We start from the raw sequence: 72089 nt of genomic DNA on the forward strand, positions 1-72089 counted from the left end.
GAATCTCTAGCACACTTGCTTCCAACTCCAATGCCACTACCCCTTTGTTTATAAAAGGTTTATTTTATAAAATTTAGATTTTATAAAATTTATTTTTATAAAACTTCCATATTTATTTATGTACATTTTATTATATAAAACCCATTTATATAAAATGTAACATAAATTTATTAATTATTTAACCTATAAATAATTAAATCCATATTATATAAATTATTCCATAATTTATATATATATACATGTACACATCAAGTAGATTTCAGAAAACCGTTTTTCTTAAAGTTCAAGTGCCGCGTATCTAATCAATGATCCAATCGCTAAGATTAAATACGAATAAGGTTTCGGTAAGCTTGTTATTGGGTATGACCCGACTTGGATCAAAACATATTAGCCACATTAATTTAATATGTCTCTCGGGCATACGAAATACCTTCACATACGCCTATCGCACATACACAATACACCTATAAATCATATACGGGGAAAACGGGGTGTTACATATAATAACTATATTTTAACTTGTAATTACTTTTAATGTAGTAATATTACAATTTATTAATTATGTAATACTTATCTTATATAATCACATATTTGAATATATATATATATATATATCATTTATATATTTTATCAATATACATATAGTAATAATTATGTTTATATATAATATGTATATTCAAATTACTATAATTATGTTTTACATATCCAGATTCATTACTTAGATAGATGTATCAATTATATATATCAAAACAATTTAAATTCAAAGTATGACTTTATACAATTTATACTTTGTTAATCGTTTGACAAATTATGTTCGAAATCAATTAATAACAAGCTTTAGTTATTTAGCCTTCTTAATAACTAAATCACATATTAGTTCTCTATTATATTAATTTTACAATATCTAATTATGTATATGTGTAGTTACTTACATGTATATTTCTATTTGCGTTTATAGGTTCGTGAATCGTCGGAAACAGTTAAAGGTCAGTGAATTCATGTAAACAAATTCAAAAGTTTTTAAGACTCAATATTACAGACTTTGCTTATCGTGTCAGAACCATATAAAGATTAAGTTTAAATTTGTTCAGAAATTTCCGGGTCGTCACATGCGCCATGCGCATAGCTTTCGGGACATTTACTGGCTTCGAAGAGGTGACATTTCCCTGAATTGTCTTGGGAAGTCCCCATAAATACCGTTCCATTCGCTTAAATTCAGGAGTAACCATTGTGGGGCACATCAAAGCCAACTCCAAGTACCTTCGGTTATAGCCATCAAGGTCAGTTCCTACAACTTTCAGTTCCAAAAACTCCGCTTCCATTTTCTGAATTTCGGTTCTGGGGCAATACTCCTCGATCATAGCACTCTTAAACTCCTCCCATAGTGTAGCATAAGCCTCATCAATTCCTTGAGCCTGGGTAAGTATGTTCCACCAGGTTAAAGCGCCATCCGACAGCGTGCAGGAGGCGTACTTAGTTTTGTTCACTTCAGAGCAGTTACTCACACGGAACACAGCTTCCAATTTCTCAAACCATCTTGTCAGCCCAACTGGCCCTTCAGTACTGCTGAAATTGTGGGGCTTGCAGCTCTGGAATTCCTTATAAGTACACCCGTTCTGAATGTTCTGGTTAGCCGGTGGAGCTTGGGGGTTGGCATCTGCCATAGCCGCGGCTACTTGAGCAGCTATCATCTCCTCAATCTGAGCTGATGTGGGCAAGTCCCTTGGAACTCTTCCGTTTGCCATTGATCTTCTAAACAAAAATTTCGACTTAAGTCAAAATCCAGCATTCAGTAAATCATAATGCTATGGTATAAGGTAATCAATTTGGAAACATCACATTATTCGTCATCTAAGCATAGTAAGCTAGTTGTAGATAGCACGAAAATCATCATGTTATAATTTAAGTAAAAATGCCGTACAGTAATTCAAACAACAGTAATTTCATTCATTAATAAGAAGTTGCATACATCTTCATAAGTTTCGTACAATATTTGAATAAAACATTAAACTACTAATGGAATTACATAATGAAATCTAATACAATAGCCCTATGGTGATGGTGGGTAAACGATGTCCATTATGTGGGACATCTGGTCCTCGAGCTCAGTCACCCGAGCACGGAGGGTATGCACTTCCCTCGTCAGTTCCTCGACGGTGGGAGATGCTGGTGGGGCAGGTGGGGCAGATGGAGCGGATGGTGTAGTACCAGAAGTAGATGGCACAAAACGGCCGACCTTACGCACGAATGGATCAGCGGGATACGGCACAACCCGCTTGCGGGCGGTGACCCTAACCCTCAGTCCATGTGCATTAACAAACGGCTTACCTCCATTAACGCCTGGAATAACAGTGCCATCGAAGCGGTACTGCTTCTTCGGCGGGGTAGAGGGTGGCTGCACAGGCTCCTCCTCGGAGTCCTCCTCGGAATCCTCCTCGGAACTCTCCTCGCTGGAGTCGTCGGATGATGAATCGCTCGAATCATCTGAGGGTGGATGTGCCTGGCCAGTGGTCATAAGTTAGTATCTACCAGGTAGGATCGGCACGACATGTCCATCAGCAAGGCGTCTAGCCCAATGTCCATGCTCATTACAGAAAGGACCGTCCCCACTTCCCCCAGGAATCACAGCATCACCAGAATGGTGTTGTGGCTCCGGGGGTCCTGGGCTGGGTGGAGCTAGAATCTCCTCTGGATCCTCGTCTCCGTCTGAGATGATCATCAAGTCAGGTGCGTGGCTACTGTTCCCAGAAGACGAATCGCTGGAGTCATCGGATGGTAGCGACGACGGGATCTGTGAGTTAGCAGCAATAGCAGGCGAGGTAGCAGATGTATCTGAGTCTCTCTCCAAATCGATGATAATGGGCAGTATATCCGTCATCTGAACAAGGAAAAATAAATTTTTTCATGTCAGTAAGACATATAGCAAGCACGTATTAGGCACTACATCAACCTAGATTGTCTATAGCAGTACATAGCATGGCAGAATTACAAAATCCTACAGAAGTTTCATGCAATCGAAAGCAGATAGTAGCATGCAGTAGCGAGAATAAACGGTAGCATACAGCGAGTTCATATAACAGTAAAAGTAAGCAGTAGCATGCAGCAAGTTCCGCAAAACAAGTGATGTTATGCGAGGTGTATACGAAATAGTTATATTTTTACTACGGACTACTATTAAATACGATACAATTTTACACAAGTTATTTATTTATTTATAGAGTGGATATACCTAAACCTTGCTACAACACTATAGGCAGTGTACCTAATCGTAAAGTAGTGTAGTTTTTAGTAAGTCCGGTTCATTCCGCAGGGAGCTAGCTAAGTCTAATGCTATATATATTTTAAACTATATTTGTATATATATATATATATATATATATATATATATATATATATATATATATATATATATATATATATATATATATATATATTATTATTATTATTATTATTATTATTATAAAAGGGAGGTTTTACTGTTTAATGACCGGTTTGTCGATTTTATGTCTTAAGTCGCAATTAAAACCTAATGTAAAATATTAAATATACAAATGACTTAATTTAAAGCATAAATTAAATAACGATAATAAAAGTGCGATAATTTAAAGTGCGATAAATAAAATGACGATAAATAAAATTGCGATAATTAAAAAGTACGGTAATTAAAAGTGCGATGAGATATAAATTAAAGCAATTATGCTTATTTAAACTTTCGTAATCATGATGTTCGACGTGTTGATTTTAGTTTATTGCCATGGGTTTATTGTCCTTTGTCCTGGATTATTCGATATGTCCATACGGTTTTGTCCATAATAGTTCATCAGTCATAATTATAAAGTGCGAGAGTCTTTATCAAATTATCCTTATACCCGAAGTCAAATATTCCAACTAATTGGGGATTCGAACTGTAACAAGGTCTTAATACTTTGTTTAATGAATACACCAGGTTATCGACTGCGTGTAGTCCAAGGTTTTAATACTTTGTTAACAATTACACCAATTACCCTTGAATGTAATCCACCCCTGTTTTAACGAGTCCATTGACTATTAATCCATCCCCGTGTTCGGTAGAATGAACAATTATTGGTATTTATAGATATTCCGCCCACCGTACCCGATTAACCGTATGTGGTTATATATAGATACGTCGAATTGTAACCTTTAATACTAAATTAACGAGGTATCGTTTAGTTAATATAAAACCCATTAATAGCCCATAATCTAATTTCCACAAGTGTCGTTCTTTTGTCCAAACTCCAATTATGATACAAAGCCCAATTACCCAATCTTTAATATTTAGCCCAACATTACGATTACTTCGGATTAAATAAGCATAATAATAACTTAGCTACGAGACATTAATTTAAAAAGGTTGAACATAACTTACAATGAGTATTAATAGCGTAGCGTTACACGGACAGAGTTTCGACTTACAAACTTAAAACATTCGCCACTATAACCTTATTATTATTAAACTTAAATTAAAATTAAAATTATAAAATATAAATATAAATATATCGTAGATAGATAGATAGAAAAAGGTGTGTTTTCATCTAGCAGAATGCACGGCCTTTTATAGGCCCACGTTTAACTGTTGTACTCCGCGAGTGCGGAGGTTTTATTCATCACAGCTCCGCGAGTACGGAGCTCTAGATTCCAGCTCATAGATCAAATCCAAAACGTGGGCTACGTATAATTATAATATATAATAATATATATAATTAATTATATATTATATTATATTCTTGTGCATAGTTGACTTGTAATTTTTGGTCCGTTGCGTCGCGCGCTGAAAGTTGGTTCATGTCTCGGTTCCGGATTTTCGAACGCCTTTTCGTATAAATTAATATCTTGTACTTTGCTTTTTGCGGCTTGTACTCTTTCCATTTTTAGACGTTTCTCATCAATAATTTGAACCACTTGGATTGTACTTTGTACTTTTTAGTTTTTTGGTCGTTTGCGTCTTCAAATCGTCAAATCTGTCTTTTGTCTTCACCTTTTATTATTTAAACAAATATCACTTGTCAATAGAACAATTGTAACTAAAAGCTTGTCTTTCTTGAAGGATAATGCTATGAAATATATGTTTGTTTTTAGCATTATCAAATATTCCCACACTTGAGCGTTGCTTGTCCTCAAGCAATATAGATTTTGAATAAAACTTTACTAGAATCACTTCTTTATTCTTCACACTTTGTACATCAGTGATTTCAATACGGCGGTTATGAACAATGATGGTAACTGTCATAACCCGTCCTTAACCATAAGAACGTGTTAGATAACGTATGATTTCATTGCGAGGTATTGACCTCTATATGCGACATTTTTTTTAAAGAAAAACTGCATATATTATACATTACAAACCATGATCCTTATTTTTGATACAAGCTTTGGACAAAATAAAGATGATTATCGTTTAGCGATAATCTTCGACTTACAAACTTTACAAATGATAATAACAACCCGATTTCTAGCATATTTTGCAACACAAGTTCTTGGATATGCAGTCTTATTTTTGACACAAATATGCGTACGCAAGATCCTGCTTAGATTCAACATGATACAGCGGAAGCTTCTAATTATCACCTGAGAATAGACATGTTTAAAACGTCAACATAAAGTTGGTGAGATATAGGTTTAATGCCGGCAGCGATATAAATATAGACCACAAGATTTCATATATAAACATTTTAATAAAAATATTCTAAGTGGTTGAGCACTTGGTAACCATACTTAACATTTAATCACGTCGCATATTCCCTTTATTATGAAATCTTACTACACCGTACCAAGTGTAGTCACGAAACGAAGTACTGTGCAACCGTTGAATACTGGTCGTCCAGTCCGATTGGGGTTGTCAGGCCCGATAGATCTATCAACAGGATTCGCGTTTACAATACCGCTGTAAATAACAGTTACCAAGCTACAGGGAAGTATGCCAGTGGTACAACTCAACGTAGAATATATTTTTCAGTTACTTGTGTCCATAATGTAAAACATAAAATACATGTATTCTCATCCCGAAATACTTAGAGTTTTAAAAGTGGGACTATATACTCACTTTTGTCTTGAAGATATGTAATTTCGACTTGGTCTCCGATTGATATCACGAACCTATCCATATATAGTTTATCAATATATTTCCATTTTAAACAATCGTCACATATATATACTTATTATACTTTTAATAGTTTTAATAATTTCTTAGTCCGTAGTTAACAGTCCGATGTTAGTAATTCAATTTTAATGGTTCATATTTAGGTGTTTAATAAACCCCCAATGAAATAAATAAAAACCCCCATCGTATATGTATTGGTCGAGATTAATCTTGACCCATGGTACCGGTGTTGTCAAATGACGTGTTGCGTACATAAAGTACCGGTGTTGTCAAATGACGTGTTGCGTACAATCATGGGATCTTATGATTAATCTTCTCTTATTGTTTACGGGTGATCCTGAACCATATAAAATTAAATTATGAGTACATATATATAAAATATCATGTTATTTTAGAAAGATGTGATTTTTTTAATTTTCTCCAATTATTTTTGTGGCTAAACTAGTCTTAGATATCCGATCTCGTTTTGGTCATAGTTTCTTCGTTACAACTCCGTTTTCGTTGGTTCAACTTGCCACTTCCTTGGATCGAGTCCCTCTTTAAGATTATGAACTGTAAATACCTTAGTTTGTATTCGAAATCACAGGTCATAGGTCAAACTTTGGTGAAACTTATGAAGTTAATCATTTTCCATCATGTAAACAACCTTAAATGATTATTTTTCTAAAAATACTTATACTTTGAGTTAAATCATGAAATTTTTATGTGTTATCATATTCATAGCAAATATCATTTTTCCAGAAAATAAACCTCCAATTCAAGGTTCAAGATAGTTTTTAATTATCCAACCCAAAACAGCCCCCGGTTGCACTCCGACGTCGTAAAAACAGTTTTTAAGGTGTTCTTTGAAAAATCAAGTTATACCTTGTTAAATTAGAATATATTTATGATATATTACAGGTCTTGAAGTATTTTAAAAGTTAAGTTAGAAGGATCTATTTAGTTTGCAAACAAGTTTGAAAATATTCAAACTATGTTCTTGTTGTTAAAATTTTATACCACAAAATAAGATAGCTATATATATATGAATCGAATAAGGTTATGAACAAAGTTACTACCTCAAGTTACTTGGACAAGATTGCTGTAAAAGAGGAGTAAGAACCTAGAACCAAAAGAGTGATGGAATTGGATGAAAGATTGGAAGTAAACTTGTGTTCTTGAAAGGATTCTTGAAGTGTTTTTGTAAGGTTTTTCTTATGGTGTTTAAGTGATGTTTTTATGGCTAGATCTTCATGGATACTAGCTGAATGGTTATGGAGTTTCTTAAGAGTGTGTTTTTGTTAAAGGAAATGTGTAGTAAAATGAAAATGGAATGGAGTATAAATGGTGGTGTAAAAGGTGTATAAGTTTGTAATTTTGTGAAAAAATCTTTTAATCATGTGAAATTGTCATACTAGATAACAAAAGTAGTTACCTTATACATAAGGCATTGAACAAGGGCTGGTTGGTGGTGATTTGATGTGTATATACCAATAGTAAATACGTATAGAGGTTAGGTATGATACGAGTACATGTACTCTAGATATACGTATAGAAATTTTGTGAAAAATGGAATGAGAATTCAAATATAGCTATCTTTTGTGAATACACTTATATTGTTTTATGTATTTAAGTCCTTAAAAAGTGATTAAATACATTACTTATACGATATATGTATAAACATTATAGGTCATAAGTATTCATGTCAAATAACGTTACGTATGGTTATCGTTTTAAAAACTTAAGTTAGTAGTTTCAAAATATACTTGTAACTTATTGTTATTAATACAAAATGAGGTATTAAAACATTCTTAGATCATGTTAAATATGTATATATACATATATATACACAAACGTATAATTATCATATATTGTATAGTTCGTGATATCATCGGTCAAACTAGACGGTCAAACGTTGTGTAAAACTCTTTTCGAAAACATAAGTCTCAACAATTTGGATTGCTTGTCATGTTGGTAAGGTTTAATTTATGTAAATATTAATCTTATAAGTATAGAATGATCGAAAAGTGCGGGTCATTACAGTACCTACCCGTTAAATAAATTTTGTCCCGAAATTTTAAAATTGTACCTATTTTGCGTCATCGGAAAACAAGTGTGGATATTTTTGTTTCATTTGATCCTCTCGTTCCCAAGTAAACTCGGGACCCCTTCGAGCATTCCAACGAACCTTAACGATCGGTATGTTGCTCTGCTTGAGCCGTTTAACTTCACGATCCATGATTTCGATTGGTTCTTCGATAAATTGTAGTTTCTCGTCGACATGGATTTCTTCAAGAGGAATGGTGAGATCTTCCTTTGCAAGACACTTCTTAAGGTTCGAGACGTGAAATGTATTATGTACTCCGGCGAGTTGTTGTGGTAACTCGAGTCGATAAGCTACCGGTCTAATGCGTTCGATAATCTTGAACGGGCCTACATACCTTGGGTTTAGTTTACCCCTTTTTCCAAAACGTATTACACCTTTCCAAGGTGACACCTTTAACATAACCATGTCACCGATCTGAAACTCTAATGGTTTCCTTCGAACATCGGCGTAGCTCTTTTGGCGACTACGGGCTGTTTTCAATCTCTCCTTGATTTGTACTATCTTCTCAGTCGTTTCGTGTATGATCTCGGGACCAGTTAATTGTCGATCTCCTACTTCATTCCAACAAATAGGAGATCTACACTTCCTTCCGTACAATGCTTCGAATGGCGCAGCTTTAATGCTCGCATGATAACTATTATTATACGAGAATTCTGCTAATGGTAGATATTTATCCCATCCGTTTCCAAAATCGATCACACATGCCCTGAGCATGTCTTCAAGAGTCTGAATTGTTCTTTCACTCTGCCCGTCAGTTTGCGGATGATATGCGGTACTCATATCCAAACGAGTTCCTAGTGCCTCCTGTAGTGATTGCCAGAACTTTGAGGTAAATCTACTATCACGATCAGATATAATGGAAATAGGTATTCCATGCCTTGAAACTATTTCCTTTATATATAATCGTAATAATTTCTCCATTCTATCTGTTTCCTTTATAGGCAAGAAATGTGCAGATTTGGTAAGACGATCAACAATTACCCAAATGGTGTCGTATCCCCAGGCAGTCTTTGGTAACTTCGTGATGAAATCCATGGTAATACCGTCCCATTTCCATTCTGGAATTTCTGGTTGTTGAAGTAACCCTGACGGCTTCTGGTGTTCTGCTTTGACTTTGGAACAAGTTAAACATTCCCCAACATATGTTGCAACGTCTGTCTTTAAATTAGGCCACCAATAATGTGTCTTAAGATCTTGATACATCTTTCCAACTCCAGGATGTATCGAGTATCTTGTCTTATGTGCCTCGTTCAATATCAACTTCCTTAATCCACCCAACTTCGGTACCCAAATACGATTTGCAAAATATCGAGTTTCATCTTCCCGCATAACGAGTTGCTTTCATACTTCTTCATTATTTCATTTCCTATATTTTCTTTAGTAAGTGCTTCTCGTTGAGCCTCTTTGATTTGTGAGTTGAGATTCATGCGAATTTTTATGTTCATCGCTCGAACTCGAATTGGTTCTCGTTCCTTTCTGCTTAAAGCATCGGCCACCACGTTCGCCTTCCCGGGATGATAACGAATTTCACAATCATAGTCGTTTATCAGCTCGACCCACCTACGTTGCCTCATGTTCAACTGTTTCTGATCAAAAATATGTTGAAGACTTTTATGATCAGTAAACACAGTGCATCTAACCCCATATAAGTAGTGTCTCCATATCTTCAACGCAAACACGACTGCTCCCAGTTCTAGATCATGCGTCGTATAATTCCGCTCGTGAATCTTTAATTGTCGGGATGCGTATGCAATAACTTTCTTCCGTTGCATAAGAACGCAACCAAAACCTTGTCGCGAAGCGTCACAATATATTTCAAAATCATCGTTCCCTTCTGGTAACGATAAAATAGGCGCCGTAGTCAACTTCTTTTTCAGTAATTGAAATGCGTTCTCCTGCTCCGAGGTCCATTCGTATTTCTTCCCTTTTTGCGTTAATGCTGTCAACGGCTTAGCTATTCGGGAAAAATCTTGAATAAACCTTCTATAATAACCGGCTAAACCCAAAAATTGGCGTATCTGCATTGGTGTTTTAGGAGTCTCCCATTTTTCAATGGCTTCAATTTTTGCTGGATCAACCTGAATTCCTTTGCTACTAACAACGTGGCCAAGAAATTGCACTTCTTTCAACCAGAAAGCACACTTAGAAAATTTAGCGTATAGCTGTTCTTTTCTCAACAACTCTAATATCAACCTTAAATGCTGCTCATGCTCTTGCTCACTCTTGGAATAGATAAGAATGTCATCAATGAAAACGATAACAAACTTATCTAAATACGGACTACAAACTCGATTCATGAGGTCCATGAATACAGCTGGCGCATTCGTCAATCCAAACGGCATGACCAAAAATTCGTAATGACCATAACGTGTCCGAAAAGCAGTTTTCGGAATGTCCTCTTCTTTGACACGTAGTTGATGATAGCCCGATCTTAGGTCGATTTTCGAATAAACACATGATCCCTGGAGTTGATCAAATAAGTCGTCAATTCTCGGTAGTGGATACCGATTTTTGATAGTTAACTTATTTAATTCACGATAATCTATACACATCCTAAAAGATCCATCTTTCTTTTTAACAAATAGAATCGGAGCTCCCCACGGTGAAGTACTTGGTCGTATGAATCCATGATCCAGTAATTCTTTTAACTGACTCTGAAGTTCTTTTAACTCGGACGGTGCAAGTCTATATGGAGCACGAGCCACTGGTGCGGCTCCTGGTACTAAATCTATTTGAAATTCTACAGATCTAAATGGAGGTAATCCCGGCAACTCTTCCGGAAAAACTTCAGGAAAATCTCTTGCCACAGGCACGTCGTTGATGCACTTCTCTTTTTCTTTCTTTTCGACTTTATTAACATGTGCTAAGATAGCATAGCACCCTTTCTTCAAGCACTTTTGAGCTTTCAAATAACTAATGAGTTTTAGCTTTGAGTTACCCTTCTCTCCATAAATCATCACCGGCATTCTATCCTTACAAGGAATGCGAATTGCCTTCTTGGCACACACAACTTCAGCTCCTACTTTGGACATCCAGTCCATGCCGACTATTACATCAAAACTTCCTAATTCTACGGGTATTAAGTCAATTTTAAATGTTTCTCCGGCTAAATTTATTTTACAATCACGTCAAATTTTATCGGCTTTAATTAGTTTACCATTAGCTAACTCAATCATGTACTTAGCATCTAGAGGTAATGATGAACAATTCAATTTAGCGTAAAAGCCTCTACTCACGTAACTTCTATCGGCACCAGTATCAAATATAATAGATGCGGATAAGTTATTAATGGTAAACGTACCCGTAACAAGCTCCGGGTCTTCACACGCCTCTCTAGCATTAATAACAAATGCTCTTCCACGTGCAGATCCATTATTCTTCTCTGGATTCGGACACTGGCTCTTATAGTGACCTTGTTTTCCACACCCATAACAAGTAATGGTAGCCAAAGCAGTTCTATTTGCATTGGTGGCAGGAGTCTTGGTACCATTTGTATTTGTAACGAGAGCCCTACAATCTTCAGCAAGATGACCCTTTCGATTACATTTGTTGCATACCACATTACAGTAGCCAGAGTGATGTTTGTGGCATCGGTTGCATAAAGGATTTTGTCCTTTGTAACCAAAGCTTGAACCACCACCTGCACCTTGTACGGTTTCTTGTTTCTTAAAAGATTGTTGTTGGTTACCTCGATCATAATTTCCATTCCACTTTCTTTTGTTACCTGATACCTTCACATCAGTATTGGATGCTTTCTTATCCATGATGACCTGATCCATTAGCTCATTTGCCATGGTTATAGCTTCATGAATTGTCTTAGGTTTCGATGCTGTAACGTTTGCCTTGACCTTTTTGGGCAAACCATCTTTGTACATTTCAATCTTCCGTTCTTCGGTTGGAACCAATTCAGGACATAGCAAAACTAATTCCATGAATCGCTGATTGTAGTTGGTGATTTCAGTACCAATAACCTCCAGACTTCGTAACTCATCTTCCAACTTCCTAACCTCGTTCCTTGGACAATATTCGTTGATTAACATTGTTTTGAATTCTTCCCACGGAGTATCATAAGCTACATCTCCTCCTACAGCCTTCACATAATTTTTCCACCACGTGAGTGCACTATCTTGTAAAGTGCACGATGCATACTTGGTCATGTCCTTTTCAACACAACCACTGATTTTAAACACAGTCTCCATCTTTTCTATCCACCGGGTTAAACCGATTGGTCCTTCTGTTCCACTGAATGATGAGGGCTTGCAAGCTTGAAAAGTTTTGTAAGTGCACCCCACACGAGGATTTGGATTAACTGCAGCACCTCTTGCAGCCTCGACCCATAACATTCTGTCGTTCACTCGTTGATTGATGAGTTCCTGGATTTCTTGTTCCGTCATTCGGTTCAATCGCGCCATATTCTTCTATAAGAATGAAAAGAAAATAATTATTCACATGGAATATTATAGATGTAGTGTATATTTACAGTACATTATAGCTTATTAATAATATGAACCAGGTATTATTATAAAAGCCTTTTCTTCTTATTAGCGTTTTATAATTATATCTAGGGTAGCACCTACCCGTTAATGTCCATACTTAATAGCTTAGTACAGAATCAATTACTACCATCTAAATAATACTTAACCATGGAAAATTATTGCATTTCACACTTCACTATTTTACATATGCTTATCTTATATCGAACATTAAGCAAACCACACTAATAATATTATACAAAACATTATATGATCCCATGGTTTAATACGGCAGCGCATCGTTTGGTCTATTTTCTAGGACGTTTAGGTTCAAGGAATGGCCTAACGCTTATCCTAGCTGTCTGCCTATATTTTGGCTGTGGGGCTGAAGAACTGGATGCCGGGACAGCACGAATAGGAATAGCGGGAATAGGGGTGGTAGTGTCTAGTGGAGTTGGTGCCACATCATCCTTACTAAACTCGGGATTTGAATTTTCTAATTCATTAGCCTTTCGTTTCTTTTCTAGTTCGAACTCATCTTTTGTAATTTCCTGTATTTCTTCCTCGGGTTCACTTTCCTCCTCGGGTTCACTTTCCTCCTCGGGTTCACTTTCCTCCTCGGGTTCACTTTCCTCCTCGGGTTCACTTTCCGGGTTCTCTATAGTCGGTTCATCCGGAATTTGTGAGTCTTCCCCAAAGATATTATTTTCGTCATCGGATAGGTTAATGACTGAAACACCATCTGAAGATTCTGATTCGGAGTCGCTGAATGTGATAACAAGTTTTGAGCCCGACATCTATCACACAACAACTAACCCATTAGTACTACATAATATTTACATATAAATTTTAACCAACAATGATAAGCAATGGTTTTTAAATCAAACCCGGTCAAAGTCCAGACTTACTAATGTATCCTAACGACTTATCAGTTAGACACACTAATGCAAACCTGGTTCGCTAAGACCACCGCTCTGATACCACATGTCATAACCCGTCCTTAACCATAAGAACGTGTTAGATAACGTATGATTTCATTGCGAGGTATTGACCTCTATATGCGACATTTTTTTTAAAGAAAAACTGCATATATTATACATTACAAACCATGATCCTTATTTTTGATACAAGCTTTGGACAAAATAAAGATGATTATCGTTTAGCGATAATCTTCGACTTACAAACTTTACAAATGATAATAACAACCCGATTTCTAGCATATTTTGCAACACAAGTTCTTGGATATGCAGTCTTATTTTTGACACAAATATGCGTACGCAAGATCCTGCTTAGATTCAACATGATACAGCGGAAGCTTCTAATTATCACCTGAGAATAGACATGTTTAAAACGTCAACATAAAGTTGGTGAGATATAGGTTTAATGCCGGCAGCGATATAAATATAGACCACAAGATTTCATATATAAACATTTTAATAAAAATATTCTAAGTGGTTGAGCACTTGGTAACCATACTTAACATTTAATCACGTCGCATATTCCCTTTATTATGAAATCTTACTACACCGTACCAAGTGTAGTCACGAAACGAAGTACTGTGCAACCGTTGAATACTGGTCGTCCAGTCCGATTGGGGTTGTCAGGCCCGATAGATCTATCAACAGGATTCGCGTTTACAATACCGCTGTAAATAACAGTTACCAAGCTACAGGGAAGTATGCCAGTGGTACAACTCAACGTAGAATATATTTTTCAGTTACTTGTGTCCATAATGTAAAACATAAAATACATGTATTCTCATCCCGAAATACTTAGAGTTTTAAAAGTGGGACTATATACTCACTTTTGTCTTGAAGATATGTAATTTCGACTTGGTCTCCGATTGATATCACGAACCTATCCATATATAGTTTATCAATATATTTCCATTTTAAACAATCGTCACATATATATACTTATTATACTTTTAATAGTTTTAATAATTTCTTAGTCCGTAGTTAACAGTCCGATGTTAGTAATTCAATTTTAATGGTTCATATTTAGGTGTTTAATAAACCCCCAATGAAATAAATAAAAACCCCCATCGTATATGTATTGGTCGAGATTAATCTTGACCCATGGTACCGGTGTTGTCAAATGACGTGTTGCGTACATAAAGTACCGGTGTTGTCAAATGACGTGTTGCGTACAATCATGGGATCTTATGATTAATCTTCTCTTATTGTTTACGGGTGATCCTGAACCATATAAAATTAAATTATGAGTACATATATATAAAATATCATGTTATTTTAGAAAGATGTGATTTTTTTAATTTTCTCCAATTATTTTTGTGGCTAAACTAGTCTTAGATATCCGATCTCGTTTTGGTCATAGTTTCTTCGTTACAACTCCGTTTTCGTTGGTTCAACTTGCCACTTCCTTGGATCGAGTCCCTCTTTAAGATTATGAACTGTAAATACCTTAGTTTGTATTCGAAATCACAGGTCATAGGTCAAACTTTGGTGAAACTTATGAAGTTAATCATTTTCCATCATGTAAACAACCTTAAATGATTATTTTTCTAAAAATACTTATACTTTGAGTTAAATCATGAAATTTTTATGTGTTATCATATTCATAGCAAATATCATTTTTTCCAGAAAATAAACCTCCAATTCAAGGTTCAAGATAGTTTTTAATTATCCAACCCAAAACAGCCCCCGGTTGCACTCCGACGTCGTAAAAACAGTTTTTAAGGTGTTCTTTGAAAAATCAAGTTATACCTTGTTAAATTAGAATATATTTATGATATATTACAGGTCTTGAAGTATTTTAAAAGTTAAGTTAGAAGGATCTATTTAGTTTGCAAACAAGTTTGAAAATATTCAAACTATGTTCTTGTTGTTAAAATTTTATACCACAAAATAAGATAGCTATATATATATGAATCGAATAAGGTTATGAACAAAGTTACTACCTCAAGTTACTTGGACAAGATTGCTGTAAAAGAGGAGTAAGAACCTAGAACCAAAAGAGTGATGGAATTGGATGAAAGATTGGAAGTAAACTTGTGTTCTTGAAAGGATTCTTGAAGTGTTTTTGTAAGGTTTTTCTTATGGTGTTTAAGTGATGTTTTTATGGCTAGATCTTCATGGATACTAGCTGAATGGTTATGGAGTTTCTTAAGAGTGTGTTTTTGTTAAAGGAAATGTGTAGTAAAATGAAAATGGAATGGAGTATAAATGGTGGTGTAAAAGGTGTATAAGTTTGTAATTTTGTGAAAAAATCTTTTAATCATGTGAAATTGTCATACTAGATAACAAAAGTAGTTACCTTATACATAAGGCATTGAACAAGGGCTGGTTGGTGGTGATTTGATGTGTATATACCAATAGTAAATACGTATAGAGGTTAGGTATGATACGAGTACATGTACTCTAGATATACGTATAGAAATTTTGTGAAAAATGGAATGAGAATTCAAATATAGCTATCTTTTGTGAATACACTTATATTGTTTTATGTATTTAAGTCCTTAAAAAGTGATTAAATACATTACTTATACGATATATGTATAAACATTATAGGTCATAAGTATTCATGTCAAATAACGTTACGTATGGTTATCGTTTTAAAAACTTAAGTTAGTAGTTTCAAAATATACTTGTAACTTATTGTTATTAATACAAAATGAGGTATTAAAACATTCTTAGATCATGTTAAATATGTATATATACATATATATACACAAACGTATAATTATCATATATTGTATAGTTCGTGATATCATCGGTCAAACTAGACGGTCAAACGTTGTGTAAAACTCTTTTCGAAGACATAAGTCTCAACAATTTGGATTGCTTGTCATGTTGGTAAGGTTTAATTTATGTAAATATTAATCTTATAAGTATAGAATGATCGAAAAGTGCGGGTCATTACAGTAACGATGTGGTTTACAGTCCCACATGACTATAAAAATTTAGATCCGTTAGGAAATTGGATCTTTATGAAAATATTTGATCTTTTGAAAATTCAATCTAGTTTTTACCCTAGATAAGTTTTCCAGAATAACCCTTCACCGGTGTTTGCAAATTATTTTTGTGGGTTTCGTGGGTTTCAGATTTGAAAATTTTAGCTCAAAACTTATGGTTTTGTGTCACCCTCTTACTAACCTTGTATTAGGAAAGTAACACGTCCAGTTTACTTGCTCCGTATATTACCTTTCGGTAAACTACCGTCCGGTTGTAAAGGAAAGCGTTGAACAAGCAACTGTTAAGGCAATGTCCCGTGACATGCTTTTGATTATGGTCTATATCGTGTCGGATGCAATTACTATCCTTGGTAGGAGCTATAGTAAAAATCATCCTATAGTTTTTCGGTCTGGCACAAGGTCCTGTCTTTGACCATGCTATGCAACCACCGTTCTTACGGTTGATGGGACGACCCGGAAATTTCTGACCAAATTTAAACTTAATTCTTATTTGATTTCGACACGATGAGCAAAGTATGTAATGTTGAGTAACAAAGTTTGAAAACTATATTCATAATATCATTTAACCTTTGACTACTCCCGAACAATTCACGAACAACTATTTGTAAATAGATACGTATATATATATATATATATATAATAATAATTTGAAATATATTATAATTAACTACGTAAAATAAAACAATATATAATTATTATTATTTAAAACATATCTATATATATAAATAATGTATATTGAATACATAAATATAGTTCCGAATTTATTTAGTAAACAATAATAGCACTCGTTTGTTAGTCGATCGCTATTAAGCAAGTTAAATACAAACTTATGTGATTTTAAAATAAACGGTGATCCGAAAGTGAGTTTTATAAATTATAGACTTATTAATAATACATTTAGAAGTTATTTGATAAATTTTAAAACTTTTTATATTTTACTTGGGGTTGGGAGTGAATAATTAATGTAATTTTTAATTAATAGTTAATGCCCGAATTTTATACCATAACGACTAAAATAAATAAATATAATTAAAATAAAAATTTGAGATTTTTCGGAAGACTTTTAGTCGTCACTGATTTAACAACGGACCAGGATACAATATCCATAAAATGGTGTCGGTAAGTAAAGCCAATTGAGATGGCTGCTACACTATTTGACTTATAATACACATGATTATATTAAGGTATATTATAATTATTATTATATTAATATTACTAATTTACAATATTATATATTTGCACATTATTATGATTTCAAACACCCACCATCACAAACACAGTATCCTTATATCTTTCTTTTTCTTTCTCTTGATAGAACTTTTTCTGTGTCTCTATATGATTAAAGCTAGGAAATCAATTGGTTATAAATATATACTCATACATAGCCATATCATGCACATATACACTAAAACAAAACACTACACTTCCTATCTTTCTACCTTGTTCGAATGAACCTTTACCGAGACTTCCATCACCACCAACGAGCTCCGCCACTCGACCACCCATAACCACCGGAGATCACCATAACCACCCTGCGTTTTTTTTGTTTTTGTTGTTGAAGCACCACCTACATCCTCCACAACCGTCACCTTCACCAACGAACCTTACAGCTACTTCTATATTTTTTTTGTTCTCCTGTTATTCGAAAGCCACATCGAACTTTGATAAACACAAACCCACTTCTTGTTTTGTTTTCCGTTCTCTATCAAACAGATCAAAGCCAAACATTCTTTTTATGTATGCTGCTCGACTTTTCTATTTTTTTCCTGCTCGATTGCAGCTTATAAAGCTGCTGCGTATGTTTCCTATACGAGGTGAAAATAATGACGAGGACGATGAGAAGGGACGAAGGTGATGATGATAAAGTTGATGATGATGATGGATATTACGATGAATGATACATGAAAATGATGATGATAATCATGATTTTATGTTGATAAGGATATATGATGTTAAGTATAATAGATGATGACGGATGATGATATTAGCGAGATAATAATGATTAAGATGATGGGATGACAACGAAAATAGATTAACAAGAGGATGGTGAAGATAATAATGGAGATCGATGATAATTTGAGGAAGAAGATGAAGACAGGAAACGAATTTAAAAAGAAATAATCTGCTTATTGTTTCAGAAAAACAAGCCAGCTTAGATGGTTCAGGTTGTTGTGTGTTAAACTAGAGGTCGCAGGTTCAATCCCAGACTGATGCAAATCTTTTTAATTAAAACCACAACCATTGGGCCTGGATACTGAATTGGGCTGCTAGGTGTTAGACTAAATCAAATGGGGCTTAGTAATTTCGGTTGGGCCGTGGCCCAAGTATTTAAGTTGGGCCGGTTCTATAACAAGATTTATAAGGAAACGTTCTTGTGGTCTGTAAAAAAAAATAAAAATAAAAATAAATAAATCGATGGTAATGCTGATGCGATGATGTATATGGTATGAGGTTATCCGTGAGTGATGGTTTAAATACTTAAAAAGTGTGGATTAATACAAGAAACAAACAAGTTGTGCAATGGTTTGAGGGTGTATTTGTTAAACGAGAGGTCTTGGGTTCGAACCCGGGCTAGGGTATTTTTTTAAAAAAAAGGAGAAGAAGAAGGAAACAAGGTTTTATGGCTTAAAGGGTTTAATGGAAATAAATAAAGAGAGGAATGGTTAAGGATATTATTGGGTTAGCGGGACGTCGCGGGTTTAAACCCGGACTTGAGCATTTTTTTTAAGGGCTACTTCTTTGAGGTAGTTTACTTAGTACTTATTATTATTATTATTATTATTATTATTATTATTATTATTATTATTATTATTATTATTATTATTATTATTATTATTATTATTATCATTATTATCATTATATTATTATTGTTATCCTCATTAGTAAAATTATTATTATTAACATTAATCATATAGATATTACATTTAACAAATTATTAAGTTTTAATATAATATCAATTATAAAAATATATATAAATATATATATAACTATATGTATGAATATTGATTATTTTACAAAATAACTATACGTAAAATATAACTGAATATATAATGTATATATATGTATATAACTACAACATTTAAAATATATATATATATATATATATATATATATATATATATATATATATATATATATATATATATATATATATATATATATTATATAAGGAATTATGTGATTATATGTGTTAATATATATACAAATGATATAGGTTCGTGAATCCGAGGCCAACCCTACATTGTTCAATGTCATCATATGTATTTTTACTACAAAATACAGTATTGTGAGTTTCATTAATCCCTTTTTAAATGCTTTTGCAATATATATTTTTGGGACTGAGAATACATGCGCAATTTTTATAAATGTTTTACGAAATAGACACAAGTAATCGAAACTACATGATATGGTTGAATTATCTAAATCGAATATGCCCCTTTTTAGTCTGGTAATCTAAGAATTAGGGAACAGACACCCTAATTGACGCGAATCCTAAAGATAGATCTATCGGGCCCAACAAGCCCCATCCAAAGTACCAGATGCTTTAGTACTTCGAAATTTATATCATGTCCGATGGAGGATCCCGGAATGATGGGGATATTCTTATATACATATTGTGAATGTCAATTACCAGGTGTTCAATCCATATGAATGATATTTTTGTCTCTATGCATGGGATGTATGTTTATGAGAAATGGAAATATGAAATCTTGTGGTCTATTAAAATTATGAAATGATTATTTATGTTAAACTAATGAACTCACCAACCTTTTGGTTGACACTTTAAAGCATGTTTATTCTCAGGTACGAAAGAAATCTTCCGCTGTGCATTTGCTCATCTTAGAGATATTACTTGGAGTCATTCATGACATATTTCAAAAGACGTTGCATTCGAGTCGTTGAGTTCATCAAGATTATTATTAAGTCAATTATAGTAAGATATATTACGAAATGGTATGCATGTTGTCAACTTTCGAGGAAATGAAAGATTGTCTTTTCAAAAACGAATGCAATGTCTGTAAAATGTATCATATAGAGGTCAAGTACCTCGTGATGTAATCAACTGTTGTGAATCGTTTATAATCGATATGGACTTTGTCCGGATGGATTAGGACGGGTCTCTACAGTTGGTATCAGAGCGGTGGTCTTAGCGAACCATGTCTGCATTAGTGTGTCTAGCTGATAAGTTGTTAGGATACATTAGTGAGTCTGGACTTCGACCGTGTCTGCATGTCAAAAGTTTTGCTTATCATTTTGTGTCAAAAATTACCTGCTTATCATTCTTAAAGAATCACTTGCTTATCATTCTTAGTCTAGACACGTTTTACTGCATTGACTGCATGAATATTGTATAGACAAAATTCATATCTTAGCGTATCTGCTACTTCATATCTTAGCGTATCTGTTACTGTAACTTTGTCTGACAACTTCCGTAGATTCCTCCGTAACTTATGTGATTTTAGTATTATATATGCATATGTAAATTATGTATTGCAGGGTACTAATCTACATCCTATAATCTATTTCTTATCGAAAATCCTTCATCTGATCGTACGAGATGAATCCTGCAACCAGTTCGAGTCCCTCAGATCCTGATAGCTATTCTGATAGTTATTCCGACAGCTATTCCGACATAGATGTTCACCTAAGCTCCGAAAACAACGTCATCGGCATGAATCAACCAATCAGCCATTATCAATTCATCTGATGGGTTCGTAGTCGACTTAATTAATGGAAACACGCAGAAGGCAATCCCTTCCACCAATCGAATTCACCTCTTGACAATGAACCTGAAGCGTTTACCGGCGAACCTGTTCGAGACACCATTTTCAGTCTCATTTCCAGGGTAACTCGACAAGATTATATTCTATCCACAATTCTGAACCTTATTCATCCGCTCGTTCCGACCGACCATCATCCTAGAGTAATAAGTCAACGAACTTCGCGATCGAAAAATTAATTCGTAGAATATGGTGCAAAATGTACCAGCTTTAGCAACATCACCGGCACCAACAGTACCATCATTAACAGCACCAGTACCATCAACAATCCATGCTTCAATATCACCATCTGTACTTTGAGTATGATATTCATTCTACGTATCGTTCTACCTCATTTATCTTCGTTCGACATGGTGAATATGTAATCTCTAAAGTTTTAGAGGTTATTTATTCTAGTTCCAACCGAAAACTAAATGAGTTTAATATTAAGTTAACTCATTAAATCCATGATTACATCTAAAGAAAAAATATATGTATATATGTTTTCATAAAGATTGTAATTAAAAATTCTTTTGTACAAACTATTAATGGTGAAAATATTTTAACGGGTAGGTAATACCCGAAGAATATTTAGATTTCACAATAATTAGTTACACGGTACATTCTTCAAATCTGATTCAACAGTCATTTTCTATCCTACTTACATCCACAGATAAATGAATCCGTTCACCACAGAATAACCATTTCCATTCAAATTTCATATTTGGATTTTTACCTATCAGAATCCAACAAGTGGCATAATGAAGAAATAATGGACACAATAAAAATTGATTAGAAACAGAATAATTAACAATATGAAATTTTGTTAAGAAACCACGCTAACAAGATCCTAGCTAACTGTTCCTAGCTAACTGTTAATTCTGTATCACATTTTATTTTATCGCAATTTATTTATCGTAATTTATTTATCGCAATTTATATTCTCGCAATTTTATTTATCGTTATTTAATTTCTGTTATTTACTTTACGCATTTTATTTATTGTCATTTAATTTCTGTATTTATTTTACGCACTTTAAATATCGGGACATGTATACAAGGTTTTGACATATCATATCGACGCATCTATATATATTATTTAGAATCACCATAGACACTCTATATGCAGTAATGATCGAGTTCTCTATACAGGGTTGAGGTTGATTCTACAATAATATATATAGTTTGAGTTGTGATCGAGTCTGAGACGTATACGGGTCACGACACGTATTAATTAATTCGAATATTATATATTAAACTATATGTATGAATTATTGAACTGTCAATTGTGGGCTATCGACTGTGAACTAATAAGATTGGACAATTAAAAATGAATTAAAATATTGATTATAACATATGAAACTAAACAATTCTTCAAGTTTGCCACTTGATTTCATCTTAAATCTCATTTGTATCTTGACGATTACAATCTGCGTTCAAACCTTTCATGATTCTTGAAAACACCTCAATCGAAAGGATGAATCAACCGCACTTTATCTACGGAAGGAAAGATTTATGCATATAGTTATGCACCTGAGAAACTCTCAACAACTGAGTAAAACTTTAACACGTAGCCGCGTTAGATCCTTTGACATTGTTATTACAGAAAATAACATTGCAATTCCTTTTCAAATTAGCTAATTTTGGCACAGCTCCAACAAATTAACATCGACCTTTCATTCGAATAAGTCTTATTATAACTTTATTATATAAGTCTACCTTTCGTCATCATTACCGGAGAACCTTTTATATTCCACGACATTATCAGTAGATGTACCAGCAATTCCGTTGATATTTGATTTTCCGAAAATCATTATATTCATTGAAACCTTTTCATATATTCATCCGCATCTTGTAATGAGTATTGCCATACCAATTACCGGGAATCAGCAATCAGTATTTTGAAACTCACAGTATATCTATATTAACAGATATATGTATACATATCATATTTATATCTTAGAATTATGATCTTTTATTTTGAAACTCTGAAAAGCACCCAGTCTACGAATCTATACTCTAAATGTTGAAAAAGCTGAAGGAACCAGCAAAAATTGTAAACCACCTTAGCAATCGAAAGTTTGATGATAAAGAATGGAGTATTGGAAACACTCAATAGAAAATTTAGAACCGAAAAGCGGATTATGCGAAACTATGAAGGAAGCTGTGGACAAATTACAAAGAATAAGTTTGACTTCAAAGAATCCAACTGATTCAATGCCTGCTGAAGTCTTTAGCGAATATCTTGCTCCTTACTCTAAACCTTTGCGAACAATAGTTTCCATCATCCTTTGATCTTAGATATTCAAAGATATTATCGTATATTTCATTACAAATATCCTCCATATTTCTGAAGATATTTTCATAACTATTCTTATCTGAAATCATTAATCTCTTCGTGCTATCAGTGTACATCATATAGAAACTGTTAGTTTCTATATTCTGTAAACTTTCGAGCTTAAAATATGAATGTTATTGAAGTAATGTTGGGAACTGATGCATGAGTTAGTATAATATAATGACACTTGATCAACGTGATTATATTACAGTAAGTCATGCTGAGTTCTAAATGGAACATGATGATTCACAGATTATAACGTCATCATGTGCCATGTTACATAACTCCTTCATTCTATTTAACTCCTGAACAAATTAAGAAAATGTATTCTTGATGGTTCTATCTTCCGTGATGTTGATAAATTTGAAAATCAAATCGTGCTATCACGTTCCTTCCTGCTTAGAACATTATGATCATTCGAAACTCTATATCTACAAATTCTGGACCATAATTCGCTTGACTTGAAGTCGGGAAGAGAAAACAAAAGCATAGAGCTTCAAAATATAAGGGAGAATATAAAGCCCGATAACATCACATAAATTACAAATCGTGTATATCAATGTTTATCGCAACATAAAGACACGGGAGAATTAAAAACATTATAACCCCAAGGGCGAAGTAGAAGAAATCAGATTCCTCTGGTGGAAGTTGAAAAAGGAGAATGATTGTTGCGATAGTAAGGATGGGGACAAGGATCAGAATTGGATTAAGCATTTTTTACAATCGTTTGATGTATGAACTAAGAAAGAAAGTATAGGAATGATGAGAATAATTGAACGGAAGAATTTAATTTATAATGGAAATAACAAACAGAGTAATCGAAGGAGATCACCGTATTTAATTATAGTGATCATAATTTCTTTATTTGCCGAAGAATCAAATCTTTTTGATTTCGAAGATTTTGTTTAAATCCATTGAATTTCGGAATTCAACAAAGACAACGTCAAAAGTTAAGACGCACCTTATTTTCTAAATTCAACCATGACTAGTCAAAAAAAAAAAGTTATGATGAAACAATGTCTTTCACATTTCACTATTTAATAATAGCTTCACTCGTACTCTTCGAGTAGTCAAATTGTTTTATCCATATTACTCGATGATGATAAAACTCTATTCATCAACTCATATTCGTCATGAAAACATTTCTATTGTTAGCCATGACCATCTCAATCAAATTTCGGGACGAAATTTTTTTAACGGGTAGGTACTGTGACGACCCGGAAATTTCTGACCAAATTTAAACTTAATTCTTATTTGATTTCGACACGATGAGCAAAGTCTGTAATGTTGAGTAACAAAGTTTGTAAACTATATTCATAATATCATTTGACCTTTGACTACTCCCGAACGATTCACGAACAACTATTTGTAAATAGATACGTATATATATATATATATATATATATATATATATATATATATATATATATATATATATATATATATATATATATATATATATATATATTATAATTAACTACGTAAAATAAAACAATATATAATTATTATTATTTAAAACATATCTATATATATAAATAAGGTATATTGAATACATAAATATAGTTCCGAATTTATTTAGTAAATAATAATAGCACTCGTTTGTTAGTCGATCGCTATTAAGCAAGTTAAATACAAACTTATGTGATTTTAAAATAAACGGTGATCCAAAAGTGAGTTTTATAAATTATAGACTTATTAATAATACATTTTGAAGTTATTTGATAAATTTTAAAACTTTTTATATTTTACTTGGGGTTGGGAGTGAATAATTAATGTAATTTTTAATTAATAGTTAATGCCCGAATTTTATACCATAACGACTAAAATAAATAAATATAATTAAAATAAAAATTTGAGATTTTTCGGAAGACTTTTAGTCGTCACTGATTTAACAACGGACCAGGATACAATATCCGTAAAATGGTGTCGGTAAGTAAAGCCAATTGAGATGGCTGCTACACTATTTGACTTATAATACACATGATTATATTAAGGTATATTATAATTATTATTATATTAATATTACTAATTTACAATATTATATATTTGCACATTATTATGATTTCAAACACCCACCATCACAAACACAGTATCCTTATATCTTTCGTTTTCTTTTCTCTTGATAGAACTTTTTCTGTGTCTCTATATGATTAAAGCTAGGAAATCAATTGGTTATAAATATATACTCATACATAGCCATATCATGCACATATACACTAAAACAAAACACTACACTTCCTATCTTTCTACCTTGTTCGAATGAACTTTCACCGAGACTTCCATCACCACCAACGAGCTCCGCCACTCGACCACCCATAACCACCGGAGATCACCATAACCACCCTGCATTTTTTTTGTTGTTGTTATTGTTGAAGCACCACCTACATCCTCCACAACCGTCACCTTCACCAACGAACCCTACAGCTACTTCTATATTTTTTTTTGTTCTCCTGTTATTCGAAAGCCACATCGAACTTTGATAAACACAAACCCACTTCTTGTTTTGTTTTCCGTTCTCTATTAAACAGATCAAAGCCAAACATTCTTTTTATGTATGCTGCTCGACTTTTCTATTTTTTTTCTGCTCGATTGCAGCTTATAAAGCTGATGCGTATGTTTCCTGTACGAGGTGAAAATAATGACGAGGACGATGAGAAGGGACGAAGGTGATGATGATAAAGTTGATGATGATGATGGATATTACGATGAATGATACATGAAAATGATGATGATAATCATGATTTTATGTTGATAAGGATATATGATGTTAAGTATAATAGATGATGACGGATGATGATATTAGCGAGATAATAATGATTAAGATGATGGGATGACAACAAAAATAGATTAACAAGAGGATGGTGAAGATAATAATGGAGATCGATGATAATTTGAGGAAGAAGATGAAGACAGGAAACGAATTTAAAAAGAAATAATCTGCTTATTGTTTCAGAAAAACAAGCCAGCTTAGATGGTTTAGGTTGTTGTGTGTTAAACTAGAGGTCGCAGGTTCAATCCCAGACTGATGCAAATCTTTTTAATTAAAACCACAACCATTGGGCCTGGATACTGAATTGGGCTGCTAGGTGTTAGACTAAATCAAATGGGGCTTAGTAATTTCGGTTGAGCCGTGGCCCAAGTATTTAAGTTGGGCCGGTTCTATAACAAGATTTATAAGGAAACGTTCTTGTGGTCTGTAAAAAAAATTAAAAATAAAAATAAATAAATCGATGGTAATGCTGATGCGATGATGTATATGGTATGAGGTTATCCGTGAGTGATGGTACAAATACTTAAAAAGTGTGGATTAATACAAGAAACAAACAAGTTGTGCAATGGTTTGAGGGTGTATTTGTTAAGCGAGAGGTCTTGGGTTCGAACCCGGGCTAGGGTATTTTTTTTTTTAAAAAGGAGAAGAAGAAGGAAACAAGGTTTTATGGCTTAAAGGGTTTATTGGAAATAAATAAAGAGAGGAATGGTTAAGGATATTATTGGGTTAGCGGGACGTCGCGGGTTTAAACCCGGACTTGAGCATTTTTTTTAAGGGCTACTTCTTTGAGGTAGTTTACTTAGTACTTATTATTATTATTATTATTATTATTATTATTATTATTATTATTATTATTATTATTATTATTATTATTATTATTATTATTATTATTATTATTATTATTATTATCATTATATTATTATTGTTATCCTCATTAGTAAAATTATTATTATTAACATTAATCATATAGATATTACATTTAACAAATTATTAATTTTTAATATAATATCAATTACAAAAATATATATAAATATATATATATATAACTATATGTATGAATATTGATTATTTTACAAAATAACTATACGTAAAATATAACTGAATATATAATGTATATATATGTATATAACTACAACATTTAAAATATATATATATATATATATATATATATATATATATATATATATATATATATATATAAATATTATATATAAGGAATTATGTGATTATATGTGTTAATATATATATAAATGATATAGGTTCGTGAATTCGAGGCCAACCCTGCATTGTTCAATGTCATCATATGTATTTTTACTACAAAATACAGTATTGTGAGTTTCATTAATCCCTTTTTAAATGCTTTTGCAATATATATTTTTGGGACTGAGAATACATGCGCAATTTTTATAAATGTTTTACGAAATAGACACAAGTAATCGAAACTACATGATATGGTTGAATTATCGAAATCGAATATGCCCCTTTTTAGTCTGGTAATCTAAGAATTAGGGAACAGACACCCTAATTGACGCGAATCCTAAAGATAGATCTATCGGGCCCAACAAGCCCCATCCAAAGTACCGGATGCTTTAGTACTTCGAAATTTATATCATGTCCGATGGAGGATCCCGGAATGATGGGGATATTCTTATATACATATTGTGAATGTCGATTACCAGGTGTTCAATCCATATGAATGATATTTTTGTCTCTATGCATGGGACGTATGTTTATGAGAAATGGAAATATGAAATCTTGTGGTCTATTAAAATTATGAAATGATTATTTATGTTAAACTAATGAACTCACCAACCTTTTGGTTGACACTTTAAAGCATGTTTATTCTCAGGTACGAAAGAAATCTTCCGCTATGCATTTGCTCATCTTAGAGATATTACTTGGAGTAATTCATGACATATTTCAAAAGACGTTGCATTCGAGTCGTTGAGTTCATCAAGATTATTATTAAGTCAATTATAGTAAGATATATTACGAAATGGTATGCATGTTGTCAACTTTCGAGGAAATGAAAGATTGTCTTTTCAAAAACGAATGCAATGTCTGTAAAATGTATCATATAGAGGTCAAGTACCTCGCGATGTAATCAACTGTTGTGAATCGTTTATAATCGATATGGACTTTATCCGGATGGATTAGGATGGGTCTCTACAGTTGACACCCGATTTGGTTCAGGTGACCTAATGAATTCCGGTGAATTCTTAGGATTTTACGTTCAATGGTAATGAACGCATTAAAAATGGGTTTTTAGAAAACAAATCGGTTTGTAATTTGATCAAAATATTTTCTCGTTAAAGTTCGAGTTTAGATATCATCGAATTCCATGAGTTTGAATTCTCAATCTTTAAAGTCAATCTCAAGGATTGAGTAATATCAGGCTTAAAAGCTGATTTTTGATCTTTTAAGGAGATTATCCTTTCTGGGGATCTGATTCATTAGTCTTATAAGCTAATTTGCATGGTGCCCCCCCATTGTACGAGACAGATCCTCTCATGGTTAGGATAAGTCTGACCACTTGGTGACCCTGTTTGATGCTGAGGTCCGTGGATTTCCAGCTGATTTTCGAGAAAACTTTTCAAGGTTTTTTGTAGACTCTACAACTGGTCTGGACGACAACTTCTTGACCTAAATCAAGAAGCGCGTGTCTTTTTCTCGAAAGACTTTACTTCCTTTTAAATCAAGTGTCACATTTCTTTCAAATATATTATAAGAAATCGGGTAAAACTGATAAAATTGTCCAAAATAAAAGTATCTTCAATTATTTGTACCAAAATATGTGATATATGTTCTAAATAACTTGGTAAATTTTTCCACACTTGGCTTTTATTTTTCTTTCTTTGCCTTTTTATTCTCATCTATTCCATTTTTTAATGAATTCAAGCGTTTTGGGTTGTTTCTCAATTTATGTCCTTTGCGAGGTAACGACAATTTCGATATTAACACCTAGTTTTATCGTTCATAAATATGTATAAACATGATTTTGAATTCATTTATTTGAAGAAAAAAAAACTTAAATTTTTTTACTAGAAGTGGGTAGTCAGTATATAAGACTAGGGCTGTTCTTTATTATCAGAGAGCACTAGATTCTAATACAACTAATGCGTTACTAGTATTTTTAATGGTAACCAAGTGTTTAAATTAAAATTTTAAAAATTCGAAAGAATTTAACCCCTTCCCACACTTAAGATCTTGCAATGCCCTCATTTGCAAGAAATCAGTAGCAATTTAAATTATTGAGGGTGATTAGCGTAGAAAAATGATTAAATTTTACCAAAGTTTTCAAACATATTGTTGTTTGTGTTGAATAATAAATGGTGCACATCATTTTTTCATTCCGTCTGTTGTTACATCACACTTGTTTTTCGTTTTGTCGTCAAAATTAATAGCTTTTACTGAACTTAATGCTAGTCTTTGAAAGTGCGCTGTTTTACCCTGTTTTGTACATTAGATAAACTACAAACATACATAATATTTTTATTATATTTTTTTTATAAAACCTTTATTTATTAAAATAATTTAAATGAATAATTTTTTTTAAAATTTTCTTTCCTTTTACTTTAGGTAGTTTCGGTATGTTTACCTAGTCCGTCCCTCGACAAAATTTAAAATTTGTCATTTTTAAAGCGATTGTTTTAAAAGTAAAGATTTTTGGGTTTTTTAATTTTTTTTTTTGGTATACTTTAGATCAATAATATTAAAAATAATGATAACAAAATTTTTCGCCCCAACATCGGGTAAAGCAATAATGTTCCATGACCTAGTCTTCAACTTACGACGAATTTTAGAAATCATATTTTTAACTTAATGAAATAAAGTACATTTTTGTTTTTAAATTCACACCAAACTTAAATTTAAAATGCATAAAATTAAAAATTCTTATTAATATCATTAATATTTTTATACATTAATTTTACAAACTTATATTGAAAATATTAATTTTTAAAATATTTAAAAACTTAAATATATTGATTTAAAAAGATTTACAATATTAATTTAATATTTATATTTTAATTTTAAAAACAAGGTAAAAATAAAATTAAAAATCTTTTTGGTCTTTTATCCCACTTTAATCAATCAAATATTATCAGAAATATACGCCCCTTTTTTGGGTAAAGTAATTTCAGCTATATTACCTCGTTATACTCCTGACGAATTTTTGAAATATTTTGGATTGATTGATTAAAGATATTTATACCTTATGAATAAACGGTAAATTTTGCAGTGATGTAATAAATTTTTGTATGATATCAATAATTTCAGTTTCGCATACCTAATTTTATTGAATATCAATTTAATACTTTATAGCGAATGATTCAGCGTTTATTATCAAAAGGTTAAAAGTAATAAAAACTGTACATACTTACATATGAGAAAGAATTCTCAGAGACCTGCTTTAGCCGACTCGTAGGAGAGTCGTGTGATTTGGTTTTCCATAGCTACATAAGCGTAACCTCGATTCTTCAATAACTTTTCTTCTAAACATATGAATGGTCCTTCTCTGCATAGAGTAACAAATTCGGTATTTGAATATGTTTGATTGTTCGAACATTTACCTTCGTGTGACCATTTTCTGCATTTATGACATCTTTCAAGGTGTCGTGCTCTTCTTTTTGTTGCGGATTTTGATTTTTCTTTACCAAAATGTGTCTTATGATGATTCTTCCTGAGTTCTTTCCTCACTTCATCCATTTTACCTCTTATGAATGATACCACTTCACTCGGGAGTGTGTCATTATTACGTTGAGTATTCAAAGCGTGTAGTAGTAGACCATGGATCAAATCAAAGGAATTCTTCATCTCGTAAAACCTAAAAAAAATAAAAATTCAGAATGGGGGGAGAAGACTAGTTCTTTAGGGTCTGCTAGGGAAAGACCATTCGGATTCCATTCTCGAGAACTACACGAAAACAGAAAATCTAACTCTAACAGAAATATATATTATCCTTAAAAAGATTTGATTCTCCCCACACTTAGTTAGCTGTGGTGTCGAAATTGTGATTAACTTCGTTTTCAATTGGACTATCAACAACTTGTATATCTCTGACTTTTGCTTCAAGTCAATTGTTGATTTCCTCTGTAACTTTCACAAATTCAACTAACATTGCCTTTTCTTTAGGCGACAAATTGGATACTAATCATTTACATAACTTAAAGTTCCCCTTAATCCTAGCATCTAGAATCCGTTTATAAAGTTTCTTCGTTGAACTGTTGAAAACGGGTTCATCTAATTTTGTATCAATAACGGAGTTCTTTGTTATCGGTTCATCATTAGGTGTTTCTTCATCTTCCCCACACATAGGCATTTTTATGGGTTCAACAGTTTTGGTTGGTGGAGATCTAAACTTTCGGTTCACAAAGGTAACCGATTTGTCACCATTTGATGCGGTAGCGGAGTGGTATAAAATACTATTAAATTTTTGCAGGAAATACTATTAAATATGATACAATTTTACACAAGATATTTATTTATTTATAGAATGGATATACTTAAACCTTGCTACAACACTTATAGGCAGTGTACCTAATCGTACAGTAGTGTAGTTTTTAGTAAGTCCGGTTCGTTCCACAGGGAAAATCTTTAAACAAAGCTTAACGCTATATTAGTTTACTTTTATAAAAATACAAATACATATATATATATATATATAAGTAATATTATTATTATAAAGGGGGGTTTTTACCGTTTAATGACCGGTTTGTCGATTTTAAAACTTTAGTCGCAGTTAAAACCAAATGTAAAATATTAAAAATGAATACAAGACTTAAATTAAAGCATAAAGTAAATAACGATAATGAAATTGCGAATAATAAAAGTGCGATAAAATAAACTTGCGATAATTAAAAAGTACGATAATTAAAAGTGCAATTAAATACAATAATAATAAAAATGCGATATTTAGAAGTGCAATTAAATATAAAATAAAGGAAATTAAATATGAAATAAAAGAATTATGCTTATTTAAACTTCCGTAATCATGATGTTTGACGTGTTGATTTTTGTTTTATGCCCATGGGTTAATTGTCCTTTGTCCTGGATTATTTAATATGTCCGTCTGGTTTTTGTCCATAACAGTCCATCAGTCATAAATATAAAATGCGAGTGTCCTCGTCAAATTATCCTTATACCCGAAGTTAAATATTCCAACTAATTGGGGACTTAAACTGTAACAAGATTTTAATACTTTGTTTAATAATTACACCAGGATGTCGACTGAGTGTAACCCAAGGTTTTCATATTTTGTTATCAATTATACCAAGTGTCCTTGTACATAATTTCACCCCTGTTTTAATTATTCTAGTGGCTATTAATCCATTCCCGTGTCCGGTTAAATGAACGATTATTCGTTGGTATAAATACCCCGCCCATCGTGTCCGATCGAGTGTATATGGTAATTTATAGGGACGCCCAATTGTAAATCTTTATATTAACATTAACAAACTATCATTTAGTTAAACAAATATAAAGCCCATTAATAGCCCATAGTCTAATTTCCACAAGTGTCGTTCTTTTGTCCAAACCCCAATTATGGTACAAAGCCCAATTACCCAATTTTAGTAATTAGCCCAACATCATGATTACTTCGTTTTAAATAAGCATAATAATAACTTAGCTACGAGACATTAATGTAAAAAGGTTGAACATAACTTACAATGATTAAAAATAGCGTAGCGTTACACGGACAGAATTTCGACTTACACCCTTACAATATTCGCTAACATACCCTTATTATTAGAATTATAATTAAAATTAAAATTAAAATATAAATTATAAATATAAATATATCGTATGAATGAGGAGAAAAAAAGATGATGATTTGCGATCAGAATTCGGTTGCTTTTATAGGAAAATTCGACTTTTGAGGCTCCGCGACTCGCGGTGAAATACTCTTCAAACTCCGCGAGTCGCGGAGAATGAAATTACAGCTCAGTCCCTTTGGAGTCTTTCTTGCCGACAGTTTTTATTATTTATTATAATATATAAATAATTATAAGAATTATTTAAATATTATATTATATTTATGTGCATAGTTGACTTGTAATTTTTAGTCCGTTGCGTCGAGCGTTGAGAGTTGACTCTAGTCCCGGTTCCGGATTTTCGAACGTCCTTGCGTACAATTTAATATCTTGTACTTTGCGTTTTGAATCTTGTACTCTTGTAATTTCGAGACGTTTCTTATCAATAATTGGAACCTCTTTGATTGTCTTTTGTACTTTTGAGCTTTTTGGTCGTTTGCGTCTTCAATTCGTCGAATCTGTCTTTTGTCTTCACCTTTTATTATTTAAACGAATATCACTTGTAAATAGAACAATTGTAACTAAAAGCTTGTCTTTCTTGAGGAATAATGCTATGAAATATATGTTCGTTTTTAGCATTATCAAATATTCCCACACTTGAGCGTTGCTTGTCCTCAAGCAATATCGTCTTGAAATACTAGAATCACTTCTTTATTCTTCACACTTTGTACATTAGTGATTTCTATACGGCGGTATAAACAATGGTAGTAACGATATGGTTTACAGTCCCACATGACTATAAAAATTTAGATCCATTAAAGAAATTGGATCTTTATGAAAACATTTGATCTTTTGAAAATTAAATCTAGTTTTTACCCTAGATAAGTTTTCCGGAATAACCCTTTACCGGTGTTTGCAAAATATTTTTGTGGGTTTGGTGGGTTTCAGATTTGAAAATTTTAGCTCAAAACTTGCGGTTTTGTGTCATCCACTTGCTAACCTTGTATTTGGAAAGCAACACGTCCAGTTTACTTGTCCCGTATATTACCTTTCGGTAAACTACCGTCCGGTTGAAAGGAAAGCGTTGAACAAGCAACTGTTAAGGCAATGTCCCCTGATATGCTTTTAATTATGGTCTATAACGTGTCGGACGCAATTACTATCCTTGGTAGGAGCAATAGTAAAGCTCACCCTTATAATAATTTTTTTTTTCGGTATGGCACAAGGTCCTGTCTTTTACCACTATGCAACCACCGTTCTTACGGTTGACACCCGATTTAGTTCAGGTGACCTAATGAATTCCAGGTGAATTCCTAGGATTTTACGTTCAATGGTAATGAACGTATTGAAAATAGGGTTTTCAGAAAACAAATCGGTTTGTAATTTTGATCAAAATATTTTCTCGTTCAAGCTCGAGTTTAGATATCATTGAATTCCATGAGTTTGAATTCTCAATCTTTAAGGTCAATCTCAAGGATTGAGTAATATCAGTCTTAAAAGCTGATTTTTAATCTTTAAGGAGATTATCCTTTCTGGGGATCTGATTCATTAGTCTTATCCAGCTAATTTTCATGGTGCCCCCCCATTGTACGAGATAAATCCTTCTCATGGTTAGGATAAATCTGACCACTTGGCGACCCTGTTTAATGCTGAGGTCCGTGGATTTCCTGCTGATTTTAGTGATGACTTTTCTAGATTTTTTGTCAACCTACAGCTGGTCTGGATGACAACTTCATGACCTAAATCAAGAAGCGCGTTTCTTTTTCTTAAGACTTTACTTCCTTTTAATGATGGAATTGATTCATCGTGTAGATCCATCTTTTCTTTTCTTTCATCAGTTAAAATAGTTAATTTAGTCAAAAACAAAAGTATTTTCAGTTATTTGTTACAGATATATGTGACATATGTTTAAGATAACTTGGTAAATTTTCCCACACTTGGCTTTTATTTTCCTTTTTATCGTCCTCTATTCCATTTTAAATGAATTTTAACATTTTAGTTTGTTTCTCAATTTATGTCCTTTCCGAGGTAACAATAATTTCGGTGTTAAAACCTAGTTTTATCGTTCATAAATATGTATAAACATGATTTTGAGTTCATTTAATTGAAAATTTTGAAAAATTTTACTAGAATTGGGTAGTTAGTATATAAGACTAGGGCTGTTCTTTTTTATCAGAGAGCACTAGATTCTAATACAACTACTGCTTTACTAGTATTTTTAATGGTAACCAAGTGTATAAAGTAAAAAAATTTTAAAATCCGAAAGAATTTAACCCCTTCCCACACTTAAGATCTTGCAATGCCCTCATTTGCAAGAAATCAGTAACAATTTAAATTATTGAGGGTGATTAGCGTAGAAAAATGATTAAATTTTACCAAAGTTTCCAAACATATTGGATTTTTTTTTTTTATAGAAATCATTAACTTATGAAACAATTAAGTACTTAATTTTAAAATTTTGTTTCCCTTGTTATTTAGGACGAGGTCGTTTCGGATCGATGTCCTAGTCCGTCCCTCGACAAAATTTTAAAATTTGTCTTTTTGTAGCGATTGTTTTAAAAGCTAAGATTTTTTTTTTTTTTTTTTGGGTTTTTTAATGTTTTTGGCATACTTTAATTCAATGAGATTAAAAATAATGATAATAAAAGTTCTCGTCCCTCTCTCGGGTAAAGCAATTTCGGTTCAAAAACCTAGTCTTCAACTTACGACGAATTTTAAAAATCATATTTTTAACTTAATGAGATAAAGTAAATTTTTGTTTTTTAAATTCACACAACTTAAATATAAAATTCAAAATTTATATTAAAAATTCACACCAAACTTTAAAATTCGAAATGCATAAAATTAAAAATTTATATTTTTTAAAAAATTAAAAATTCACACCAAACTTAATTTAAAAATTTATATTATAAATTCATACCAAACTTATATTAATTTTTCAAATATTTACAATTTTAAAAATATTTTTTTTTTTTTTACAAAGTTTACAATATTAATTTAAGATTTAAATATTAATTTTAAAAACATGGTAAAAATAAAATTAAAAATCTTTTTGGCTTTTTATCCCACTTTAATCAATCAAATATTATCAAAAATATGCGCCCCTCTTTTCGGTAAAGTAATTTCGGTTCCAAAACCTAATTTAACTCATGACGAATTTTTGAAATATTTTGGGTTGATTGTTTAAAGATATTTATACCTTAAGAATAAACGTTAAATTTCGCAGTGATGTAATAAATTTTTTGAATGATATCAATAATTTCGGTCGCCAAACCTAATTTTATTCAATACCAATTTAATACTTTTTAGCGAACAAAATAACGTTTATTATCAAAAGGTTAAAAATAAAAACTGTACAGACATACCTGTGGAATAGATTTCTTAGTTATATGATCTATCCCATTCATAAGATAGTCGGTTTAATTGGTTTTCCATGGCTACATAGGCGTAACCTCGAGCATTCAGTGTCTTTTATTCTAAACATATGAACGGTCCGTCTCTGCATAAAGTAACAAATTCGGTATTTAAATAGGTTTGATTATTTGAACATTTACCTCCATGTGACCATTTTCCGCATTTGTGACATCTTTCTAGGTGTCGTGCTCTTCTTTTCGCTGCGGATTTTGATTTTCCTTTACCAAATTATAATTTATTATCTTCGCATCGGGATTCTTTTCTAACTCCGTCCATTCTTTCTCTGATTACTGATACTATTTCACTTGGTAGTATGTCATTATTTCTTTTAGTGATCAAAGCGTGTAGCATTAGACCATGGTTTAGTTCACAGGCAGTCTTCATTTTGTAAAAACCTAAAAAAAAAAAAAATTCATAATGGGGGGAGAAGACTAGTTCTTTAGGGTCTGCTAGGGAAAGACCATTCGGGTTCCATTTTCGAGAACTACACGAAAACAGACAATCTAACTCTAACAGAAATAAATATTATCCTTTAAAGACTTGATTCTCCCCACACTTAGTTAGCTGTGGTGTCGAAATTGTGATTAACTTCGTTGTCGACTTCCATTGGACCATGTATGTAATGTTTAACTCTGTGACCATTAACTTTAAATTCCATCCCATTTGAATTTATTAATTCTATCGTTCCGTATAGGAAAACTCTTTTGACTATGAATGGTCCAGACCATCTTGATTTTAATTTTCCAGGAAATAGCTTGAATCGTGAATTGAAAAGAAGAACTCTGTCTCCTTCTTTAAATTCTTTTGAACTTCTAATTCTTTTATCATGCCATTTCTTCGTTCTTTCTTTATAGATTAATGAATTTTCGTATGCTTCATGTCTTAATTCTTCTAATTCGTTTAGTTGACTTAATCGTAGACGTCCGGCTTCATGTAAATCAAGATTACATGTTTTCAAAGCCTAAAATGCTTTGTGTTCAATTTCTACTGGAAGATGACATGCTTTTCCATAAACAAGTCTAAAAGGTGTGGTTCCAATTGGAGTTTTGTAGGCTGTTCTAAAAGCCCAGAGTGCATCCTCCAATTTAATGGACCATTCCTTCGGATTTGATCCTACGATTTTCTCTAGAATACGTTTTAAGGCTCGGTTGGTATTTTCAACTTGTCCACTTGTTTGTGGATGATATGCGGTGGAGATTTTATGAGTTACTCCATATCTTTTAAGAACTTTCTCAAGTTGATTATTACAGAAATGAGTACCCCGATCACTTATTAAAGCTTTCGGTGTTCCAAACCTTGCAAAAAGACGTTTTAAAAAGTTGACTACAACTCGTGCATCGTTAGTTGGGAGAGCTTGTGCTTCCACCCATTTAGATACATAATCAATGGCTACGAGTATATATAGATTATTATGAGATTTTGGAAATGGACCCATAAAGTCAATGAAATGTCCCGTTCTTATTGATTAAAAACGTTCCATATTAATTGATTTCGTTGCGAGGTTTTGACCTCTATATGAGACGTTTTTCAAAGACTGCATTCATTTTAAAACAAACCATAACCTTTATTTCATCAATAAAGGTTTAAAAAGCTTTACGTAGATTATCAAATAATGATAATCTAAAATATCCTGTTTACACACGACCATTACATAATGGTTTACAATACAAATATGTTACAACAAAATAAGTTTCTTGAATGCAGTTTTTACACAATATCATACAAGCATGGACTCCAAATCTCGTCCTTATTTAAGTATGCGACAGCGGAAGCTCTTAATAATCACCTGAGAATAAACATGCTTAAAACGTCAACAAAAATGTTGGTGAGTTATAGGTTTAACCTATATATATCAAATCATAATAATAGACCACAAGATTTCATATTTCAATACACATCCCATACATAGAGATAAAAATCATTCATATGGTGAACACCTGGTAACCGACATTAACAAGATGCATATATAAGAATATCCCCATCATTCCGGGACACCCTTCGGATATGATATAAATTTCGAAGTACTAAAGCATCCGGTACTTTGGATGGGGCTTGTTGGGCCCGATAGATCTATCTTTAGGATTCGCGTCAATTAGGGTGTCTGTTCCCTAATTCTTAGATTACCAGACTTAATAAAAAGGGGCATATTCGATTTCGATAATTCAACCATAGAATGTAGTTTCACGTACTTGTGTCTATTTTGTAAATCATTTATAAAACCTGCATGTATTCTCATCCCAAAAATATTAGATTTTAAAAGTGGGACTATAACTCACTTTCACAGATTTTTACTTCGTCGGGAAGTAAGACTTGGCCACTGGTTGATTCACGAACCTATAACAATATATACATATATATCAAAGTATGTTCAAAATATATTTACAACACTTTTAATATATTTTGATGTTTTAAGTTTATTAAGTCAGCTGTCCTCGTTAGTAACCTACAACTAGTTGTCCACAGTTAGATGTACAGAAATAAATCGATAAATATTATCTTGAATCAATCCACGACCCAGTGTATACGTATCTCAGTATTGATCACAACTCAAACTATATATATTTTGGAATCAACCTCAACCCTGTATAGCTAACTCCAACATTCACATATAGAGTGTCTATGGTTGTTCCGAAATATATATAGATGTGTCGACATGATAGGTCGAAACATTGTATACGTGTCTATGGTATCTCAAGATTACATAATATACAATACAAGTTGATTAAGTTATGGTTGGAATAGATTTGTTACCAATTTTCACGTAGCTAAAATGAGAAAAATTATCCAATCTTGTTTTACCCATAACTTCTTCATTTTAAATCCGTTTTGAGTGAATCAAATTGCTATGGTTTCATATTGAACTCTATTTTATGAATCTAAACAGAAAAAGTATAGGTTTATAGTCGGAAAAATAAGTTACAAGTCGTTTTTGTAAAGGTAGTCATTTCAGTCGAAAGAACGACGTCTAGATGACCATTTTAGAAAACATACTTCCACTTTGAGTTTAACCATAATTTTTGGATATAGTTTCATGTTCATAATAAAAATCATTTTCTCAGAATAAAAACTTTTAAATCAAAGTTTATCATAGTTTTTAATTAACTAACCCAAAACAGCCCGCGGTGTTACTACGACGGCGTAAATCCGGTTTTACGGTGTTTTTCGTGTTTCCAGGTTTTAAATCATTAAGTTAGCATATCATATAGATATAGAACATGTGTTTAGTTGATTTTAAAAGTCAAGTTAGAAGGATTAACTTTTGTTTGCGAACAAGTTTAGAATTAACTAAACTATGTTCTAGTGATTACAAGTTTAAACCTTCGAATAAGATAGCTTTATATGTATGAATCGAATGATGTTATGAACATCATTACTACCTTAAGTTCCTTGGATAAACCTACTGGAAAAGAGAAAAATGGATCTAGCTTCAACGGATCCTTGGATGGCTCGAAGTTCTTGAAGCAGAATCATGACACGAAAACAAGTTCAAGTAAGATCATCACTTGAAATAAGATTGTTATAGTTATAGAAATTGAACCAAAGTTTGAATATGATTATTACCTTGTATTAGAATGATAACCTACTGTAAGAAACAAAGATTTCTTGAGGTTGGATGATCACCTTACAAGATTGGAAGTGAGCTAGCAAACTTGAAAGTATTCTTGATTTTATGAAACTAGAACTTTTGGAATTTATGAAGAACACTTAGAACTTGAAGATAGAACTTGAGAGAGATCAATTAGATGAAGAAAATTGAAGAATGAAAGTGTTTGTAGGTGTTTTTGGTCGTTGGTGTATGGATTAGATATAAAGGATATGTAATTTTGTTTTCATGTAAATAAGTCATGAATGATTACTCATATTTTTGTAATTTTATGAGATATTTCATGCTAGTTGCCAAATGATGGTTCCCACATGTGTTAGGTGACTCACATGGGCTGCTAAGAGCTGATCATTGGAGTGTATATACCAATAGTACATACATCTAAAAGCTGTGTATTGTACGAGTACGAATACGGGTGCATACGAGTAGAATTGTTGATGAAACTGAACGAGGATGTAATTGTAAGCATTTTTGTTAAGTAGAAGTATTTTGATAAGTGTGTTGAAGTCTTTCAAAAGTGTATAAATACATATTAAAACACTACATGTATATACATTTTAACTGAGTCGTTAAGTCATCGTTAGTCGTTACATGTAAGTGTTGTTTTGAAACATTTAGGTTAACGATCTTGTTAAATTGTAACGACCCGGAAATTTCCGACCAAATTTAAACCTTAAACTCTATATGTTTCCGACACGATAAACAAAAACCTTAATTCTGAGTCTAGAAAAGTTTGAAATCTATATTCGGATAATTAGTTACCCTTGACCATGCCCGACGATTTTATGTGTGTATAGATATGTATATATATTTATATATATATAAATATAATATAATAATAATAATAATAATAATTGCATGGTGCTACTTTAATTCTTATAGAAAATTTGCAAATGTAAGATTATCATATGCGTGGCAATTGATCGATGGATAAAAGGACACTTAATCAAACTAGTGAAAAGAAGAAATTGTTATCTTTTTGCTTTCTCATCACACATTTTAACTTTGGTTGATTTTTTTTATAATTGTTACTGTTGTGGTTTTGACAAACACTACACCTATATTCCATCTACATACACATGCATACATATTAATCGCTTTCTATCATCAAAACCCATCACCTTTATTACCTTTCAAACCCATCACCTTTACACATTTGTTTTCTTGTTAGTGATCTATCTCTATTAATATTTCTATTACACCAAAAACTACAAACCGTCACTTTCTAGACACAAGAGAACCGGACCTCACATGTTCACCAGTTTCCATCTTTATCTAATTCTATATATTTATATATATTAGATTACTTTACATATAAGAAAGGATCATCTTTAACCCATTGTTCTAACTTATCCATTGTCTAAACTTTCATCACCAAACTCACTTGGAAATCATATTCTTACTTCTTAATTTGTTTTTCAAGCTCCACATACAAACCTTTTGATTGTTGCTACTCGATGACCGAAGTCACCCACAACCCATTAAACCATCACCAATCTTATGACTTACTACCGTTTGTCGAAGTTATACAAACACCCACTTTTCACACAACCGTCGCACCATCATCACTTCTATACTCTATCCCTCTCTCACGGTAACCATGTAAACACCACCTTACAGGAACCACTAATCACCATGATCCATTCTTCCACCTTGTTTCAACCCGGCACCACCATGAACCACAACACAACCTTCATCCTATTCCTGCACACCATCGAGATGTTTGATATTTCTGTTTCTTTTCTTTAAATGACCATAGCCAACACCAACCTATCACCAACGAGTGATAACGACTATTATTTTTGTTGCTAAGATCAGGAGTGCTGCCGATTAATGAACCAGACAAAATCAGGCCTAGTAACCACCCTTTCAACATCTCTGAACCACTACCTTTACCCTCTCCCTCGATCACCTCTTTTGATACAAGCCGAAAGCTACAACAACCACTTTATTGTGGTAAACCGCCATCCAAAAATCCATCCTCAAACCCCGTGATTTCTGCTGCTATCGAATTAATTCTCTTTTGTTTGCTTTAGACGAAACCCACCTTGCAATCCTCATATCTTCAACTTCGTGTGCACCCAAAAAAAAAAAAAAAAACAAAACCCTCTTTAAACCACCACCTCACCTCCATCATCGAACCACCATGAAACCACCCTAACCATCACTCTAAAACCACCATGGAACTACTATCACCACCTCACCTTCATCGCAACAATCGTCACCATAGTCACCGTTGACCCTCATGGCCGTTTACAACCATTACATGTTCCTGTTGCAGCTACGTGATATTTTTTTTCTGTTTTCTAGTTTACGAACGGGCAAAGGAAATTTGATGAGGAAGTTATGATAGAAGATACGTATATATGGTTTGAAGATGTTGATGGATATGTCTTTTGCATTTGACCAGTGAATAAAGCAATATAGTAATAGGTAGTAGATGGAATCCAAAGCCAATCCAAGCCAACGATTTAATTTTTTTTTTTATCCGATCGAATTAATACTCGGGCCTGGAATCAAACTACTCCAACAGATGGATCAATTAAATGAATTAATAAACTTGGGCCTATTAATGGACTATATATCCTTTTGTAGTTGGGCCGTGAAACTTAAAATCTATTTTGTTGGACTGCTTTTCTTGTTGGGCCGTCCCTTGTCTTCTGTTGGGCCGAGTTTTGGTTTAAAAGAATTATTTGAAGAAGATAATACAAAGAAGCAACTAGCAGAGGAGTGGTTTAGGGTGTAGGGGGTATTGGGAGGTTGTGGTTTCAATTCCCGTCATGGACAATTGTTTTTAGAGGAGATTTTAAGGGTATACACATATATCTCTTTTTATTATTATTATTATCATTTTAGTGTAAGTAGTATTATTATTGAAACTAATTTTATTTTTATAAAAATTATTTTTTTTATTAATAAAACTATCATTATTATTATTATTAGAATTATCATTATTTTTTTTTTTTTTTTTCATTATTATTTTTATTATCATTTTTATTATTTCTAACACTAATATTATTATTTTTATTATTAGTACTATTAACATATCAAGTAAAGATTCTCTATATAAAAATATTTTATTTACATTATTATATTATTAGAAGAGTTAGTATTTTTATATCATTATTAAGATTATTATTATTAATTTACTAAATAACTATTATATATATAAGAAAAAAATATATATTTACTACATAAAACATAACTATAGTGATATTTTTGTAATAAATACTAATTATTTATCTAAAGTATATATAATAAATATAGTTAATTAGGTTATTAATGAAACACATAATTAAAATAGAAATTAATTCACCAATAATACATAAATTTGTTTGATTATCATTCTATGTATTAATATATATATATCCGATATAGGTTCGTGAATCCGAGGCCAACTTTATAATTTACCGATGGTGTTATATGTATTTTTACTACAAAATACATTAGGTGAGTATATAGTCCCACTTTTAAACTCTAAATATTTCGGGATGAGAATACATGTATTTTATGTTTTACGTTATGGACACAAGTAACTGAAAAATATATTCTACGTTGAGTTGTACCACTGGCATACTTCCCTGTAGCTTGGTAACTAATATTTACAGCGGTATTGTAAACGCGAATCCTGTTGATAGATCTATCGGGCTTGACAACCCCAGCCGGACTGGACGACCAGTATTCAACGGTTGCACAGTACTTCGTTTCGTGACTACACTTGGTACAGTGTAGTAAGATTTCATATTAAAGGGAATATGCGACGTGATTAATTGTTAAGTATGGTTACCAAGTGCTCAACCACTTAGAATATTTTTATTAAAATGTTTACATATGAAATCTTGTGGTCCATTGTTATAACGCTGCTAGCATCAAACATATATATCTCACCAACTTTATGTTGACGTTTTAAAGCATGTTATTCTCAGGTACAAATTAAGTCTTCCGCTGTGCATTTGCTCATTTTAAGGACATTACTTGGAGTCGATCATCGCAATGGGACCAACTGTTGAAGACTTCGTCCGGGAGGATTAGGACCGGTCCTTTCAGTTGGTATCAGAGCGAAGGTCTTAGCGAACCAGGTCTCCCATTAGTGTGTCTAACTGGTAGTAGTTAGGATACATTAGTGAGTCTGGACTTTGACCGTGTCTACCTGTTAAAAGTTTTGCTTATCATCTCTAGTCGGAAATCATCTGCTCATCATCCTTAGGAAATTGCCTGCCTATCATTCTCAAGTCTAGACACGTTCTACTGCATTTAGTGCATCGATAGTGTATAGACGAAATTCCTATCTTGGCGTATCTGTAGATTTGCCTGATATATGCCATAACATCCTTTGTAGCCTACGAAATCTTTAGAATTACATATTGATATTCTATATAGCTAGAATATCATCCGATATCTGAAACTCATTTCACATCGACGATCCCTTCCATCCACGAAATTACTCGTTTGGCGATGAACCTGAAGCACTTACCGGCGAACCTGTTCGAAACATCATTTCCTCTCTTCTTTCTAGAGTATCCCGTCACGATTATACATTTCGAATCTTACTCATCCGCTCGTTTCAATAGTCAATCATCTCGACATAATATAAGAAGTTAACGAACTGCGTGTTCGAGTAATGGCTTTGGAAAATCTGGTGCGGAGGTTACAAACACCAGCAGCAGCACCAGCAGCATAATCCATACTACCATCATCAACGCCGACAGTACCCTTATCACCCCTGTACCACAACCGCGTTGTAAACCTCAACATCGTAACCTGTACCTCGAATATCAACATTACACGCCTCAATATCACCATCTGTACTTCGAGTATGATCTTCGTTCTACATATCGTTCTACATCGATTAATTTCGTTCTACGTATTGTTCTACCTCATTTACCTTCGTTCGACATGGCAATTATGTAATCTCTAATGTTTTAGAGATCATGTAATCAAGTGCCAACAATAAATCAAATGAGTATAATATCTTATTGACTCATTAAATCCATGATTACATCCGATGAAAATATATATGCAAGTATATTTTCATAAAGATGGTAATTAAAAATTTTCTCGTACAAACTGTTAATGATGAAAATATTTTAACGGGTGGGTAGTACCCGAGGAATATTTGGATTTCACATTAATAAGTTACACTGTACATTTCTCGAATCTGATTCAACGGTCATCAATTATCCTACTTACAACCACCGATATTCGTATCCGTTCACCCCAGATTAACCATTTCCATTTAAATTTCATATTCGGATTTTGACCTATCAGAATCCAACAAGTGGCATAACGAAGAAAAAACATTGAACAAAAATAAAAAGTGTTAGAAACAAACGATTTAATTAATTGAAATTGTGATAGGATTTCACGCTAACTGTTCCGGCTAACTGTTCCCAGCTAACTGATTAACATTTAATTTATCGCAATTTACATTCTCGCAATTTTATTTATCGTCATTTAATTTCTGTTATTTACTTTTATGCATTTTTAAGTCGGGACACATGTACGCAATACGTCGGATTAATTCTGAGACAACACGGTGCATGGGTCATGATATATATTTATTAATTTTACGCATTTTAAATAACGGGACACGTATACAAGGTTTCGACTTATCATATTGACCCATCTATATATATATTTCGGAACAACCGTAGACACTCTATATGTGAATGTGGGAGTTGGCTATACAGGGTCAGAGTTGATTCCAAAATATATATATACTTTGAGTTGTGATCGACACCGAGACCGGTACACGGGTCACGATACGTATTAATTATGTATATTAAATTATATATAAATATATTGAGCTGTTGAACTATTGGACCATTGGGCAATCGGACTAATAGACTGCTAACCATGGACAAGTAAAATGAATTAAAATATTGATTATAACATATGAAACTAAACAATTCTTCAAGTTTGCCACTTGATTCTATTTTAAACCTCATTCGTATCTTGACGACTACAATTCGCATCCACAACTTTTCATGATTCTTGAAAACACCTCGATTGAGAAGTTGAACCAGCCGCACTTTGTCTACGAAAGAAAGATTTATGCATACAGTTATGCACCTGAAAAACTTTCAAAACCGAAGTTATAGTTAAATTACATCCGCGCCGAATTCCTTATCATCCATTAGCAAAAACAACCCTACAATTTCTTTTCAGGAAGCTAATTTTGTCACAGCTCCACTTCGTTTCTATTATAATCTCGATATTTATACCTTGTCCCTTCGCCGTTGTTACCAGAGAACCTTTTATATTCCACGATATCATCATCAGATGTACCAGCAACTCGTTATCTCTTTGGCAAAATCCGCAATCAGTATTTTGAAAATCTCGTAGAAATTCTCCCAGTTATATCGAAAACGTCTATCCCTAAGAATTTCATACTCCGAATGTGAAGTTTCTGAAAAACACCCTGGACTATGAAGTAGTTCTTGAAATGCTGATGAAGCAGCAAAAACCGTAAACGACCTTAACAGTCAAAAGTTTACGATGAAGTAAAGTATGTTGGAAAAGCTCAGAAAAAGAGAAGGGTTGAAACTGGAAAACAGATTGAGCAAAGTATGAAGGAGACCGTGGACAAATCATGAAAACTAAACCCGACTTCAAAGAATCCAAACGATTCAGTGCCTGCTGAAACCGTTAGTAAGAACCCTACTCCTTATTCTAAACCTTTCCAGATGATATTCTTCATCATCATCTTATCTTAGATATTATAAGATATCTTCATATCTTCCGTTATACATATTCTCCATATTTCTGGAGATATTTTCACAACTATCTATATCTGAAAACATTTACCATTCCGTAACATCTGCGTTACAACATAAAAGAAACTGTGTTAGTTTCTAAGTTCTAAAATCTTCGAGTTTAAAATAGGAATGTTCTGAAGTAATGTTGGGAACTAATGCATGAATTAGTATAATATAATGAAACTTGATCAACTTCATTATATTACAGTAAGTCATGTTAAGTTTCTAATGGAATGTGATGATTCACAGTACCGTCATCATGTGCCATGTTACCCGGCTCTTACATTCTATCTAATCTCTAAACATATCAAGAAAATATTCTCTTGATGATTCGGTCTTTTCCAGGATATTCTGGTAATTTGACAAACCAAAATCGTGCTATTACCATTTCTTTCTAAGAGCATTAGCTATGTTCATTCCAAATCTCATACCTACGAATCCCGGACTATTGCTCGCCTGACTCAAAGATGGGAAGAAGAAACAAAGGGAGAAGTTTTATAGTGAAATATCCGATAAAGAAATCGAAACAGATTACCGCATTAAATCAAAGGAGATCCTGTTTTCTAAATCGCCGAAGAACCAAATCTTATTACATAAGATTTTCTTTAATTCCATAAATTTCGGAAATCAATTTTAACTACGTCATCGGTTAAAACAATTTCATATTTACCCATTTCACCTTTTTATGATAACTTCTCTCGTACGCTTCACATGATCGAATCGTTTTATCTATATCTTCCAATAATGATAAAACTCTATTATTACCTCATATTCGTCATGAAAACATTCCTATTGTTATTTATGACAACCTCTACCAAATTTCGGGGACGAAATTTCTTTAACAGGTGGGTACTGTAACGACCCGGAAATTTCCGACCAAATTTAAACCTTAAACTCTATATGTTTCCGACACGATAAACAAAAACCTTAATTCTGAGTCTAGAAAAGTTTGAAATCTATATTCGGATAATTAGTTACCCTTGACCATGCCCGACGATTTTATGTGTGTATAGATATGTATATATATTTATATATATATAAATATAATATAATAATAATAATAATAATAATTGCATGGTGCTACTTTAATTCTTATAGAAAATTTGCAAATGTACGATTATCATATGCGTGGCAATTGATCGATGGATAAAAGGACACTTAATCAAACTAGTGAAAAGAAGAAATTGTTATCTTTTTGCTTTCTCATCACACATTTTAACTTTGGTTGATTTTTTTTATAATTGTTACTGTTGTGGTTTTGACAAACACTACACCTATATTCCATCTACATACACATGCATACATATTAATCGCTTTCTATCATCAAAACCCATCACCTTTATTACCTTTCAAACCCATCACCTTTACACATTTGTTTTCTTGTTAGTGATCTATCTCTATTAATATTTCTATTACACCAAAAACTACAAACCGTCACTTTCTAGACACAAGAGAACCGGACCTCACATGTTCACCAGTTTCCATCTTTATCTAATTCTATATATTTATATATATTAGATTACTTTACATATAAGAAAGGATCATCTTTAACCCATTGTTCTAACTTATCCATTGTCTAAACTTTCATCACCAAACTCACTTGGAAATCATATTCTTACTTCTTAATTTGTTTTTCAAGCTCCACATACAAACCTTTTGATTGTTGCTACTCGATGACCGAAGTCACCCACAACCCATTAAACCATCACCAATCTTATGACTTACTACCGTTTGTCGAAGTTATACAAACACCCACTTTTCACACAACCGTCGCACCATCATCACTTCTATACTCTATCCCTCTCTCACGGTAACCATGTAAACACCACCTTACAGGAACCACTAATCACCATGATCCATTCTTCCACCTTGTTTCAACCCGGCACCACCATGAACCACAACACAACCTTCATCCTATTCCTGCACACCATCGAGATGTTTGATATTTCTGTTTCTTTTCTTTAAATGACCATAGCCAACACCAACCTATCACCAACGAGTGATAACGACTATTATTTTTGTTGCTAAGATCAGGAGTGCTGCCGATTAATGAACCAGACAAAATCAGGCCTAGTAACCACCCTTTCAACATCTCTGAACCACTACCTTTACCCTCTCCCTCGATCACCTCTTTTGATACAAGCCGAAAGCTACAACAACCACTTTATTGTGGTAAACCGCCACCCAAAAATCCATCCTCAAACCCCGTGATTTCTGCTGCTATCGAATTAATTCTCTTTTGTTTGCTTTAGACGAAACCCACCTTGCAATCCTCATATCTTCAACTTCGTGTGCACCCAAAAAAAAAAAAAAAAACAAAACCCTCTTTAAACCACCACCTCACCTCCATCATCGAACCACCATGAAACCACCCTAACCATCACTCTAAAACCACCATGGAACTACTATCACCACCTCACCTTCATCGCAACAATCGTCACCATAGTCACCGTTGACCCTCATGGCCGTTTACAACCATTACATGTTCCTGTTGCAGCTACGTGATATTTTTTTCTGTTTTCTAGTTTACGAACGGGCAAAGGAAATTTGATGAGGAAGTTATGATAGAAGATACGTATATATGGTTTGAAGATGTTGATGGATATGTCTTTTGCATTTGACCAGTGAATAAAGCAATATAGTAATAGGTAGTAGATGGAATCCAAAGCCAATCCAAGCCAACGATTTAATTTTTTTTTTTTTATCCGATCGAATTAATACTCGGGCCTGGAATCAAACTACTCCAACAGATGGATCAATTAAATGAATTAATAAACTTGGGCCTATTAATGGACTATATATCCTTTTGTAGTTGGGCCGTGAAACTTAAAATCTATTTTGTTGGACTGCTTTTCTTGTTGGGCCGTCCCTTGTCTTCTGTTGGGCCGAGTTTTGGTTTAAAAGAATTATTTGAAGAAGATAATACAAAGAAGCAACTAGCAGAGGAGTGGTTTAGGGTGTAGGGGGTATTGGGAGGTTGTGGTTTCAATTCCCGTCATGGACAATTGTTTTTAGAGGAGATTTTAAGGGTATACACATATATCTCTTTTTATTATTATTATTATCATTTTAGTGTAAGTAGTATTATTATTGAAACTAATTTTATTTTTATAAAAATTATTTTTTTTATTAATAAAACTATCATTATTATTATTATTAGAATTATCATTATTTTTTTTTTTTTTTCATTATTATTTTTATTATCATTTTTATTATTTCTAACACTAATATTATTATTTTTATTATTAGTACTATTAACATATCAAGTAAAGATTCTCTATATAAAAATATTTTATTTACATTATTATATTATTAGAAGAGTTAGTATTTTTATATCATTATTAAGATTATTATTATTAATTTACTAAATAACTATTATATATATAAGAAAAAAAAATATATTTACTACATAAAACATAACTATAGTGATATTTTTGTAATAAATACTAATTATTTATCTAAAGTATATATAATAAATATAGTTAATTAGGTTATTAATGAAACACATAATTAAAATAGAAATTAATTCACCAATAATACATAAATTTGTTTGATTATCATTCTATGTATTAATATATATATATCCGATATAGGTTCGTGAATCCGAGGCCAACTTTATAATTTACCGATGGTGTTATATGTATTTTTACTACAAAATACATTAGGTGAGTATATAGTCCCACTTTTAAACTCTAAATATTTCGGGATGAGAATACATGTATTTTATGTTTTACGTTATGGACACAAGTAACTGAAAAATATATTCTACGTTGAGTTGTACCACTGGCATACTTCCCTGTAGCTTGGTAACTAATATTTACAGCGGTATTGTAAACGCGAATCCTGTTGATAGATCTATCGGGCTTGACAACCCCAGCCGGACTGGACGACCAGTATTCAACGGTTGCACAGTACTTCGTTTCGTGACTACACTTGGTACAGTGTAGTAAGATTTCATATTAAAGGGAATATGCGACGTGATTAATTGTTAAGTATGGTTACCAAGTGCTCAACCACTTAGAATATTTTTATTAAAATGTTTACATATGAAATCTTGTGGTCCATTGTTATAACGCTGCTAGCATCAAACATATATATCTCACCAACTTTATGTTGACGTTTTAAAGCATGTTATTCTCAGGTACAAATTAAGTCTTCCGCTGTGCATTTGCTCATTTTAAGGACATTACTTGGAGTCGATCATCGCAATGGGACCAACTGTTGAAGACTTCGTCCGGGAGGATTAGGACCGGTCCTTTCATAAATGTTGTTAACCCAATGTTTATAATATCAAATGAGATTTTAAATTATTATATTATCATGATATTATCATGTATGAATATCTCTTAATATGATATATATATATATATATATATAGTTAAATGTCGTTACAACGATAATCGTTACATATATGTCTCGTTTAAAAATCATTAAGTTAGTAGTCTTGTTTTTTACATATGTAGTTCATTGTTAATATACTTAATGATATGTTTACTTATCATAGTATCATGTTAACTATATATATATCCATATATATGTCATCATATAGTTTTTACAAGTTTTAACGTTCGTGAATCACCGGTCAACTTGGGTGGTCAATTGTCTATATGAAACATATTTCAATTAATCAAGTCTTAACAAGTTTGATTGCTTAACATGTTGGAAACATTTAATCATGTAAATATCAATCTTAATTAATATATATAAACATGGAAAAGTTTGGGTCACTACAGTACCTACCCGTTAAATAAATTTCGTCCCGAAATTTTAAGCTGTTGAAGGTGTTGACGAATCTTCTGGAAATAGATGCGGGTATTTCTTCTTCATCTGATCTTCACGCTCCCAGGTGAACTCGAGTCCTCTACGAGCATTCCATCGAACCTTAACAATTGGTATCTTGTTTTGCTTAAGTCTTTTAACCTCACGATCCATTATTTCGACGGGTTCTTCGATGAATTGGAGTTTTTCGTTGATTTGGATTTCATCTAACGGAATAGTGAGATCTTCTTTAGCAAAACATTTCTTCAAATTCGAGACGTGGAAAGTGTTATGTACAGCCGCGAGTTGTTGAGGTAACTCAAGTCGGTAAGCTACTGGTCCGACACGATCAATAATCTTGAATGGTCCAATATACCTTGGATTTAATTTCCCTCGTTTACCAAATCGAACAACGCCTTTCCAAGGTGCAACTTTAAGCATGACCATCTCTCCAATTTCAAATTCTATATCTTTTCTTTTAATGTCAGCGTAGCTCTTTTGTCGACTTTGGGCGGTTTTCAACCGTTGTTGAATTTGGATGATCTTCTCGGTAGTTTCTTGTATAATCTCCGGACCCGTAATCTGTCTATCCCCCACTTCACTCCAACAAATCGGAGACCTGCACTTTCTACCATAAAGTGCTTCAAACGGCGCCATCTCAATGCTTGAATGGTAGCTGTTGTTGTAGGAAAATTCTGCTAACGGTAGATGTCGATCCCAACTGTTTCCGAAATCAATAACACATGCTCGTAGCATGTCTTCAAGCGTTTGTATCGTCCTTTCGCTCTGCCCATCAGTTTGTGGATGATAGGCAGTACTCATGTCTAGACGAGTTCCTAATGCCAGAATCTTGAAATAAATCTGCCATCCCTATCAGAGATAATAGAGATTGGTATTCCATGTCTGGAGATGACTTCCTTCAAATACAGTCGTGCTAACTTCTCCATCTTGTCATCTTCTCTTATTGGCAAGAAGTGTGCTGATTTGGTGAGACGGTCAACTATTACCCAAATAGTATCAAAACCACTTGCAGTCCTTGGCAATTTAGTGATGAAATCCATGGTAATGTTTTCCCATTTCCATTCCGGGATTTCGGGTTGTTGAAGTAGACCTGATGGTTTCTGATGCTCAGCTTTGACCTTAGAACACGTCAAACATTCTCCTACGTATTTAGCAACATCGGCTTTCATACCCGGCCACCAAAAATGTTTCTTGAGATCCTTGTACATCTTCCCCGTTCCAGGATGTATTGAGTATCTGGTTTTATGAGCTTCTCTAAGTACCATTTCTCTCATATCTCCAAATTTTGGTACCCAAATCCTTTCAGCCCTATACCGGGTTCCGTCTTCCTGAATATTAAGATGCTTCTCCGATCCTTTGGGTATTTTATCCTTTAAATTTCCCTCTTTTAAAACTCCTTGTTGCGCCTCCTTTATTTGAGTAGTAAGGTTATTATGAATCATTATATTCATAGATTTTACTCGAATGGGTTCTCTGTCCTTCCTGCTCAAGGCATCGGCTACCACATTTGCCTTCCCCGGGTGGTAACGAATCTCAAAGTCGTAATCATTCAACAATTCAATCCACCTACGCTGCCTCATATTCAGTTGTTTCTGATTAAATATGTGTTGAAGACTTTTGTGGTCGGTATATATAATATTTTTGACCCCATATAAGTAGTGCCTCCAAGTCTTTAATGCAAAAACAACCGCGCCTAATTCCAAATCATGCGTCGTATAATTTTGTTCGTGAATCTTCAATTGTCTAGACGCATAAGCAATCACCTTCGTTCGTTGCATTAATACACAACCGAGACCTTGCTTTGATGCATCACAATAAATCACAAAATCATCATTCCCTTCAGGCAATGACAATATAGGTGCCGTAGTTAGCTTTTTCTTCAATAACTGAAACGCTTTCTCTTGTTCATCATTCCATTCAAATTTCTTCCCTTTATGCGTTAATGCAGTCAAGGGTTTTGCTATTCTGAAAAAATCTTGGATGAACCTTCTGTAGTAACCAGCTAGTCCTAAAAACTGGCGTATGTGTTTCGGAGTTTTCGGGGTTTCCCACTTTTCAACAGTGTCTATCTTTGCCGAATCCACCATAATACCTTCTTTGTTCACTATGTGACCGAGGAATTGAACTTCTTCCAACCAAAATGCACACTTTGAAAACTTAGCGTACAATTCTTCCTTCCTCAATACTTCTAACACTTTTCTCAAATGTTCACCGTGTTCTTGGTCATTCTTTGAGTAAATAAGTATGTCATCAATGAAAACAATGACAAACTTGTCAAGGTATGGTCCACACACTCGGTTCATAAGGTCCATGAACACAGCTGGTGCATTAGTTAAACCAAACGGCATGACCATAAACTCGTAATGACCGTAACGTGTTCTGAAAGCAGTCTTTGGAATATCATCTTCTTTCACCCGCATTTGATGATACCCGGAACGTAAGTCAATCTTTGAATAAACAGACGAGCCTTGTAGTTGATCAAATAAGTCGTCGATTCTCGGTAGTGGGTAGCGGTTCTTGATGGTAAGTTTGTTCAACTCTCGGTAGTCAATACACAACCTGAATGTACCATCTTTCTTCTTGACAAACAAAACAGGAGCTCCCCACGGTGATGTGCTTGGTCGAATGAAACCACGCTCTAAAAGTTCTTGTAATTGGCTTTGCAGTTCTTTCATCTCGCTGGGTGCTAGTCTGTAAGGAGCACGAGCTATTGGTGCAGCTCCTGGTACAAGATCTATTTGAAATTCAACGGATCGATGTGGGGGTAATCCCGGTAATTCTTTCGGAAATACATCGGGAAATTCTTTTGCGATGGGAACATCATTGATGCTCTTTTCTTCAGTTTATACTTTCTCGACGTGTGCTAGAACAGCATAGCAACCTTTTCTTATTAGTTTTTGTGCCTTCAAATTACTAATAAGATGTAGCTTCGTGTTGCCCTTTTCTCCGTACACCATTAAGGGTTTTCCTTTTTCTCGTATAATGCGAATTGCATTTTTGTAACAAACGATCTCTGCTTTCACTTCTTTCAACCAGTCCATACCGATTATCACATCAAAACTCCCTAACTCTACTGGTATCAAATCAATCTTAAATGTTTCGCTAACCAGTTTAATTTCTCGATTCCGACATATATTATCTGCTGAAATTAATTTACCATTTGCTAATTCGAGTAAAAATTTACTATCCAAAGGCGTCAACGGACAACTTAATTTAGCACAAAAATCTGTACTCATATAGCTTCTATCTGCACCCGAATCAAATAAAACGTAAGCAGATTTATTGTCAATAAGAAACGTACCCGTAACAAGCTCCGGGTCTTCCTGTGCCTCTGCCGCATTAATATTGAAAACTCTTTCACGGCCTTGTCCATTCGTGTTCTCCTGGTTCGGGAAATTTCTAATAATGTGGCCCGGTTTTCCACATTTATAACAAACTACATTGGCATAACTTGCTCCGACACTACTTGCTCCGCCATTACTCGTTCCGACACCATTTGTTCCTTTCGTTCTATTAACCCCTGGTCCGTAGACCTCACACTTCGCCGCGCTATGACCATTTCTTTTACACTTGTTGCAAAATTTGGTGCAGAACCCCGAGTGATACTTTTCACACCTTTGGCATAGCGGCTTCTGATTGTTGTTGTTGTTGCGGTTATTATTGTTGTTAAGATGATTGTTGTGGTTGCTGTTGTTGTTGTTGTTGTTGTTGTTGGGCCGTTTGTTGTAGTTGTGATTGATGTTGCGATTGTTAGGATAGTTGTTGCGATTATTGTTATAATTGCTGTTGTTGTTGTATTGGTGATTCTTATCACCGTTTTCCTCCCACTTTCTTTTGACTTGCTTCACATTGGCCTCTTCAGCAGTCTGTTCTTTAATTCTTTCTTCAATCTGGTTCACTAGTTTGTGAGCCATTCTACATGCCTGTTGTATGGAGGCGGGCTCGTGTGAACTTATATCTTCTTGGATTCTTTCCGGTAATCCTTTCACAAACGCGTCGATCTTCTCTTCCTCATCTTCGAATGCTCCCGGACACAATAGGCACAATTCTGTGAATCGTCTTTCGTACGTGGTAATATCAAATCCTTGGGTTCGTAACCCTCTAAGTTCTGTCTTGAGCTTATTGACCTCGGTTCTGGGACGGTACTTCTCGTTCATCAAGTGCTTGAATGCTGACCACGGTAGTGCGTACGCATCGTCTTGTCCCACTTGCTCTAGATAGGTATTCCACCATGTTAACGCAGAACCTGTGAAGGTATGCGTAGCGTACTTCACTTTGTCCTCTTCAGTACACTTACTTATGGCAAACACCGATTCAACCTTCTCGGTTCACCGTTTCAATCCGATCGGTCCTTCGGTTCCATCAAATTCCAAAGGTTTGCAGGCAGTGAATTCTTTGTAGGTGCATCCTACACGATTTCCTGTACTGCTAGATCCAAGGTTATTGTTGGTATGTAGCGCAGCCTGTACTGCGGCTATGTTTGAAGCTAGAAAAGTACGGAATTCCTCTTCATTCATATTCACGGTGTGTCGAGTAGTCGGTGCCATTTCCTTCAAAATAGTCAAATGGAACAAGTTAATCATACAGAATATTAAGAGTAGTTAATAGTATTTCGTAGCATAATATGAACTCATTTATAAAAGCTTTTTCTTCATATTAGCGTTTTATAAGTTTAAATTCGGGTAGTACCTACCCGTTAAGTTCATACTTAGTAGCTAATATACAATTCAACTACTACAATTCTATATGAAAAACTGATTATAATAATATTTCGCGTTCAAACTTTTATACAATATTTTACAAACTTACAATACCACTTATTTTACATAAAGCATGAAATATAGCACACAATAACTTTGATACAAGATAGTTGTGAAGATAATTCTAGCTAGTACACAGGTCGTTCAGCAAAGGCAATAAAGACACGTAATTCATACGTCCAGAAACAAGTCATGCATTCTGGTTTTACTAGGACTACTTCCCATCCTTGGTCTTGTGCAACATAACCGTTATGGCCGTTGATAAGACAGCGTGTTGTAACGTCGTCAAAGGGACGAGGGTTACGTAATGTCCAACAGTCCCGTAACAATCTAAAAACCTCATTTCTTACCCCAATTACCGACTCCGTCACTTGTGGGAACGTTTTGTTTAATAGTTGTAGCCCGATGTTCTTGTTCTCACTTTGGTGAGAAGCGAACAATACTAATCCGTAAACATAACATGCTTCTTTATGTTGCATGTTAGCCACTTTTTCTAAATCACGAAGTCCAATATTCAGATATATTGAGTCAAAATAATTTCTTAACCCATTGCGTAAAATAGCATTTGGGTTCCCCGCAATATATGCGTCAAAGTAAACACATCGTAACTTATGAATTTCCCAATGTGATATCCCCCATCTTCCGAACGAAAGCCTTTTATAAACCAAGGCATTCTTGGAACGTTCTTCGAATGTCTTACAAACTGATCTCGCCTTAAATAGTTGTGCCGAAGAATTCTGACCGACTCTAGACAAGATTTCATCAATCATGTCTCCGGGTAGGTCTCTTAAAATATTGGGTTGTCTATCCATTTTGTGTTTTTATACTGTAAAATAGACAAGAGTTAGATTCATAAAAAAAAAAATACTTATTAATACAAGCAATTTTTACATATATCATAAAGCATAAGCACACTATATTACATATATTACACCACACGAATACAACTATCTTATTCCGACTCGCTTGTTTCTTCTTCTTCGGTTTTGGTTCGTTTTGCCAAGTTTCTAGGGATATATGATGTTCCCCTAATACGAGCCGTCGTGATCCACATTGGTTTAGAAAAACCTGGTGGTTTAGAGGTTCCCGGGTCATTGTTACAACTTAAGGACTTCGGGGGTTGACGATACATATAAAGTTCATCGGGGTTGGAATTAGATTTCTCTATTTTTATGCCCTTTCCCTTATTATTTTCTTTTGCCTTTTTAAATTCAGTTGGGGTAATTTCTATAACATCATCGGAATTCTCGTCGGAATCCGATTCATCGGAGAATTGGTAATCCTCCCAATATTTTGCTTCCTTGGCGGAAACACCATTGACCATAATTAACCTTGGTCGGTTGGTTGAGGATTTTCTTTTACTTAACCGTTTTATTATTTCCCCCACCGGTTCTATTTCTTCATCCGGTTCCGATTCTTCTTCCGGTTCCGATTCTTCTTCCGGTTCCGACTCTTCTTCCGGTTCCTCTTCGGGAACTTGTGAATCAGTCCACGAATCATTCCAATTTACATTTGACTCTTCATTATTATTAGGTGAGTCAATGGGACTTGTTCTACAGGTAGACATCTATCACATAATATCAAACGCGTTAAGAGATTAATATATCACATAATATTCACATGTTAAAAATATATAGTTTCCAACAAAATTTGTTAAGCAATCATTTTTCAAGTAAACACGGTCGAAGTCCAGACTCACTAATGCATCCTAACAAACTCGATAAGACACACTAATGCAAAATTCTGGTTCTCTAAGACCAACGCTCGGATACCAACTGAAATGTCCCGTTCTTATTGATTAAAAACGTTCCATATTAATTGATTTCGTTGCGAGGTTTTGACCTCTATATGAGACGTTTTTCAAAGACTGCATTCATTTTAAAACAAACCATAACCTTTATTTCATCAATAAAGGTTTAAAAAGCTTTACGTAGATTATCAAATAATGATAATCTAAAATATCCTGTTTACACACGACCATTACATAATGGTTTACAATACAAATATGTTACAACAAAATAAGTTTCTTGAATGCAGTTTTTACACAATATCATACAAGCATGGACTCCAAATCTCGTCCTTATTTAAGTATGCGACAGCGGAAGCTCTTAATAATCACCTGAGAATAAACATGCTTAAAACGTCAACAAAAATGTTGGTGAGTTATAGGTTTAACCTATATATATCAAATCATAATAATAGACCACAAGATTTCATATTTCAATACACATCCCATACATAGAGATAAAAATCATTCATATGGTGAACACCTGGTAACCGACATTAACAAGATGCATATATAAGAATATCCCCATCATTCCGGGACACCCTTCGAATATGATATAAATTTCGAAGTACTAAAGCATCCGGTACTTTGGATGGGGCTTGTTGGGCCCGATAGATCTATCTTTAGGATTCGCGTCAATTAGGGTGTCTGTTCCCTAATTCTTAGATTACCAGACTTAATAAAAAGGGGCATATTCGATTTCAATAATTCAACCATAGAATGTAGTTTCACGTACTTGTGTCTATTTTGTAAATCATTTATAAAACCTGCATGTATTCTCATCCCAAAAATATTAGATTTTAAAAGTGGGACTATAACTCACTTTCACAGATTTTTACTTCGTCGGGAAGTAAGACTTGGCCACTGGTTGATTCACGAACCTATAACAATATATACATATATATCAAAGTATGTTCAAAATATATTTACAACACTTTTAATATATTTTGATGTTTTAAGTTTATTAAGTCAGCTGTCCTCGTTAGTAACCTACAACTAGTTGTCCACAGTTAGATGTACAGAAATAAATCGATAAATATTATCTTGAATCAATCCACGACCCAGTGTATACGTATCTCAGTATTGATCACAACTCAAACTATATATATTTTGGAATCAACCTCAACCCTGTATAGCTAACTCCAACATTCACATATAGAGTGTCTATGGTTGTTCCGAAATATATATAGATGTGTCGACATGATAGGTCGAAACATTGTATATGTGTCTATGGTATCTCAAGATTACATAATATACAATACAAGTTGATTAAGTTATGGTTGGAATAGATTTGTTACCAATTTTCACGTAGCTAAAATGAGAAAAATTATCCAATCTTGTTTTACCCATAACTTCTTCATTTTAAATCCGTTTTGAGTGAATCAAATTGCTATGGTTTCATATTGAACTCTATTTTATGAATCTAAACAGAAAAAGTATAGGTTTATAGTCGGAAAAATAAGTTACAAGTCGTTTTTGTAAAGGTAGTCATTTCAGTCGAAAGAACGACGTCTAGATGACCATTTTAGAAAACATACTTCCACTTTGAGTTTAACCATAATTTTTGGATATAGTTTCATGTTCATAATAAAAATCATTTTCTCAGAATAAAAACTTTTAAATCAAAGTTTATCATAGTTTTTAATTAACTAACCCAAAACAGCCCGCGGTGTTACTACGACGGCGTAAATCCGGTTTTACGGTGTTTTTCGTGTTTCCAGGTTTTAAATCATTAAGTTAGCATATCATATAGATATAGAACATGTGTTTAGTTGATTTTAAAAGTCAATTTAGAAGGATTAACTTTTGTTTGCGAACAAGTTTAGAATTAACTAAACTATGTTCTAGTGATTACAAGTTTAAACCTTCGAATAAGATAGCTTTATATGTATGAATCGAATGATGTTATGAACATCATTACTACCTTAAGTTCCTTGGATAAACCTACTGGAAAAGAGAAAAATGGATCTAGCTTCAACGGATCCTTGGATGGCTCGAAGTTCTTGAAGCAGAATCATGACACGAAAACAAGTTCAAGTAAGATCATCACTTGAAATAAGATTGTTATAGTTATAGAAATTGAACCAAAGTTTGAATATGATTATTACCTTGTATTAGAATGATAACCTACTGTAAGAAACAAAGATTTCTTGAGGTTGGATGATCACCTTACAAGATTGGAAGTGAGCTAGCAAACTTGAAAGTATTCTTGATTTTATGAAACTAGAACTTTTGGAATTTATGAAGAACACTTAGAACTTGAAGATAGAACTTGAGAGAGATCAATTAGATGAAGAAAATTGAAGAATGAAAGTGTTTGTAGGTGTTTTTGGTCGTTGGTGTATGGATTAGATATAAAGGATATGTAATTTTGTTTTCATGTAAATAAGTCATGAATGATTACTCATATTTTTGTAATTTTATGAGATATTTCATGCTAGTTGCCAAATGATGGTTCCCACATGTGTTAGGTGACTCACATGGGCTGCTAAGAGCTGATCATTGGAGTGTATATACCAATAGTACATACATCTAAAAGCTGTGTATTGTACGAGTACGAATACGGGTGCATACGAGTAGAATTGTTGATGAAACTGAACGAGGATGTAATTGTAAGCATTTTTGTTAAGTAGAAGTATTTTGATAAGTGTGTTGAAGTCTTTCAAAAGTGTATAAATACATATTAAAACACTACATGTATATACATTTTAACTGAGTCGTTAAGTCATCGTTAGTCGTTACATGTAAGTGTTGTTTTGAAACATTTAGGTTAACGATCTTGTTAAATGTTGTTAACCCAATGTTTATAATATCAAATGAGATTTTAAATTATTATATTATCATGATATTATCATGTATGAATATATCTTAATATGATATATATATAGTTAAATGTCGTTACAACGATAATCGTTACATATATGTCTCGTTTAAAAATCATTAAGTTAGTAGTCTTGTTTTTTACATATGTAGTTCATTGTTAATATACTTAATGATATGTTTACTTATCATAGTATCATGTTAACTATATATATATCCATATATATGTCATCATATAGTTTTTACAAGTTTTAACGTTCGTGAATCACCGGTCAACTTGGGTGGTCAATTGTCTATATGAAACATATTTCAATTAATCAAGTCTTAACAAGTTTGATTGCTTAACATGTTGGAAACATTTAATCATGTAAATATCAATCTTAATTAATATATATAAACATGGAAAAGTTCGGGTCACTACAGTCAATACCCCAAATGTCAAATACTTCACATACTTGGATGACATTTTGTGGCATTTCATCACGTTGACTTATTTTTCCGGCCCTTTGACATGCATCACAGGATTTGCAAAGAAGGTGTGCGTCTTTGTAAATTGTAGGCCAATAGAATCCAGTATCATAAACTTTTCTTGCTGTTAGTTGAGGCCCATAATGCCCTCCTGTTGGTCCTGTGTGACAATGGTTTAATATTTTACTAGCTTCATCTCCAAATACACATCGGCGTATTATTCCATCGGGACAACTTTTAAACAGATGTGGATCTTCCCAAAAATAGTGTTTTATATCACTGAAGAATTTCTTTCGTCTTTGGTACGATAATCCTTTTTCAAGGAATCCACAAACTAAGTAGTTTGCATAGTCTGCAAACCATGGGATTTCTTTATAATCTATTTTCAATAGATATTCATCAGGAAAGTTGTCTTGTATGGCTGATTCATTTAGAACTTCTAATTCGGGATTTTCAAGACGAGAAAGATGATCAGCGGCGAGATTTTCTGCTCCTCTTTTATCTCGGATTTCAATATCAAACTCTTGTAAGAGTAAGATCCAACGGATTAATCTTGGTTTAGCATCTTGTTTTGAAAATAGGTATCTAAGAGCAGAATGGTCGGTATAGACCACCATTTTTGCTAGAACGAGATATGATCGAAATTTGTCAAAAGCAAAGACAATAGCAAGGAGTTCTTTTTCAGTAGTTGTATAGTTCGTTTGTGCTCCTTGTAATGTCTTACTAGCATAATATATAGGTTGAAATCGTTTTTCAATCCTTTGTCCTAAAACGGCTCCCATTGCAAAATCACTTGCATCGCACATTAGTTCAAATGGTAGATTCCAATTTGGTGTTATCATGATCGTCGCATTAGTGAGTTTCTCTTTAAGAATATTAAAAGATTTGATACACTCATCTGAAAAGATGAATGGCGCATCCTTTTCTAGGAGTTTATTCATAGGAGTGGCAATTTTAGAAAAATCTTTTATGAAACGTCGGTAAAAACCGGCATGCCCTAAAAAACTCCTAACTCCTCTAACATTGGTGGGATGTGGAAGTTTAGCAATTACATCTACTTTAGCTCTATCCACTTCAATTCCTTCTTTTGAAATTTTATGTCCAAGAACGATGCCTTCTTTAACCATGAAATGGCATTTCTCCCAATTAAGAACTAGATTTGATTGTTCACATCTAATTAGCATTCGTTCCAGATTAACTAGACATGATTTAAATGTATCACCGAAGACTGAAAAGTCATCCATGAATACTTCCATGCATTCTTCTATCATGTCGTGAAAAATCGCCATCATACACCTTTGAAAGGTTGCAGGGGCGTTGCAAAGTCCAAATGGCATGCGTTTGTAAGCAAAAGTACCATAAGGGCACGTGAATGTGGTTTTCTCTTGGTCCTCGGGTGCTATTGGAATTTGAAAATATCCGGAAAATCCATCTAGAAAACAATAGTAACTATTTCCGGCTAATCTTTCCAACATTTGATCTATGAAAGGTAAGGGAAAGTGATCTTTTCTGGTGGCGTCATTTAATTTTCTATAATCAATACACACACGCCATCCTGTTACAGTCCTAGTAGGAATAAGCTCATTTTTCTCATTTGTAATGACAGTCATGCCACCCTTCTTCGGCACGCATTGAACTGGGCTTACCCATGGACTATCAGAAATTGGATATATCAAACCTGCATCTAGCAGTTTAATAATCTCTTTCTTAACTACATCTTGCATATTAGGATTTAGTCTTCATTGGCGTTGCACATACGTTTTATGACCTTCTTCCATAAAGATTTTATGTGTGCAATACGAAGGACTTATTCCTTTAATATCATGAATCTTCCATGCAATGGCTGGTTTATGAGCTTTCAACACAGAAATGAGTTGTGATTTCTCATTTTCAGTAAGAGAAGACGATATTATTACAGGTAATTCAGATTCACCATGTAAATAAGCGTATTCCAAATGGTTTGGAAGTGGCTTTAACTCTAATTTCGGAGGTTCTTCTATCGATGATTTGTATCGATATTTGTCTTCTTCTTTTAGCATTTGAATTTCTTCTGTTGTTGGTTCATATCCATTAGCTATAAGTGTAGCTAACATTTCAGCTTCATCAATTGGTTCATTACCTTCTCCTAAAGAACATTCACCTGTTCCTTGTAATTCTGGAAATTCTTCTAATAATTCTGCATGTGCATCTATAGTTTGAATATAATAACATGTATCATCTGCAGATTGTGGTTATTGCATTGCTCTATCAACTGAAAAGGTAACACTCTCATCCTCTATACTTAGGGTCAATTTCTTACCGAACACGTCTATCATTGCTTTAGCCGTGTTTAAGAATGGTCTTCCTAATATGAGAGGAACTTGAGAATCTTCTTCCATGTCCAAAACAACAAAATCTACTGGAAATACTAAAGTACCAACTTTAACTAGCATGTTCTCCATTATCCCTCTAGGATATTTTATTGATCGATCGGCTAGTTGTATGCTTATTCTTGTTGGTTTCAATTCTCCAAGGTCTAGTTTAGCGTATAGTGAATACGGCATTAAATTTATACTAGCACCTAAATCTGCTAATGCTTCTATTGAACTAAGACTACCCAGAAAACATGGAATTGTGAAACTTCCTGGATCAGATAATTTTTCTGGTATCTTATTCAACAGCACTGCTGAACAATTAGCATTCATAGTAACAGCCGAGAGTTCTTCCATTTTCTTTCTATTTGAAATTAGATCTTTCAAGAATTTAGCATATCTAGGCATTCCTGAAATCACATCAATGAAAGGAAGATTTACATTTATCTGTTTAAACATATCCAAGAATTTGGATTGCTCGGCTTCAAGTTTCTCTTTCTTCATTTTACTCGGGTAAGGAAGTGGTGGTTGGTATGGTTTAACATAAGGTTTATCCTTAACTGTGTTATCTTCATTAACCTTTTCAACTACCGGTTCTTTTTCCTTATCTTGATCAGGTTGTGGTTCTTGTGGAGTAGGAATGGCTTCATCAGAAGTTACAGGTATTTCAGGTGGTTTAAGTGTTGTGCCACTTCTTGTGGTAATGGCTTTAGCTGTTTCACTCCGGGGGTTAGCATTTGTATCACTAGGTAGACTTCCCGGTTTTCTTTCACCTATTAACCTTGCTAGGTTACTCACTTCTTGTTCCAGATTTTGAATAGAAGCTTGTTGATTTCTAAATGCTTGAGCATTTTGTTCATTGGTTTGTTTCTGAGATGTGAAAAACTGCGTTTGAGTTTCAACTAGCTTCGTCATCATATCTTCTAAATTCGGCTTTTTATCATCGGTTTGTTATGGTGGTTTGTTTTGAAAATTAGGTCTTTGCTGATTATAAGTATTATTGGATACTTGTTGATTGCTAGGACCTTGTTGGTTGTTGTATGGAATATTTCTGTTATAATTCTGGTTTTGATTGTAAATCGGTCTTGGCGGTTGATAATTATTCTGATAATTATTTCCAGGCCTTTGGTTTATGTATGAAATATTCTCTCTTTGTTCCATTGTTAATTCAATACTGAGACAATCTTTTGTCAAATGTGGTCCTCCACACTGCTCACAACTAATTCGTATTGAGTGAATATCTTTAGTCATCTTTTCCATTCGTCTCTCCACAGCATCTATCTTTGCGGAAATGGAATCTAAGTCATGGCTAGAATCGGCTCTAGCTGCTTTAGATGATCTAACGATGTCTTTTTCTTGGTGCCACTCATGTGAGTGAGAAGCAGTATTATCAATAATTTTGTAAGCATCAGTTTCGGTTTTATTCATAATAGAACCACCAGCTGCTATATCTATGTCTTTTCTTGTAGTGATGTCGCATCCTTGGTAGAATATTTGTACTATTTGACAGGTGTCTAAACCATGTTGCGGACATCCTCTTAACAACTTTCCATATCTAGTCCACGCCTCATATAGAGTTTCATTTGGTTTCTGTGTGAACGTAACAATTTCTGCTTGAAGTCTTACGGCTTTAGATGCAGGAAAGAATTGTTTAAGAAATTTGTCAACTAAAACGTCCCATGTATCGATCGCCCCTTCAGGTAACGATTCCAACCAATCTTTGGCTTCTCCCTTTAAAGTCCAGGGAAATAACATGAGATATATCTGTTCATCCTCCACTTCTCGGATTTTAAATAGTGTGCAGATCCTATTAAAGGTACGTAGATGTTCATTTGGATCTTCCTTCGGCGCACCACTAAATTGGAATTGATTAGTCACCATGTGTAGAATTTGTCCTTTGATTTCATAATCTGGCGCATTAATGTCTGGATGAGTAATTGCGTGACCTTGGCCAGTGCGTTTAGCTCTCATTCGGTCTTCCATACTTAAAGGTTCCAGATTCTCCATAATTGAATTTGTTGAATCGGTATCACTAGATGATTCTGATTTAATGGTTCGTTCCTCAACAATCTCTGTTTGAATAATTGGTGGCTCCGGAGGAAAGTTTAATGGTTCAGGATCTACGAACCGTTCCTGAATATTTTCCGGATTCTCAATTGTGAGGTCGGGTTCAAAAAATGGATTATCGGAAATTTGAACTGAAGTACTTGGTCTACTGGATGACGATTCTAAAGAAAAATCAACGACGGTTATATTTGCTAAATGTCTTGATCTAGTTACAGGTGGTGAACGTACAAAAGGTGGTGAACGTCTTGCTCGGTGCATTCACTGAATATCCTATTAGTTTTAAAAAGGAAAGAAAAATTATAATAAGTTATCCAATCAATAGACTTTTCTGATTTTGCCCACGTTTCGAATAGCCAAAAGATGCAGCAGAGGGGCAGGATTCGTTTGGTCTCAATATAATTGAGGACTGTTTGGCTCCAATAACCCGGTCCACGTACAAATCCAACTATTACTACGAACCAGAAAATTTTGATGTCTATCAATTTAACCACTCAAAATAAATTTTCGTAATTTTAAGAAATTTAGATAAGAAGTAGAATAAAAATCTATGTCCTAAAACTAGAATAGCGAGAAATAAGAAAGAAAAAGAGTTCGTCGAAAAAGGTCGAAAAAGAAAATTGGTTGAAAAATAAAAGGTGACGAAAAAATAAAAGAAACTTATAAAACTTAAAAATACTTGACTAACCTAACCTTATTACTACAACTAACTTAAAATTATAATCGCAAATTGAAATTACTAATTGGAATGATAATTGATACATAGGTAAAAGTCGTCTAAAAATATTAAAGCTTACAGGAAAAACTAAATCCCAAATGGAAATAACTTAAAAAGAAACTAAAACTTAAAAAGGCGTCGCAAAATTCTAAAGCACCTAAATCTTAGTCTAAAGAAAAAGCACTTAAGGAATTTTACGGCAAAGCCTAAAAATCTAGGAGTAAAAATAACTATAGCAAAAACTAAGTTTAAAACTAAATATGAGCTAAAAATACAAATATTATGCTACAACGATTAAAAAGGGACAAAATATAAAAATATACAAAAAAGTTGTAAAAAGTACAATTTTTATAAAAATATTATTTTTATATTATTTATTTAATAAAACTATTAATTTAATATTTTAATTAAACTAATTAAACAAAATAATAATAAAAACTAAAATTAATAATTAATTAAAACCTAATTAGGGTTTTATATTAATAATTATAATATAATCCGTAATTAATGTGAAATTAGGGTTCTGTCAGCGTGTCAGAGCAGCTCCGCGACTTGCGGTATTCAAAGCTTCAAACCCCACGAGTCGCGGGGTTCCAAAATTCAGCTGACAGGTTATTTAAATTCGACGCGTTTTTCTTTATTTTATTTTTTTCTGTTTTTAATTTTTTCTGTAAAAAAAAATATGTGTATAAAAACTTATATTTTAAAAACTTAAATAAAATAGAACTACTTTATAATTTTAATAAATAAAATGCTTAAAACTAGATTTATATATATATTTTTTTTATGTTTTTAAATAAAAACAAAATACTTAAATAAAACTTATGTTTTTATAAAATAAAAATAAAGAAACTTTATAAAACTTAAATATTTAACAAAATCTTAAAAATACTTATATTTTTGTTTTTCTTTTTATATTTTCGAATATTTAAAACGTATTTTTACAAAAGCGACTTTTAATAGAAGTAAACTAAAAATCTCTTTTTTTTTTATTTTATATATTAGCGTTGCGCTTCCGGCGTTTAGAAAGTTCCCCGGCAGCGGCGCCAAAAATACTTGATGCGGTAGCGGAGTGGTATAAAATACTATTAAATTTTTGCAGGAAATACTATTAAATATGATACAATTTTACACAAGATATTTATTTATTTATAGAATGGATATACTTAAACCTTGCTACAACACTTATAGGCAGTGTACCTAATCGTACAGTAGTGTAGTTTTTAGTAAGTCCGGTTCGTTCCACAGGGAAAATCTTTAAACAAAGCTTAACGCTATATTAGTTTACTTTTATAAAAATACAAATACATATATATATATATATATAAGTAATATTATTATTATAAAGGTGGGTTTTTACCGTTTAATGACCGGTTTGTCGATTTTAAAACTTTAGTCGCAGTTAAAACCAAATGTAAAATATTAAAAATGAATACAAGACTTAAATTAAAGCATAAAGTAAATAACGATAATGAAATTGCGAATAATAAAAGTGCGATAAAATAAACTTGCGATAATTAAAAAGTACGATAATTAAAAGTGCAATTAAATACAATAATAATAAAAATGCGATATTTAGAAGTGCAATTAAATATAAAATAAAGGAAATTAAATATGAAATAAAAGAATTATGCTTATTTAAACTTCCGTAATCATGATGTTTGACGTGTTGATTTTTGTTTTATGCCCATGGGTTAATTGTCCTTTGTCCTGGATTATTTAATATGTCCGTCTGGTTTTTGTCCATAACAGTCCATCAGTCATAAATATAAAATGCGAGTGTCCTCGTCAAATTATCCTTATACCCGAAGTTAAATATTCCAACTAATTGGGGACTTAAACTGTAACAAGATTTTAATACTTTGTTTAATAATTACACCAGGATGTCGACTGAGTGTAACCCAAGGTTTTAATATTTTGTTATCAATTATACCAAGTGTCCTTGTACATAATTTCACCCCTGTTTTAATTATTCTAGTGGCTATTAATCCATTCCCGTGTCCGGTTAAATGAACGATTATTCGTTGGTATAAATACCCCGCCCATCGTGTCCGATCGAGTGTATATGGTAATTTATAGGGACGCCCAATTGTAAATCTTTATATTAACATTAACAAACTATCATTTAGTTAAACAAATATAAAGCCCATTAATAGCCCATAGTCTAATTTCCACAAGTGTCGTTCTTTTGTCCAAACCCCAATTATGGTACAAAGCCCAATTACCCAATTTTAGTAATTAGCCCAACATCATGATTACTTCGTTTTAAATAAGCATAATAATAACTTAGCTACGAGACATTAATGTAAAAAGGTTGAACATAACTTACAATGATTAAAAATAGCGTAGCGTTACACGGACAGAATTTCGACTTACACCCTTACAATATTCGCTAACATACCCTTATTATTAGAATTATAATTAAAATTAAAATTAAAATATAAATTATAAATATAAATATATCGTATGAATGAGGAGAAAAAAAGATGATGATTTGCGATCAGAATTCGGTTGCTTTTATAGGAAAATTCAACTTTTGGGGCTCCGCGACTCGCGGTGAAATACTCTTCAAACTCCGCGAGTCGCGGAGAATGAAATTATAGCTCAGTCCCTTTGGAGTCTTTCTTGCCGACGGTTTTTATTATTTATTATAATATATAAATAATTATAAGAATTATTTAAATATTATATTATATTTATGTGCATAGTTGACTTGTAATTTTTAGTCCGTTGCGTCGAGCGTTGAGAGTTGACTCTAGTCCCGGTTCCGGATTTTCGAACGTCCTTGCGTACAATTTAATATCTTGTACTTTGCGTTTTGAATCTTGTACTCTTGTAATTTCGAGACGTTTCTTATCAATAATTGGAACCTCTTTGATTGTCTTTTGTACTTTTGAGCTTTTTGGTCGTTTGCGTCTTCAATTCGTCGAATCTGTCTTTTGTCTTCACCTTTTATTATTTAAACGAATATCACTTGTAAATAGAACAATTGTAACTAAAAGCTTGTCTTTCTTGAGGAATAATGCTATGAAATATATGTTCGTTTTTAGCATTATCACCATTCCTAAGTGTCATTCTACCTTCTCTTACATCAATGAATGCTTCGGTGGTTTCTAAAAATGGGCGACCTAAAATTAGAGGAATATCAAGGTCTTCCTCCATATTAATAACTATGAAGTTTGCAACAAATGTCAAACTTCCCACTTTAACAAGTAAATTATTGGATATTCCAACCAGGTGTTTAATGGTTTGATCAAATAATTGAACACCTATTCTGGTTGGTCTTAGTTTACCCACACCTAATCTTTTGTACAAGAAAAGAGGCATAACATTTGCACTTGCTCTTAAATCTGCGAGTCCATTATACATAGCACCATCATTAAGCAAGCAAGAAATGATAAATTCACCAGGGTCTCGTACTTTAGTAAGTAGAGTTGGTTTGTTAACCTTTTTCAAGTGATCTTTTCTTGGTTCTTTCACTTCTACTTGAACTTCTTGTTCACATTTTTCTTCGTTTCTTAGAATGGGAGGTTTATATAGAAATTCTTCTTCATCACTCCAATTTGAAGCTTCTCCATTTTCCAATTTTGGTTTTTCATATGTTATTAATAACATATTTATGTTTTCATTCTGAGGGTTTTCTTGAGTGGTGAAATTATGATTGACTTCATTGTCAACTTCCATCGGACCATGTATGTAATGTTTAACTCTGTGACAATTAACTTTAAATTCAATCCCATTTGAATTTATTAACTCTATTGTTCCGTATGGGAAAACTCTTTTGACTATGAATGATCCAGACCATCTTGATTTCAATTTTTCAGGAAATAGCTTGAATCGTGAATTGAAAAGAAGGACTCTGTCTCCTTCCTTAAATTCTTTTGAACTTCTGATTCTTTTATCATGCCATTTCTTCGTTCTTTCTTTATAGATTAACGAATTTTCATATGCTTCATGTCTTAATTCTTCTAATTCATTTAGTTGACTTAACCGTAGATGTCCGGCTTCATGTAAATCAAGATTACATGTCTTCAAAGCCCAAAATGCTTTATGCTCAATTTCTACTGGAAGGTGACATGCTTTTCCGTAAACAAGTTTAAAAGGTATGGTACCAATTGAAGTTTTGTAGGCTGTTCTAAAAGCCCAGAGTGCATCCTCCAATTTCATGGACCATTCCTTCGGATTTGATCCTACGGTTTTCTCTAGAATACGTTTTAAAGCTCGGTTGGTATTTTCAACTTGTCCACTTGTTTGTGGATGATAAGCGGTTGAGATTTTATGAGTTACTCCATATCTTTTAAGAACTTTCTCAAGTTGATTATTACAAAAATGAGTACCCCGATCACTTATTAAAGCTTTCGGTGTTCTGAACCTAGCAAAAAGACATTTTAAAAAATTGACTACAACTCGTGCATCGTTAGTTGGGAGAGCTTGTACTTCAGCCCATTTAGATACATAATCAATGGCAATGAGAATGTAGAGATTATTATGAGATTTTGGAAATGGACCCATAAATTCAATACCCCAAACGTCAAATACTTCACATACTTGAATGACATTTTGTGGCATTTCATAACGTTGACTTATTTTTCCGGCCCTTTCATAAGCATCACATGATTTACAAAGAAGGTGTGCGTCTTTGAAAATTGTAGGTCAATAGAATCCAGCGTCGTAAACTTTTCTTGCTGTGTGTTGAGGCCCATAATGCCCTCCTGTTGGTCCTGTGTGACAATGGTTTAAGATTTGACTAGCTTCATCTCTGAATACACATCGGCGTATTATTCCATCGGGACAACTTTTGAATAAATGTGGATCTTCCCAAAAATAGTGTTTTATATCACTAAAGAATTTCTTTCGTTTTTGGTACGACAACCCTTTTTCAAGGAATCCACATACTAAGTAGTTTGCATAGTCTGCAAACTATGGAATTTCATTATAATCGATCTTCAAAAGATATTCATTAGGAAAGTTATCTTGTATAGCCGATTCATTTAGAGCTTCTAATTCGGGATTTTCAAGACGAGAAAGATGATCAGCGGCGAGATTTTCTGTTCCCTTTTTGTCTCGGATTTCAATATCGAACTCTTGTAAGAGTAAGATCCAACGGATTAATCGTGGTTAGGCATCTTATTTTGAAAATAGGTATCTAAGAGCAGAATGGTCGGTATATACCACCGTTTTAGCTAGAACGAGATATGAACAAAATTTGTCAAAAGCAAAGACAATAGCAAGGAGTTCTTTTTCAGTAGTTGTGTAATTTGTTTGTGCTCCTTGTAATGTCTTACTAGCGTAATAAATAGGTTGAAATCATTTTTCAATCCTTTATCCTAAAACGGCT

This window comes from Rutidosis leptorrhynchoides, chromosome 4 (genome assembly GCF_046630445.1).
Source record: "Rutidosis leptorrhynchoides isolate AG116_Rl617_1_P2 chromosome 4, CSIRO_AGI_Rlap_v1, whole genome shotgun sequence".
NCBI lineage: Eukaryota > Viridiplantae > Streptophyta > Magnoliopsida > Asterales > Asteraceae > Rutidosis > Rutidosis leptorrhynchoides.